Source organism: Camellia sinensis, chromosome 8 (assembly GCF_055761805.1).
Source record: "Camellia sinensis isolate YWXY chromosome 8, ASM5576180v1, whole genome shotgun sequence".
NCBI lineage: Eukaryota > Viridiplantae > Streptophyta > Magnoliopsida > Ericales > Theaceae > Camellia > Camellia sinensis.
In genome coordinates, this window is record NC_138968.1 from 137,873,870 (window position 1) to 137,944,877 (window position 71,008).

The following is a 71,008-nucleotide window of genomic DNA, read 5'->3' on the forward strand; positions in this document are numbered from 1 at the left end:
AGCCACTAGTAAAGCGTGGTGCTTCCGGATAGATTTCAGATTTCCTTTTGAAGTAGCGCCTGGTAAACTGTGTTGACACGGCTTGATGAAGCCGACTATTAGCATGTTAGTGTTAGTTGTTAGTCATGCGATTATCTTGATACATGTGAGTGTGATGGTTTGTAACTGGAGGCTTGCAGTGTGTAATAGGAGCATGTCGATAATGAATTGAAATTTATTACTTAGAATGTGAAACACGTTAGCGTGCATGTGTGTGATTGGGGGTGAAATGGATTATGGTTAGTTGACGAGTGATAGTGTAATTAATTTTTATGATATATGATTAGGAAGAGTGCATGATTAGTTGACCAAAGATCTTCTTCTAAGGTAAAAGGAGATTTAAGAAAGTCTTTGAATCAATACTGATAAGAGATGAAAATAATAAATGTGTTTTCCTTGAAATGTCAAATGAGATTTTGTGAAGAAAATATCTACCTATGTAATTTATTTTGCATATATGAGAACACACTATTTATTTACTTATCATTTGATAGCATTCATGATCACATATATCTATTGATTTTATTGTTGAGAATTAGTGTACATTCCTACTGGACCTTGTATTCATCCCAATTGTTGAACTATTTTTCAACTGTGGAGTTACTTCGTTCGAGAGTTCAAAAAGTTAGACTGTTATTGATTTAAGCTTTGTTTTTCATTGATGAAATGCTAATGTATTGAGATTTTTTTTATTTTTTTATGTAATTATTTAAATTGTTGAAGTTTTCAATGTAAGTCTTAGGGCATTTGTTGCACTATTGTATTGGAATGTTTTGACATTGTATTTGAGAGAGAACACTTCTAGTTACTCATTTGTACTTATTGTTTCCGTATTTGTGTTATGTAATTAGACTTAAATAAGAGACTTGATAATGTATCCGTATAATAAAATTTGGAGCGTTACAGTGGTAGTGGTAGCTTTAGCGGCATGATAATTGTGTGGTGGTAATAACAATGGTGATTGTAGAAAGCTTGTATGGTGGTGATAGTGGTACGGTGGTGGTGTTGATAGTGATCGCAATAGAGATAAGGAGATGATATGGTGGCAGAAGCAATTGTAGCAAAAATAACGGCGATATAGTGCCAGTGATAATAATAATGACAACGATATAAAGTTATTTTTTATCAATGACTTTATTTTTTATTGACAATGTAAAATATTGTATTCAATTATAGAAAATTCCAACATATACTGTGATCGAAAATTTCTAACGTACCATCTAAATTTGTTTCCATATTTACATGTGTAAATTCTTTAAAAATGATATTTATAAAGTAATAATATTAAAAAATAAAAAAAAAATATCAGAAAAAAAATATAGTAATATTTTCAAGTATTTATAAAATTAATTAAAAAAAATAGTGGAGGGCATGTTTGGAGCAATATTTAAAAAACTAATCAATGAATACACTATTGAGCCAAAGTCAAAAAGATAATTTTAAATTTTTAAAAATTATTTTCATCTAAAAAAAATATTTTAAAATAATAAGTGTATTTTTAATATATTTTTATTAAATTAATTTTTTAAAAATTATTCATAAAAATAAAATTAAAAAACTTCAAACCAAACAATCAGAATCGCTGCTATTATTATTACCAGGGAAAAAGTAACTTCTGTCAGGCAAGTTACAGCTACTTATTAATCACAAAAAAAAGTTATATCTTGTTCTGGTAAAAGCCACTATTGCACTGTCAATAGCACTAACTTACATATGCATGTTTGTTTGGCTAGCAATCTCTCTGTTTTATTTTCTCTCACTTCACTGACTCAGAGAAATGGATGCTCTGAGTGGCGGCAATGGCGGCTTTTGGGGATTCCCACCATTCCAGTCTCACCAAAGACGAAGAAGCAAGAGAAACGGAAGATCCAAATCCAACGATTCGGTAGATGCAACCGGAGGAACCGGTTACCGGTTTCCCCTGAAGCAAGCGGCGACGGCGGCCACTCTCGCCCTCACCGGCGACACCATCGCTCAGCTCCAACAGCGCTGGGTCAAGACTAAATCTCTCTCTTCTCCTCATCATCACGATTCCATCAAGGCCAGTTTCTCTTCAAATACTTCTTTAATCAAAGCAATGTTGCAGAAATACCTAAATTCACTGATCATCAGGCTGTGAATTGCTCTGTTTTTGTTTTTGAACTGTTTATGCTGGCTCAAAGAACAAGAACCTGGAGTTATAGATGTTTTGTTAGATGCATATGCACAAAATGAAAGGACTAAAAGGAAAAAAATTATATATGTCATACCAAAAGTTCACCAAGTTGTTGGTGTATGTCAATTGTCAATGTTGGAGAAATAGTTGTTCTATTTTATTTTGTTTCAGATCTGGAATACCAAAAAACTGATTGATTCATACCAAAAAATAAAATTTTCTGTCTTGAATTCTGTTATAATTATTTAACTTAAGGGGTACATAATAAGTTCACTTTGGATTTTGGATACCCTAGATTCTCTGCTGAACTACAATTAGAGCAATGAAGATGCCATAAACTTGGGACTTCTTGACAAGAAAAGTGAAATTGTCTTGATTTATGGAAAATAGAGTAATAGCATAGTGGGAATAACTTTTTTGAAGATTTCTTAGGGTTCACTTTCCAAAATTTGAGTCACTGATGAATCTCATTTTTTTTTTTGCATAAATTTCGGTACCAAATCCCATCTTCGGCAAAGTATGAGCCTGAATCTTATTTTCAAGTCTTTTCCCTGCCTAAATATTGTTGTCCCCTTGTCATTTTTCTTTTTCCAGAGAGTAAGTTTTCTCAATTTTTTTTTTAACTTACAGCTGTCAATCTAGTTATTTCTAACCCCATCCACAAACCATTATGCTTCTGTTGTATTCCCAAACCCAAAAACCATAAGCAATTCTAAGTCTTATGCCTGCCAAATAAGTGAATAGACAGAAATATCCTGAAATCGAAGTGCTGACCGTATGCCTAAACTTTCACTTCAACCTTCCTTTTTTCTCTTCATCTTTATTTGCATCTTGTTATTTTATTATTTAATGAGTTGGCTCTTTTGACTATTTGGCATGGAAGAAAGCATTCGGCATAGCCATTACACTAAATCACCATGCTAATGTGATATGATATGAATCTCTTAGTAACATTCAGACATATATACTTGTCGAGTCTTGTGTATGCAAATCACAATCTTTGGAATGCAAATGTTGTGCACAATAGCCAATATTTGGTAATAACTGATATGTGTACAAATACCTGAATGTCATTGCTCAACTGAATATGTCAACGTGATAATGTTGTGTAGTGCCTGCACCTTGATAATTTCTACTATGCATACTGGAAGTTGTATATTAACATACTATTCAGATGGTTAGCTTAGCTGGGTTCAGAGAGTGTCGTTTGAATGCAGTTTTGATATGTGAAGAGCTATGCAACCTAGTAGTGCGATGGGCTAATGTTGAGTTTAACCTTTTTTTTTATGAAATATGTTCCCTTAGGATGTCATAGGGACCCTCCCTTCAGATCATGATTGGCTTCGAGCCCTTCGGATGACTTCATATGGGTTTCTTCTCTATGGGCCTGGTTCTTATGCATGGTACCAGTTTCTTGATCACTGCATGCCAAAGCAAACTGTAGAGAACCTAGTGCTCAAGGTATAACCGTTTTTTTTCCCCTGGGTTTTAAATGGATATTTATTTATTTATTGGACAAATAATATTCATAACCAACTTCTTTACACATTGTCTTATCATCTCAGTTCCTTGCAGGTTTTATTGAACCAGATCATACTTGGCCCCATAGTAATTGCTGTTGTTTTTGCATGGAATAATTTATGGCAAGGGAAGATCTCAGAGCTTCCAAATAAGTACAAGAAAGATGCACTTCCCACATTGTTTTTTGGTGAGCTGTTTATAGTGATGACTGTGATAGTCTTCAAGGTGGTGGTGTTATTTCTTGTGAGTTCAATAATTCTTTCCGTCCTTATCATTCTTGTGCAGGATTTAGGTTCTGGATCCCTGTCAGCGTATTGAACTTTGGGTACATCTCTTTCCCTTCCAGTACTTAGATTAAGTAATGGATCCAATCCTCATAAAATAGTTTGGGAAAAGAACCATCAAGAAAAAAAGTTAGTTTGATACTTTGATGACAAACCACTGTCCATGCTTTCTTTCAGTCTGGAAACTTACCAGATTTTGTAAATGCTAATCTCAGAACATTGTCGTAAAACAAGCTAGTTCCTTGATAAGTTCCTTAATCAAATGGTTTTATTTTCCTAGATTGGAAATTATGTCGGAAATCTGAACGGTTTTCTTTGATGCAGTAACTATGAATTTGTTTCACTTCTCTATCTGGCTGAGTTTAACTCATAAACTATGTTTAGATTGATGTATACCTAACTAGGTGTATGTTTTAATCTTGCACTTGCACATTGTTCCACCAATCACGTCACTTCCAGAAGTGACAGAACTTTTCCCTTCTCTATTTTCTCGTGTTGACTTTAATTTTGCTATTGTTACTACTGTTGCTGCTACTGCTATAAACTTCAAATCTCATGCTCAAAAACCCTTAAATTATTTTGTCACCCTTACTAATAATCGAATAACCTTTTCCCAATGAATGGATGGGATCCACATGCATAGGACTGTTGTAGTAATAAGTCAAATAAATTGGACAATTTCATAAACACAACTTTGTTATTTTCTTCTGACAATTTTGAATGTCACCGAATTAATTTTTATTTCAAGAAAGTTTGGGGATTTCTTATGTACAGGTGAAAACCATTTTAATTTAGCTATTTCTAAGAGACAGATGATGGACATCCTTTTTATTTTGTCACCAAGTGTTATTTATGTTTTTGAAATAAATTGTTGAATGAAAATATGAAAACTCATAAATGAGAAAGTTATTGTCTATGACGGCCCAGATCAGGAGAGAGAGAAAGAACAGAGTTGGGGGAACTATTTTGAGGAAAGAAAGCGAGTCAAAGAAGTTAGTTTCCTCGGTTAATTTAATTATGAGTATCCTCCCCATCAAAAAACTGAAGGAAGAAAGGATGGGGGTGATTAGGTCATTTTAGTTGTTTTCAAAATGAAGTTAAAATGGTTCATTGGAATCTAAGAAGGTTGAATGACCTGAATAAGCGAAAGGTTGTGAATTGATGATGCAAAGCTGGAAAGTTGGATACGAGAAAGGCTTTGTAATATAGATGATGCAAATTAGAGAGCAGATTTGGTGTGTTACAGGAAACAAAGATGGAATAGATTAACACTAATATTGTGAAGAGTTTGGTGGTGGATTGGGAGGAGATCATGAGGGAGGAGGAGATCAGGGAGGAGGAGATGAGGGGGTGGTGCTGTTTTGTGAAATATTATGCTCCAAGATTTGTAGGATGCCTTTCTTGGATGGTATGGATCTTTCTTCTGTGCATGAGGTTGTTATAGTTAGAGTGGATGTTATTTATAGCCATGATGCCATTTTTTTTTTCCTTTGTGAGTTTGGACTTTTGAGAGAAACGTAAATGCAACTTTTATTGTGATGATTCCAAAGAAAGGTGGTGCTATGGAACTGAAAGATTTCAGCCCCATTAGCTTGACTGGTGGGTGGGTAGGTTTATTTATGAGTTAGTGGCTATGGACTCGAATGGTTGTTATTGTGTAGTCTCTATTTCTCATACTGCCTTTATGGGTAGGATGCAAAATTTTAATGTGGTCCTTGTGATAAATGAGATTGTTGTTGCAGGATCCATAGTGGCGTACAAGGTTGATTTATAAACTGGATATGAGAAGGAATACAATTTGTGGTCTTGGCCTTTGGACCACAGTGAGTGTTTTACACTGTGGTCTTTATTTCATAAAGGGTTCGTTCCTTATGGTGAATGTTTATTGTTGGTGCACTGTTTTGCAGTAAGGTTAATTTTTAAACAGGATATTTTGGAGTAGGATCATGTTAGCTACTAACTAGGAATTCTTGCTATACAAATTAGGGAGGATAAGTGTTCGAAATTCTACAGTGAGATTTTCCAACAAGAAAGAATCCAAATTTTGTTTTTGGTATGATTTTTCGGTTATCTTAGAAACATAAACATTTCGGAAATGTTTCAAAATCACAAGTGATATGACAAAAGAATTTTGAAACGTATGAAAAATGTTTGGAAGCAAAAAGTAAATCCTACATAACTATTACTGCGTTCTCAATAATTAAATAATTAAAATGTTGAGGTCCATGAATATTAGAGGCTCGTAAACTAATGGTTTAAAGTCTTAGTTGGGTCCATGAAAATAAGTGACTTAATAATGCCTTTTTAATTTCTCTCTGTCACTCCTCTTCTCCTACTAATTTCTTACATTCTTTAATAAATTTAGTTGGTGTTTGGGTTAATCTAAAAAAGGCAAAAAGTTAAAAAGTCACTACAAAAACAAAAAAGTTTATACCATTCACAATTTTTTGGCGGGAAAACTGGGCTGATTTGTCAGAGGGCAAAAAGACACTTTTACCCTTCTTTGTCTCATTCCAGCTCACGTGTGAAAAAGAAAAAAAAAGTTCAGCACAGTGCACTGATATAAGTCCCGTCACTGACATGCACTGACCCTCACAGAAGGGTAGTTCGGTCATTTTAGTATTTTATATAATATTTTACTACACATTTTTTCGTAAAAAATCAAAAAGTTATCCCAAACAACTATATTTTTTTCCTCTACTTTTTTAGACAAAAAGTCAAAAAGTGCACTTATATAGTTCATCCCAAACAACCCCTTAATATATATATACATATATATATATATATATATATTTGTTCTCAAATCTATTTTTTTAACAAAAATAAGCATATAGAAATGACTTTTGCCAGATATTACTAATAGCAAATAACTCAGTGTTTCAGTATTTTTGTTGTCTTTCATGTGTTTTGGCGTGTTTCAACTGAAATATTGGAATTTCGGTATTCTGCTAATGTTTCATTTTGGTTTCCTGTAAAATATAAATGTTGCAACTGTTTCAATGGAAACGAAACGAAACAACATTTTGTTCCTTGCCAATAGGATTTGAAGTATGAATTTTGTTCGGCATTCCCCTTTTGGCAGCTTTTAATGAGTTTTACTCTAAACAGAAATTAATATTCACCTTTGATCTCACGAGGAGGCCTGTACCAGCATGGTCTAATGCAGAAACACATGTATCTTTAACTAGGATGTAGTTACTTGGAACAGTATGAGAGTCACTATATCAGTAAATTTGGACTTCCAAATCATTTCCAACGACCCTACTCCTAAAATCACGGATAGTAAACATTCTGACTTATGCTCGAGTGAGAGAGAGAGAGATTTTAGTGAGTTTCGTGAGACGGATGTGATGATAAGAACCAACAAATTTCAAATGCTAGTGTTGCTTCACCTAGTGAACTCTTGTAATTTAACATGGTTTTTTATTGTCTATTGGATCACCTGTGTGGTTGTTAAATGCTTTCAGGATAACATGCTTTGACAATTTTTGAGTGGCATATTTGTAGGGTTGTCCCTCTTCAAGCTCGTGTTGCTTTCATGTCAATGGGCTCTATCTTCTGGAACTTCTGCTTGTCTTCAACTATGAGCAAGTGATTTTCTCAGTTGAACGATTTATATTGCTTTGATATCAGTGTATTAAAATTTGAGCATCAGGTATTTTCTTAAGTCCAAATTTCTTGTTCTGAGCTTTGTTAATGTTAGTATTTGTTGGTTATAATTAACTTTCTCGTGGGACTGAAATTAGGTAGACATTCTGTTAAAGGGAAGCGCGAGGTCTGGAAGCAATGGTTCAATTATCTTTAAATTGCATTTGTGGCATTCTCATAAACTCACAAGCCGTCTTTTGAACAATATTGACGTGGTGATCAGATTATGTCTCTAGGGTAGATTTTCAGAGGATTTTGTTTCTGGGTTTGGAATTTTCCCCCCTTCTTTTCCTTATGGTCTGTCCACTTCATGAAACAATCAACTTAGAGGCCTCTCTCTCTCTGTGTTTATTTATTTATAAATGAAATTATTGCTACGTCAAATTTCACTTATTTAATATTTTTGGATCAGCAAGTTAGGTAATCATGTTGTGCATTCTTATTCCAAGGATAAAAGGGAAAGAATAGTTTTACAGATTTACAAGTTCAAAAGCGCACACATCACCGACGTGAAAGAATTGGATTCTTTTCTTCAAGCCTACTGAATCTTTTCATTTGGGCACCACCAACCAAAAAGGAGAGCATTTCCCCAGTGGGCATAAAAAAATGAAGAGAACATAGACGAAAAGAAACAAAGATACCATTCCCTCTGGTCGAGTCACATACATACAGTAAGGAATAATAACTTGTTGAGACTCTAAAGCCCCAAGCCGCCATTGTCTCCGCAAACCAGCAGAACGGATACACAATGAGCGGCAGCGGCAACAATTTAAGGCCAACACCAGGGAATAGGCTGCCTGGACAGGGATACAGAGACTGGAACAGAGTGCACACCATGTTCCCAAGGCCCCAGGTTAGTGTCATTTTTATTTTATTTTATTTATTTTTGGAGTATTCCAGGCTATATCTATCTATTTAAATAAGGTTGCGAGTTTTTCATGTGAGACAGAAAATAATAGTATCAGTTGTTTGTTGCTTGGGTTGGTGTGTTTTTGCAGAATCCACCACCTATACAGGAAAGAATAACAGGAAGACCTCTGGGCTTAACCAGGTGATTATTGCCTTCTGTTGCCAAATACATTTTTTTTAGTACATCAAGAAACAATTTATATTATCTAACCTAGGGGAGGGGAGGGGAGGGGAGGGGAGGGGAGGGGGCTTGAACCCTGACCTAATGAGCAGCCTTACAAGATCTTAATTACTGAGCTCTATTGATTTGCACTACCCGCCCATTTTTACTTGAGATTTGGTTCATTAATTGCAGAAATTATATATGAGTTTTGTTAATGATTGGTCTAAGGGGGAAGCTTAAAATATTTGTATATTTTTTTACTATAAAAGTACGTGTTATAAAGAATGTATAACCATTTAAAATATTGTTAACCAATACCCCTAAGGTACTCGTTAATCAAACCTATTATTTGTATATTATAATGTGCTTCATATTCACATTCTCATAATTTTGCAAATTTTGAGGCAACTATTGGACTTATGCTGTGTTTGGTTTGTGAATTTGAGGAGGGATTTAGAAAAGAAAATGGAAAAAATAGATGAAATGTGAATAAAATACACATACATTTTATCTAGTTTTGCACACCTTTTCCTTTTCTCTTTCTAAATCTCTTCCCAAATCTATCAATCAAACACAGCGTTACGGAAACAAGGTCATGATACTTTATAATACTTTCATTTTATCAAATATCATTTTTTGATAATTTTAATCTGTTGGTGCAAAGGCTATTGTTTATATTTTTCTCACAAAATGATAATTGTAAGGTTATTTGTGAGTCCAAAAATTAGAGGTTGAAAGAAATAGTTATCTAAAATTTTGACAACGTTATAATTTCGTCCTGAGAAATGGCACACCATTAGTTTTAGCAAGTATTTTATGGTTATGCATATTTTGTGTTGGTAAATGTTACAAATAATTTATAGTGAAGAATGTAGTGAAATATTTTAGTAAAAAAATTCATGATACTTTTTGCAGAATTTTGTGGATATAGTAGGTACATTATGGTATAGTGCATCTGGTATGCTTCTTTTGTCCCTTTTTAAAGCTGTACACTGTAATAGTATCACAGGCATAATTCGCTACTTTCCACTTCACTTTTTCTTGTTATCTTTGTTATCACTTTTTTTTTTTTTTTTTTTTAAAAGAGTTATGACAGATATCCTATTATCAATTTTTAGCTATTTTAGCGAGTGAAAACTCCAAAAATCATCCTCAATAGACTCCCTAATAAGTTGCTCAATTAACTAATGCAACGGAGACTCCTATATGTGGGGAGTCATTGGGAGTCGATGTTCATTTTCGAAATATATAATGTTAATTTCTCTCTCCTTTTTCTATTTACTCTCTTTAATCGAATTGTCACATTAACTTTAAAAAAAAATAAGTTTAATTGAAAAAGAGTAATAAAATAATATTTAAATAAAATAGAGAATGAACAAAGAGTATTCCTGGAAAAAGTAATTGAAAAAGTGATCACTCAAAATAGAGATTGCACTTTTTAAGTAAAATTTGAAGGACATTAAGGTTGTTGGGGATGTGTTGTTGGGGATGTTTTAAGAGAGATGGAGTCACTGCTGTGCTAAAGGTATAGTAGTGGTTGTTGTGTTTCAATTTGAGGTGTATTATAGATTTATTTTTATAATCTGAACCGTTCATTTTGTAGGGTTTGTTGAGTATTTCATGTCTATAAAAAATCATATTAATCGGATATCAATAACTATATGATCGAATTGCATATTTTTTATGTTATTTTCAAAAGAAAAACTTATTGTTTATTTTTTTGGTTATCGATCATATAGTTATTGATATCTGATTAATATGATTTTTGGTAGGCATGAAGTACTTAATAAACCTTATAAAATGAACGGTTTAGATCATAAAAATAAGTCCATAATATATCTCAAATTGAGGCACAACAGTTACTACTGCGTCTTTAGCACAGCAGTGACCTCATTTCCTGTTCTAAGGTTATGTTTGGATATACATTTTGGAGAGATTTGTGAAGAGAAAATAAATGTAAAGGGAAGAAGTGTCTCTCGCTAAATCTAAGATCCAAAGAAAGATAAGGAAAACTTTTTTTTTTTTTTTTTTTTGGCGTATATATAGTTTCTCACTTCTTTTTTTTTCGATTCAAAGGAAGTTAATAATCTCTCACTCCACTTGCACCAAAACACACTGAAAAAGAACTTTTCCAATGCAATATGATAAAAAGAGGATCTGCTTCAAAGTGGTAACGATTTTGAGGAATGAAGTGCTTTCAAAAAAGTGCTTCTAACAAAAATTAGTGGATAAATAATATTGATTTCCTTCAAGTTTTAGAGAAAATTGTTTAGCATTCAGCTAAACAATTTTTTTTTTTCTATTTTTTTAATCTTTTGTGATATTTTTGTTGTTTTTTTTTAAAACTTTTGTAGGTTCATGTTCGTTTTTTGTAGACGAAATTAGAAAGTTGAAATTTTTTAAAAATTCAAAATTTTTTACTAAAGACAAAAAAAAAAAAAATTGACTTTTTTTGGTCCTTTCCGGACTTTTTTTTTTTTTCAAAATTCAAAAAAAAAAAAAAAAACTTTTCCATTTTGTCTACACAAATAGAATCTGTGTAAAAATTTTTGACTTCTTTTTTAAAATTCATTAAAGATTAAAAAAAAAAAAGTCAATAAAAAAGTCACTAAAAATCTCAATCCCAAACAAAAAAAAAGGAAAATATATATATACATAGATGTCACATAATTTTTTTTTTTCCTTTCAAAATATAAATTGCTTTAATTCTCTTCTTCTGTTTCAAATAACTGCTATAGTTATCAAATTCAATTACAAATTACATACACATGCCGCCTCTAGTATATACCAAGGTCATGGGTCGGAGGCCTACCCTCCTTTTTGTATAATTTTTACAGAAGTTCTAAATATAAGAATATTTTAAGAAAATTCAAAATATGAGACAAAATGTGTCAATACCAACGGTAACTTTCCCTTTATATTAGAATTAGAATAGATAAGATATAAAGAAAAATGGAATGACACAATAAAAATAGGAGATCCAAGAATGACGCTGGAAGTTCTAAGCTAATTTTGGCAGCAAAGCCATTATTGCCATGATGTCAACTAATACGAATGAATAACAACTGAACTAAACAGATGAAATATCATCGAAATTTCATTGGCACATTTTCTTAAGGAAAATTTTAAATATACATAAAATTTATACAAAAAATTTGACAAGAATAATATGACAATACTATTATAGTATTTTGTTTTGAAATAAAAGGTTTACAACGAGTCACATCATTATGTACGAATTTTTTATTTGGATAACATTAGTTTTTTTTCTTAATTAGTGATATCTAATACTCGTTGCAATTTTGTTTCACCACATACATATCAACATTTAACTCTCAAAAAAATTTCCTAACATATTTCATCTAAACATACAACCAATCACAAGCATGTCATATAAAATTTTGATAAAAAATTTCAGATTTTTATTTTCATCCCTTAATGATTTCATAACACTATACATGGAACAATATGCAGTTTTCCAGTCTCACCTCTTTCTCCCATGGAACTCGGAGTCCTCAATGAGATGGCAAGAGTCATCAATGGTAGGCCGAGACAGTACATCCCCCAGCCCCCTCCAAGGTTCACAGAACAACAATGGACGAATATGCAAGTCCCTACACAGGAAGGAGAGCAATCAAGACTCTCCCCAGATGAGCAAAAGAAGGCATTGAAGATGCTGAAGAAAGAAATTTACAATCCTAAACCAAAAACCACAGCAAAGCACCTAGCACAGAGACTGAACCTGTATTACAGAGACACTTCCTATGCCACAAGCAACAGCTTTGTTGGGAAGGAAAAAGTGGAAGACGAAGAAGGCAAGAGGTGTGCCATTTGCTTAGATGATTTCGAGCCTAAACAGTGGGTGACACTCACTCCGTGCAATCATATGTTTCATGAAGAGTGCATTGTGCCGTGGGTGAAGAGCCACGGTCAATGCCCGGTTTGTCGGTTCGCAATTTGTGAGCGGATGGGACAGAATGCAATGCCCGTAAACAATAATTACACTGCACAGATACCTGCAAGTGGTTTGTTCACAAGAGATGCAATGTCGATTCTAAGAGCCATGAATGACGATTTTGACTGGGGAGAATTTATAATATTCTAGGTATTATATCTTATCCTTATGACTTGCTTTTTAGTCTCTTAAGTTTCTACCTAATAGACATGCTTCAATTATGGGTATTTGAGTTTTAAGGTGAATGGGAATCACAAGCTTGTTTGGTAAAGTTTGCCTAAAATGTAAGTATTTTTCTTGGATTCAAGTTGCTATATGGTTGAAAGATTTTTAAGACATTGGTAATGTAAACAAAGTAATATCAATTGAAACCATTTCAGTATTTTCACTCTCTTCAACCATTGAACCCTACCAAAAACGTTATAGTAAGAGGGAAAAAGCACAAAGATAATGGCCTATCAAAAGATGCAAAGTATTGTAGGAGAAGAGAAACAAGGCTAATATAGCTAGAAATCAAATGGATTCCATTCTGCCAAACTCATGGTCTTTTGATCTCTTTCTTTAGTTTTTTCTTTCATGTTTTTAATTAAAACTGAAAAGATTTAAGACCATGAACAGAATGAATAAAAGTACAAAAAAGATGAAGATAAGACCATCATTAGTAAATATTTGCAGAAGCCATCTGGCATATCTAGCAAATGATGCTCTACCTTCTGCCAGGGCCTTTTTCCATACCTGTATACTGCAGATTTTAGTGCACACCAGAAAATACTGGCACACGATGATAACGTCCTTGGTTTCAGTGAGCACACCACCGGCATAACTCTCGCAAATTCGCAGTGTTTCTCCTTTTGGGTCCCAAGATGCCTCAATGCAAGCAAATGTGAAATTGGTATCTCCTCCCTCCTGACTGCTTTTGCTCCAAGGGGCTGTTTAACCAGGAAGCTCAGCACACCTGCAGCTGCACTTTCTGCAACTCCTTCAGTTTCCAGTTCCTCTACCGTTCATTGAAATAGTACTAACTTTGATTGCATTCATGAAGATTGGTTTGTTTTTAACAAAATGCCAAAAGCATTCTGAAAGCAAGAGAGAAAATGAGAAAGTCAAATAGAGTATCTTACATGCTAGTAGGACTAACAGTCAGCCAAATTGCTTCCTTCGCCGGAGAACTCGACTTGATGTAATTTGTTCAGGAGGGTACAGAACTAGTGAGGAAGAACAGTCAATACATATATTGCATATTCAATCAACAAATTATGAGAACAAAGTGCACACACTCACTCTTTCTGAGGATGTGTAAATGAATATCTGGAGTAGAATTAGCAAATGGAGATCTAACTGTAAATCATGGATCTAAGACCAGCTACATGATTAATTTATGAGCCAAAAAAAACAAGAAACTAAGATTTTTTCTTGAATAATGCCTAACTGTTATAAAAATAAAAAATAATTGTAGCTTAAATTTTTAGTGTAATTTATACAAATCTACCATTAATATTGGGAGTGCAACTCCAGCAAGTTCAACCAGAATAACTCGAGTTCAACCCAAAATTTCATAGGGTTTTGAATAACATATTTTTAAATTTTTTAAAGACTTGGGCAAAAATGTAGAAATCAAAATTAAATTTGAGGAAGCTTAGGGAAAGATATTGAACAAATTGAAAAACGAATTACACATATAAATATATATATATATATATATATAAATAGTAAATATAAATATAAGTTATTAATCATTCCATGATGTTAAAATAACATGGACATTTGAATCATATTTACTGTATATATTATATACATTTGAATCATTTTTTTATCACTCAAAAATGACAAATACCACTATAACAAACGTGTGATTTTTCAATAATCTTCACTCTCTTTCTCTCTCTCCCTCATTTAAAAATTATTTATTTTAATGTTATTAATGATTTTATAAAAAATGAATAAGTTTAACAAATTAATTAGCTTAATCGTCACAAAAGAAAAAGCTAATATCTAAAAATTGAGAGTAATTCAAGCCTAATGCAAATTCAATTTATTGTAAATGGGTTGAGCTTAGACAAACATGTTTAAATGGAGGTCAGGCGCGAGAAATTCCTAACACATTTAAAATTGAATTTAGATAATTCTTCAATCAGATTAAATTTTTTTAAATTATACCATATGTTACCTACTATATCATATCTAAAAAATGGAGGCCGCTCGTCTCCAGTCAATTTAATTGTGGACTGGAGGGTACAATTTTGGACTTTTCAAACATATTCCGACTCCTCTCTTGTGATTTAAATAGTTCAAAGTTTAGTAATTCCTTAGAGCATCTCTAACGGTGCATTTCTTTTTTCATCAAATCTGAGTAAAAAATGATTCATTTTACCAAATCTGATATCACTCGCTCCAATGGTGAACTTTCATCAAATTTGCGCTGGGACAACCGGTTGGTCGACCGGTTAGGCGAATTTTTTTTTTTTTTTTTGAACCTTTTAGTGGTCGACCAGCTGGTCAACCGACTGGTCGACTGGTAAGGCAATTTTTTTTTTTTTTTTTTTTTTTTTTTTTTTTTTTCTGTTTGAACCTTTTCTTGGAACTGTTTGAACCTTTTGGTGGTCGACCGATTGGTCAACCGGCCGGGCAACTGGCTAGTTGACCGGTTGGTCTCCCCCAACGGTCACAAACAGTGTTTTGATGAAATCAGTATTCTGTCCTCAGTTTGATGAATTGTTTGGTGAAATCTCATTTTGATATCGATTTGGTGCAACCGTTGGAGCACCAAACAGTAACTTTTTCACCAAATTTTAAATTTGATGTCAACTTTGATGAACCGTTGGAGATGGTCTTAATAGGTTATTTGTGCAAAAAAATTAGGTTAATTAGATAGTGATAATCACACGTTTGTATCATATTTATTTTAAAAAAAGGATAAATTACAAACACACTTTTGAGATTTATTTAAATTACAAATTATCTCTTGTGATTTTAGAAATTATATTATGTCCCTAAGGTTTTTAATTTTATGACAAATAGACCCTTTCATTAATAAATCATCATGTTAACTAATAGTTTTTAATAATGTTAAAATTTTATTTCAATTAATAATTCAAATAATTTTATTATTATATAGATGAACAGTTAGAAATTTTACTTTTTCAATTAATTTTGTTAAATAAAAAATTTTAATAGAGAGATATTTGTAATTTTTCAAACCACAGGGGCAATTCATATTTTAAACAAATCTCAAGAGGTATATTTGTAATTTATCCTAAAAAAAATAAACGATCTATTATCCATTCCATATTATTAAAATATGTAATTATCGATATTTGAATAACTTAATTTTTTATATTCATGATTTATTAAAATTGTACTAAATTTTTGAAGAAAAATCGAAATTGACTCAAAGTAACTCAAAACTGAATCCTCCAATTCAGACATTGTTTGGAAACTATAAATATTTTAGTTATAAAATCATTATAAATTATTATATTACCCTTTCTATTCTTTTACGAGCAAATGATACTTTGTCCCTCTAAAGTTTCATCTATTTTTCACTTTAACCCTTTAAGTTTGATTTTTTTCATTTTGGCCTTTTATGTTTACAATCGTTTCCACTTTGGTCCTTTATGTTTGCAATTCTTCCCATTTTGGCTTTTCATGTATGCAATCTTTCCCACTTTACTCCCAAACTAACTTCCATAAAAAAAAGTAACAGAATTTGTCACATCACTAACACATTAGCTCTATATGTGATGTAAAAAAATTCACTAAAGATGCAAAAAATAAAAAATAAAAACAAAAAAATTAGGGTAGTGTTTGGTAGAATTTTTTAAATATGATTTGAGAATAGAATTGTATTTTGAGTTTGTGAGTTTTGGAATAATGATTTAAGTATAGAAAATTTGTTTGGTGAATTAGTTTTGGAAATAGTTTTGAATTGAGTGGAGAATTTTTGATGTGACACATGATATTTGATATAAAAACTTACAACTGATAACTAAACACACAACTCAAAATTCTATTCAAAATTCATAAATTTTTTTTAAAAATTCTGAATTTTTTTATTATTTAAAATATAAAAAATAACAGGTGCCAATTGTTAAAAAAAAAAAATAACACTGTTTCGGTCAACTGATCGGATGTCCGAGAGGACAACCGGTTAGCCCAAATTTTCCCGCCTTGAAATTTTTTTTCAAAAGTGGGTGTGAAATTAACTTTTGAAAACTGTAAACAAACAAGATACTCAAAAGTGGGAGTAAAAATATGTTTGGAGAGCTCGAGGAATTTTTTTTTAGTCTTTAGTGAACATTTTTTTCTTCAAATATATTCATAAACATTATTACATTATAGATGCATCTAGATTAGATGCAGCTAAAAAAATAAATCAAATTTAACTAAAAAAAGAAAGAAGTTCACTAAAGACGAAAAAAACGATAGTAAATTTTTCATTTCAGAATCGACAATACAGGCATTTGAGTCAGTATATTTTCATTTTTTTCGTCTTCAGTGAACTTTTTATTTTTTTAGTTAAATTTGTTTTTATTTTTTTAGCTGCATCTAATCTAAATGCATCTATAATGTAATAATGTTTATGAATAAGTTCGAAAAAAAAAGTTCACCGAAGACTAAAAACAAATTTCAATTTTTTTGTTTTCTATTTTTTATTTATTGCACCTTTAGTGAATTTTTTATATCACACATGAAACTAACGTGTTAGTGATGTAGTAGATTCGGTTAGTTTTTTAGATGGAAGTTAGTTTAGGAATAAAGTGGAAATGATTACAAATATGAAGGGCTAAAATAAGATGGTTTGTAAATATGAAGGGTCAAAATGAAAAAAATTAAACTTAAAAAGTCAAAGTGAAAATAATTGTAAATATAAAAGGCCAAAATAAAAAAAAAATTCAACTTAAAAAACCAAAATAAAAAGAAAAATGCTTGGGAGCACTAATTAGTGCTCCCACTAATTAGGTGGCAGTGGGTCCCGCCATTAATGATGTGATGTTTTAATCTTGGAGTTGTATTTTTTTTTTTTTTTTTTTACTTTTTTAATGCATTAGTACTATTAGTGGTGATATTTTTAGTGGGATGAATCATTGTTGAAATAAAAAATGAGTAAAACTTTAAAAAGACAAAGTGTAATTTACCTATTCTTTTACACATATTTTTATAAACAAATTAAAAAATTATTAAAATAACATATTTTAAAACCAACCTCAATTTTTGAACAGCCTCGTCCTAAAAAAATAGAAAAATGTTTGAGGGCCACAAAAACAGTGGTTCAAGGCAGGTTTTGATCCCAAAACGACGTCGTTTTGACAGTTTTGAGCCATTTGAACCACTGTTTTTGTAGCCCTCTACCATTGCTCAAAAAAATATGACGCATCACATTTTCATTCTCATTCTTTCTTCTACCAACAATGATTCATCCCACTAAAAATATCACCACTAATAGCACTAATGCATTAAAAAAGTAAAAAAAAAAAAAATACAATCCCAAGACCAAAATATCACATCATTAATAACAAGACTCACTGCCACCTAATTAGTAGGAGCACTAATTAGTGCTCCCAACCATTTTTCTTCTTCTACGCATCGAAATGATCCACGTTCAAAAGTAACCGAGTTAAAATCTTGAGTCTGGGAGTAAAGGCCAAAAACCTCGCAAAATATCAAAGGAACACCAATCAGCCATCAAGAAATAGACACGTATAGGCTTGTGAAGCCACATCCATTCCCTCTAAAATCACGTTACAACCCCCCTTTCCTCTCCTTCACTCCCAGTTTTCTTCTGCGCTACTCACACCCCCACCCATTTCATACTTGCTCTTATCCACCCCGACAGTTAACAAATCATCTGATTCAAGCTGCTACTTCTTCATAATCTGCTTCTTTATCTGGTAATTGATCTACTTTTTTGTTTCATTATTTTGATAAGGTTCCATTTTGATGGGTCTCATTTTATGACTTTCAGTACTTACTTGATGTTGGGTTGTCTCTTTTTTTCAGTTTCAGTCTTGTATTTGTGATGATTATACTATTTTTTGAGATGGGTTATGTGTTGAATTTTGTTTTGAACTGTTCTTATGATAAAAAAAAAAAAAATAAAACCCTAGAAGATGTAGATGTTGTTGCTCTGGTTAGCTCAGCTACAGAATAGCTTGTGCCATGTGTTTTGTGCTTGTGGTTGTGAAATTTTTGAGGTTAAGAATGACGTCTAGCATTGAATTCTTGATGCGGAATGTTATTTTTATCTCTGTAGTTTATGGGTCTCGAACCGAATGCAGTGAATTTGCATAAACACACATATATACATATGTAGGTCAGATTTGTTGTTTAGGGTTAGCATGTTTGTTGTATGATCTGAATGTTATGTGAAGTGCGAGAAGCAGGTCCAAGAATGGTGTTATGAGATCACATTGAAAGCTTTTAGGGAAAATTCAAAGAATAATCACCTATTCCACCCTCCCCCAAGAAAAAAAGAGGATAATATTAAATGTTAATCAAAGGCTGAAGAGTAAATTTAGAGGGGGCTTTGTAGAAGCTTCAAGATGCAAGTTTTTCCTGCTTTATGAAATGTAATTTGTTCCCAGACTTTCCTCTTCAGTCAATGGTCAGACATGATTGGAGGTCAGACATGATTGGAGGTCAAACATGATTAGCGGATTGGATTATTATTCAAGTTATCGGAATGGTTTTCTGTTGCTGGAAGATGCAATGAGATTCGCAGTCCTTTTGGATTAAACTTCCTTTATTTATTGCACTGTGATAAGGTCAAGACTTTTCTGATGATGCCAACTCTCTGTACTAAAAAACAATTGAGGATGAAATTCCATTACTGTTGAAATTGTTAAGATGTTTGAATTATCTAGGGATATTGTCTGCTTGCAAGACCTTATCTCAGGGTCTTTTTACACTCATCTCCTTTAAAATTTTGAAATCTCACTTGATTAATAAAATAGATATATAAAATATTGGTAGAAATAAACTTTCAATTTAGTTCCATATTTAATGGCACAATGGTATTTGCCTAAAATATCATTTGATGTAAAAAGACATTCATTTCACAAGGATCCCACTTACAACATGGTTTGGGGGAGTGAGTGAGTAGGTAACCTTAACCCATTTTTTTATAGTGAGGATGATTCCCGTGATTTGAACTAGCGCCATAATGTTAGAGGGGGTTAGTACTTAGCATCGTGCTAGGTCGCAACCTATCTAAAATATCATTTAATGCTATCACTATTAAAGATATTTTATTTTTCGGAGCTGCTTTTGTATGATAATAGCACAAGAATATTTCAGACATCACACCACAAGAAGAATAAGAAAAAGACAATGGAAATAAAAAAATTAAAAAAAAAAAAAACAAAACAATTGGTTTGGACGTTATAAGCTGTGTAAATATCTACTCATCTACTCTGCAACTCTGCCTATCTCTTCAAACTTTGCATTTTATAAGTGATTTCTATTCATTATTTATTCTCCACAATCATTGAATGCAAAAAATTTGTAGTGGATAGCAGTAGCTTTTGTTGGAAATAATTTTAAACGAAGTTCTTTATACATATGTGTATATTTTTAATTCACTTTCACTTAATTTGTCATGTCCACTTTCCAGCACCTTGTTCCAGGTGATAATACTGTAGATGGCAGCATCATCAGCATGCCTAGTGGGTAGTGGTTTATCTACCCACAGTACTAAACCAAGTTTGGGCAAAGAGATCTATGGCAGGCGCCTTTTTCCTTCCTCTAGCCTTCTGTCATTGGGCAAGTTATTAAAAAGAAATTATGTAACAGCATCTCTGGATGAAAGGCACCGTGAAGGAAGGAGAGGCTTTTTGAAGTTGTTACTTGGAAATGCGGGACTTGGTGTACCTGCCTTACTTGGTGGTGGAAATGCATATGCTGATGACCAAGGGGTTTCTTCCTCCAGGATGTCTTATTCTAGGTTCTTGGAGTACTTGGACAAGGACAGAGTGAAAAAGGTAGATTTATTTGAGAATGGAACCATAGCTATTGTTGAGGCTGTTTCTCCAGAATTGGGGAATCGGGTGCAACGAGTTCGGGTCCAACTCCCTGGACTCAGCCAGGAGCTCCTTCAGAAGTTCAGGGAGAAAAACATTGACTTTGCTGCGCACAATGCTCAAGAGGACTCAGGTTCTCTATTGTTCAACTTGATTGGAAATTTGGCCTTCCCACTAATCTTAATTGGGGGTCTGTTCCTTCTCTCAAGGCGGTCATCTGGAGGAATGGGAGGTCCTGGTGGACCTGGATTTCCTCTTGCCTTTGGTCAGTCAAAAGCCAAGTTTCAGATGGAACCTAATACTGGAGTGACATTTGATGATGTTGCTGGTGTAGATGAAGCAAAGCAAGATTTCATGGAGGTGGTGGAGTTTCTGAAGAAGCCTGAGAGGTTCACTGCAGTTGGGGCTCGTATCCCTAAAGGAGTGCTTCTTGTTGGTCCTCCAGGAACTGGGAAGACCCTTCTCGCCAAGGCAATTGCTGGTGAAGCAGGTGTCCCATTTTTCTCCATCTCAGGTTCAGAGTTTGTGGAGATGTTTGTTGGTGTTGGTGCCTCTCGAGTCCGTGATCTTTTCAAGAAGGCCAAGGAGAATGCTCCCTGCATTGTTTTTGTTGATGAAATTGATGCTGTCGGCCGGCAAAGAGGAACTGGAATTGGAGGAGGGAATGATGAAAGGGAACAAACCCTTAACCAGCTTTTGACAGAAATGGATGGTTTTGAAGGAAACACTGGTATCATTGTAATTGCAGCAACTAATCGTGCAGATATTCTTGACTCTGCCTTATTAAGGCCAGGAAGATTTGACAGACAGGTAATAATACATCACTTACTGCTATTTGCTCTTTTAATATTGTGGGAATGCTTAATTTGAAGCTTTGTGCAGGTTACAGTTGATGTTCCAGATATACGGGGTAGAACAGAGATATTGAAGGTTCATGGTAGCAATAAGAAGTTTGATGCAGATGTGTCTCTTGAAGTGATAGCCATGAGAACCCCTGGTTTCAGTGGGGCTGATCTTGCAAACCTCTTGAATGAGGCAGCTATATTGGCTGGACGACGTGGGAAAACTGCAATCTCATCTAAAGAGATTGATGATTCAATAGATAGGATTGTGGCTGGAATGGAAGGAACGGTTATGACAGATGGGAAGAGCAAAAGCTTGGTTGCTTACCATGAAGTCGGCCACGCAATTTGTGGGTAAGAATCAAATTATCCTTTGCTTTTGTTAGTAATTCTGGATGTTCTTCATTTTATGGTTCTTGGTCGAGCCAAAGCATGGTTGTTTACAATGTTTTTATGATATCATTGTGCTTTATTCTTCAGTATTCAGCTAACCATATAAATGAATGTGAGTTGGCAAGGTTCATCCTCATCATGTTTGTTGGACTTTCATCTAGCCCTTTTGGCAAGGGATCTTCTCTCTGACTTCGATGGTGGCAAAAGATTTTTGTGCCTGTGGTTTAATTTTTTTTGAATGGTATAAAGATGCATTATCACAGGGCACTTATACTTTGTACAGAAAAATGTGTATAAATTATTGAACCCTCAATCCCATCCCTTCAGGCCCTTTCTTACAAATGCCGTGCCAACACTTTTTTACTACTCTGCTAGGTTTGGTCTTTGTAGCCTGAGGTTATGAGAATTATAATGCTTAAAATGTTTTAATGTGCGTTGATGCTAGCAATAACAATGTTTTATGACCTACTTATGTACATTATAAATTGTTTGATTCGTGCCTTGTGCTTTGTGTTTCTTGTGAACATTATTCATAGTTGATTTCATTATGTTGTCTTCATTTTCTGTTTATCTACTCCGCCGCTGTTGGACCTCTGTGTCTTCTCCAGTGAGATAGTCTCTGGGGATGGGCATCACTAAATGACAGTTCTTTTGTTTACCTTTGTGGACTTCTTGTCTGCCACTCTCTTGTAATTTTTTTCGGTTCGCAATGAAAATTGTTATTCTAGTACTCTCACTAATTCATTGGTTTCTTTTCCATGCAGGACCCTTACTCCAGGGCACGATCCCGTTCAAAAAGTCACCCTTATTCCACGTGGTCAGGCCCGAGGTCTTACATGGTTTATTCCTGCAGATGACCCGACCTTGATCTCAAAGCAACAACTATTTGCAAGAATTGTTGGTGGACTTGGTGGAAGAGCTGCTGAGGAAGTGATCTTTGGTGAGCCTGAGGTGACCACAGGTGCAGCCGGTGATTTGCAACAGATCACTGGTTTGGCCAAACAGGTAAAATCATTTAACTGAGGTTTTTAGTTTCAAAATGGATGTCAATTTCACCCCAGCCATATTTGAAAGCAATCCTCATCAATACACTGAAATAAAATCTCTAAACTTCGTATATTTTACAGTGTATGGAGAAAATGGTTTAATTTTTTTTTTTTCTAATAAAGTTTGAGGTGGCAAAATATATTTAATTGTTATCAACAGAAATAAAAAAAAAAAAAAACAAAAAAAAAAAAAACTTACACCTTCCAGTAAGAGCTTATTCCAGTCTAATCAGTGATCTGTTTTTTCAACTAATAGTGAGAAAGCAATTGTTTTCCTTGATTAATACATTTGAAAAAATTCTAGAAAATTTGAGGGGTTTAATTGATCTATATCTGCAGATGGTGACCACATTTGGAATGTCTGAAATTGGTCCATGGTCACTAATGGAATCTTCAGCTCAGAGTGCTGATGTGATTATGAGAATGATGGCAAGAAATTCGATGTCAGAAAAGCTTGCCGAAGACATTGACACAGCTGTGAAGAGGCTTTCAGATAGAGCATATGAGATCGCCTTGACCCACATAAGGAACAACCGCGAGGCTATTGACAAAATTGTGGAAATCCTTCTTGAGAAGGAAACAATAACCGGTGAAGAATTCAGGGCGATTCTCTCTGAATTTGTTGAAATCCCTGCTGAAAATCGGGCCCCTTCACCTGTACCATCTACAGTCACTGTATAAGTAGCACAGGTCATAATGCAAATGCAATTTACAATTCTCATACATCTTCATATGTTTCAATGTATAATTTTGTAATTCTCATCATGTGTAATTAGGAATAGCCAGTAATTCTATATTTGATCATACTTTCTCCATTTTCAATGTTATATATTTATACCCAAATGGTTTAATCTGATGTTTCGTGCTTTAATTCTTGAGCTTGCCTTTCTTCTTCCAATTATGACTACCTCTAACTGGCTTCCCAAACTAACTACTGTTGTTGTTAACTATGTTCTACGAGCTGATTAATATGGTTAACTTTTGCACCATTGAGTTAGCTATTAGCTGACTGTGATTAGGGTTGCAAACAAACCGAGCCGAACTAAGTTTTACTGAGTTCGAGCTTGGCTTGTTTACTTATCGAGCTCCTTTACTACGCTCGAGCTCGGCTCGACAAGGAATTGGGCTTGAGTTCGGCTCGGCTCATTAATATTAATGAAATTCAAGCTCAGTTTGATAATTTTTTTAATATTATTTAAATAAAAAATATTATTTATATTATTTAATATATAAATAATATATTTATTATATAGTTTAAATAAAGATAAACGAGCTGAGTTTATGCGATCTTGAGTTTGGCTCGTTTACTAAACGAGTCTAATATTCGAGTTTGAACTCGGTTCGTTTAATAAATGAGTCGAGCCAAGCCGAGTCGAGCACTTAACGAGTCGAGCCAAGTTTATTTATGAATAGTTCGGTTCATTTGTAGCCCTATTTGTGATAAATGCTCTCAAAGCTGAGTAATGCTATATGTACATAGATTTCTACCTCGATTTTTTATTTATTTATTATTTTTAATTTTTTACATAGGAAGAGAATAAGAGAAGGCAAAATTACATTACACATTAAATAAGATTTAAATCTAGACATCACACCTAATAACGGGACACATAATACTCCAAATTAAATATAATTATTAATATATTTTTAATATGTGGATCTGTCACTAAGCTCAATGTGTTGACCCACTCTTATCAATAAAATTTAAATAGTTACAAATCACTTAGTTGTAAGTATATCATTCAAGTACTGACAATCAACAAAAATCAAAATACAAAATGTCTCAATTTGCCAAGTTACCATGCAAATTATTGTAACAACCTTGATCATTGATTAACGTTAATCCGTGGTTAATTATACTTAATTGGTAATTATGGTGAAATTCCGGATTGAATTGCATATGTGTGTTGCATGAATTATGTCTATATATGTTCAATGTCGGAAAATCTGTTTGTGTTTTCTTTCGGTTTGTGAATTGAAGGCTCTATCGGCATCTGATTCAGAAATTGACTTGATTTATATGCTAATTAGGATTTATAGAATTTTATGGTAGGTTTAATTAAAATTTGGTTCGGAACGATTAAATTAGATTAAATTAATGCCATTTGATTAATTTTGATTAATTACTACCTCTAGGGCCATTTTGACCCCACTAAGTTTACCTTTTCATTTTATTCTTCCTTAACTTGATGCTCAACGTGAGAATGAGAGAGAATTGAGGGATTTGGGTCCTAGGTTCAAGAATTGAATTCACAAGGAGGGAATTGCTAGGAGAAAAGAAGAAAACTTGAAGATTTGTTCATTTAGTTCAAGTTTCTAGCACCTAAAGCCCAATTGAACATCTAAGGTATGAAACCAAGCCTTTAGCCTTGAAGTTGAGTTAATTCATACATGAATTCAAGTAAATTGAACTATAAGATGTAAGAATCAAGCTTAAGGAGTAGAGAGGTAGATCAATCCATGCATTCATGTGTATTTTCTTACAAATTGAGCATGATATCAAAGACTTCTTTCATGCATGTGTTAATCTCACTTACATTTTGGTCATTCATCATGTTTTCCATTAAATTACCAAGTTTGATCATGTTTTGGAGTGTTTGAATTCAAAGGAGTTCATGCATGTTGTATTAATGAAATATTCATAAAGTTTGTGTTGGAATTTTATACAATTGGCAAACTCTTGGGCCATAGTTTTGTGAAATAATCCTCAATTCATCATGTTTTACAAGTTTATTGTGTTATCTTAAGTTTTGGGGCCCAAGAGATGTGTTTTGAAGAGTTGAATTCGTGTTTTGAAGCTTAGGAGCAAATCTGGGAAACCCAGAATTTCGCTTCCACGCTTGAGCGAGGGATCCTACGCTCGAGCGACCATCTTTGTTTTCATGATTCTGCTCGTGCGACGAAAGGCTGGCTCGAGCGGAAATTTCAAGCTCTTAGAATTTTGTATGCGTAGAAGCACGCTCGAGTGACAGAACTTGCGCTCGAGCAAAGACCTATGTTTCACGCTCGAGCGAGCGTCGAGCGGAGATTTCATGTAACCAAAACTTTTCACATTTTACAGACCGCTAGAGTTAAGGAGTCCACGCTCGAGCGACCACTCACATTTGACATGTCCGCTCGAGTGAAGAAAACCACACTCGAGCGAGACCCCTATTTCAGCAAAATTTTGACTAAGTGATTCAAGTACATCTTTGCATCGTCATTCCATCATAGGCATTCCTAGGTCATGATTAAGTCTCCATAATGAAGTTAAAGGCTAGAAACACACTAAGAGCAAACGAAGTAAGTTATGTATAATTCGAGCGTGTGTTTCAAGTGTACATTTGTATGTGTGTTCGTGTAAGTCACGTGTCTCAGGATAAGTGAAGAGCTATTCTTTCCATCTAATTAGAGCTACCAATTGTTTGTGAGTAATAACTTTGTAAAGTTATGTTCAATGTTAATATTTTCAGAACATTATGATATGAAATGACTAGTTTGGAAATGCTATGCTATGTTTGAAAGAAATGAACGATTGTCCAAAGTTCTAAAAGTTATTCGTGGCGTCGCTATTACTATATGATATGCATCTCTTTACGGGTCATCAGGTCCCTTTTATGGGTCATCGGAACGTTTCTGTGCACATGAGTCATCAGAAAGCCTTCATGGCAGTCCCTTGTGGGTCATCAGACGTGTTAATACTAATGGATATGCCACGTACCATGATATGTTGAATGTTTAAGTTCTGAATACAAATGCAACCATGCTAAAGAATCTACTATGTTATGACATCTGAACATGTACAAGATTATGTTTCTGTATAGACATCATTTAGTAAAATCTTTATTCTGTTATTACTCACTGGGCGATCGCTCACTATTTATATTATGTATGTAGGTGAGCAGGCACGTGACTAGGCCCAGAGTTGATGGCCTAAGTCTCAGTTTTGGTCAGCCAACTTTTGTGCCTCCCGAGGAGGTTTCGATTGAAGTCAAGTTTCATGGCTGTTTTTGTAATCATGTTAAGCTATGTTTATACCATGTTGTGTTTGCACAAGACGTCTGGTAATGTGTGTCTGGAAGCGATGTGTAAAGTTTATATCACTGTTATATAAAGTTTTAAGTTATCGGTTCCATGTATGTTTGCGCAGCTCTTTGGATTATGTATGTCTTGATTAATTGCTTCCGCAGCCCATGCTATATGTTACTATGCCAAGAGGCCTTTGGTAATCCAAGGATTACTGGCCGATTGCGATGGTAAACCTATGGGGACGGGTTTGGATCGTGACAATTATATACATTTCTTTGCAAAATTACGGAATTGATAAAACTAAACTAGTGTTTTGAATCTAGTTGATTCCTGCATTCGTTTCAAATTATTTATCCATTTTCACTATTCTAGAAATCTAAAAAATCATCAATATTTTTTAATTTATTATTAATTTTTCATGATTTTGAAGACTTTATGTACATGAATGAAATCTTTTAATTTATGATTTTTTTTTACAAAAATTAATGAAAAATTATTTGTTGACCTAAAAAATAGTCTGGATTTTTTGCCATCGGCTTAATCAAAATTATTTTCATAAATATTTTTTTCTCAAAATATAATGAATCTAAATGACTCCAAATACTAGTGGAACAGAACTTCAGTTTTATTACACAGGTCATTAAGCCAAGCCAACCCAAATGTATGGGTCTGTCAAAGTCATGTGTTAGGCGTCTCACTCCAACCCCTCTTCGCTTTCTCTCCACAAACACCTCCAAAACTCGAAACGAATTCACCAACCTCTGCTCCAAAGGCCGCCTCAAAGAAGCATTCGAATCATTCACATCAGAGATTTGGTCAGACCCATCTCTCTTCTCTCACCTCCTCCAACAATGCATTCATACCCAATCTCTCTCATTCCTCAAACACCTCCATTCTCTGATCATCACATCTGGGTCTTCCTCAGAAAAGTTCGTCTCCAACCACCTACTCAACGCCTATGCCAAAATCGGAGAACTTTCAACCGCCGTTACACTGTTCGACGTAATGCCCAGGAAGAACATCATGTCTTGCAACATTTTGATTGGTGGGTTCATTCAGAATGGTGATTTAGAGAGTGCACGTCAGGTGTTTGATGAAATGCCGGAACGAAATGTTGCGACGTGGAATGCGATGGTTGCGGGTATGACCCAGTTTGAGTTTAACGAGGAGGGGTTGAGTTTGTTTTCCCAAATGCATGGTTTGGGCTTTATGTTGGATGAGTTCACTCTGGGTAGTGTTCTTCGAGGTTGTGCGGGTTTGAAAGATTTGAATGCGGGCAGGCAGGTTCATGGGTATGTGGTGAAATCTGGGTTTGAGTTCAATTTAGTTGTTGGGAGTTCTTTGGCTCACATGTACATGAAGTCTGGAAGTTTGGAAGAAGGAGAGAGAGTGATCAAAGCAATGCCAATTCGCAATGTGGTTGCTTGCAACACGCTTATTGCGGGTAGAGCTCAAAACGGGTTCTCTGAGGGTGCTTTGGATCAGTATAATATGATGAAAATGGCAGGTTTTAGTCCTGACAAGATTACGTTTGTGAGTGTAATCAGTTCATGTTCGGAGTTAGCAACACTTGGACAAGGCCAACAGATTCATGCGGAGGCAATAAAAACTGGTGCAAGTACTGTTGTTGGTGTTATTAGTTCACTGATTAGTATGTACTCTAGATGTGGTTGTTTGGATGAATCTGTAAAAGCTTTCTTGGAAAGGGAAGAAGCCGATGTGGTCTTGTGGAGTTCAATGATTGCTGCATATGGGTTCCATGGGAAGGGAGAGGAAGCCATCGAGCTGTTTAATCGGATGGATCAAGTGGGGTTGAATGCAAATGACGTTACTTTTTTAAGCTTGCTTTATGCTTGTAGTCATTGTGGATTGAAAGATAAAGGACTTCAATTCTTTAATTTGATGATAGAAAAGTATGGATTGGAGCCTCGGCTAGAACATTATACATGTGTGGTTGATCTGCTTGGGCGGTCTGGCTGTTTGGAGGAGGCAGAAGGTTTTATAAGAACTATGCCTGTAAAGAAAGATGCTATTATATGGAAGACTTTATTATCTGCCTGTAAAATTCATAAAAACGCAGATATTGCTAAAAGGATTGCTGAAGAAGTTCTTAGGCTTGATCCTCAGGATTCAGCTCCTTATGTGCTGCTGTCGAATATTCAAGCCTCTGCTAAAAGATGGCAGGATGTTTCAGAAGTGAGGAAAGTGATGAGAGATAGGAGGGTGAAGAAGGAGCCAGGTATCAGCTGGTTTGAGGTGAAGAACCAGGTTCACCAGTTTTGTATGGGTGACAAATCCCATCCACAATCAATGGAGATTGATATGTACTTGAAAGAACTGACTTGGGAAATGAAACTGCGGGGTTACGTGCCTGAAACCGGCTCTGTTTTACATGACATGGATGCTGAGGAGAAGGAACATAACTTGGCACACCATAGCGAAAAGTTGGCAATTGCTTTTGCTCTGATGAACACCCCAGAGGGTGTTCCAATCCGGGTGATGAAGAATTTGCGTGTCTGCAGTGATTGCCATGTTGCTATCAAGTACATGTCGGAGATAGAAAACCGAGAAATTATTGTACGAGATGCTAGTAGGTTTCACCATTTCAAAGATGGGAAATGTTCTTGTGCTGATTACTGGTAGGGAGATTTTACACTGCTTTGGCTGTTTATGGCATCAATTCTTTGTTTTATGTTTTGAACAATGGGATTTTTCTCATTTATTCATGTAACATGATTTTAACTCATCTCATATATGGAAAGAGATGAATTTGTTTTTATACAGACTTGTTGGAAACTTTTTGTTAGTATTTTTCATGTGTTTTACAATAACAGAATAATTATTTTAGTTGCATCGACAACTTTCCATTGTGTCAAAGGTGTGGTGTGATTCGGAAAATTTACTTAAAAAGGTACTAGCTAGTGGCCTTCTGAGCCATTCAATTAACAAAGTTTCATGATTGCATGCTACATTGCCATGGCAGTAAGAAAAGTTTGTAAGATTTATCAGATTGTATTGTATTTCTTCTCTTGTTATATGGTCCACATGACACGAACTATTTATAACTTCTCTTGACCGTTAGTGCTTGGCCAAAAGTAAGAGTAATAGACTTGGAATTATCATTGGCCATATAGTTGATTCTCATTCTTTAGAGCCGAAGTCTAAAAATTTCAAGGATGGTTAAGCATTAAAATCTGATAGAAGTTTTGAGATTCAAATTTTCATTAAATATTGGGATTGCAGTCAAAATTCTTAACAGCAATAGAAAATAAAAAATCAAGGACTAAATTGGTTTTGAAAATTCTATCTTAAATACACTCAGATGCTTCACCAATTTACATTTAGTGGCGAATCTAAAACTTGTCTTGTGGGGAAGAAAAGGTCTCACCATCCCCTATCCTAAACTACTTGTCTTACCTTTAAATTTATCTTTTAAACTGGTTGTTTAGATTTTGTATATTAACAAAATAAGAAAACCTGTATTAGTTGAAAAATTGGGAAGTAAATCATATTTTAACTTCTCTTATTTAAAAACAGAATTTTTTGAATTGTTTCAATTCTAAAGACTTACATATTCATTAAACTGAGTGTTATTTAATTTCCATTTAATTTAATTTTTATTTTAGTATTTTTTTTTGCATAATGGACAAATGGTGGGTGAGAAACTAAGAATTTGTTCCAAAAATACATATATCACTACGTACATGGAATTAAACCATATAAAAGTAGCAAGAATGTACACTTTAGCATGGTCGGGCCTATCAGAGGTGTCCTTAGCCTCATTATTTTCTCCAGAGGTAAGCCCCATTGTGTATTATTTTTTATTTTTTTGTGGTTTAATTCGGTGTACCTAGACTTATTCTATCCATCATTACACACATGTATACATATATACCTCTCTGTGTGCAGGCATGCTCATTTACCTGGAAGTTATGATACACATTGACATTCACATGGGCTCATTGGTCAATCTCTGCCCACAGAACCTGTATAAAATTGCTCCACCTCCTTTATAAGACTTGACTTGTGATGCCTTCTGTTCTCCCACCCCCAAGTTTACTCTGGTAACTCTTTATAAAGCTAGCAACAAAAGAGCGATAAAAGTAATTCATCAGAGATCATGGCTGGAATAATCATATTTTTGTTCTGCTCATTTGTTTTCAGTGTGTGTTTAGCTCAAAATATTGCCCAAACTTCTGTTGAGGTGGCTGGATCTTCTTCCTTACCTCCATCATTTGGTCCCATGTTCTACCTCAATTCAAGTTTTCCCTCAATTTGGTACAACAATGATTCTAATGGTAGGAGTCTCGTCAGTGAAGACAGCTCAACAATCGTGAGAGCAATCTTCTCAAGAAGGGGAAGCATTGAGTTTGTTTGTGGATTCTACTGGTTCGGCAGTTGCACCTATTACTTGTTCTCAGTTGCCATTGTTGGTGGAGGCAATCACAGTGTAGTTTGGTCAACAAATGTCGGCCATCCTGTGAAAGAAGGCGCGATGCTACAACTTACAGTAGATGGAGAATCAGTACTGCGAATTTCAATGGAGACCACGTGTGGTCAACCAATACATTAGGCAAGTCTGGTGGGAATGAACATGACAGAACGGGGAAATTTGGTTCTATTCAACAACGAAGGAGCAATTGTTTGGCAGTCTTTTGATTACCCCACGAATACATTGCTTGTTGGGCAGCGGTTATATGAGGATCAAAAACTCTTTTCAAGTTCCTCAACTTATGGGCTCGTGGTTTGTACTTTGCCACATTGAAATTGGCTACAGGTTTTGCTACATACATAGGAGGTAAGGGTCAACCACAAATGTATTATCAGTTGGTGCCAGATCAAACCTCAACCACTAGCAGAGGACCATAATATGCAGAGCTTCAACAAGGAGGTTTCCTTGTGAATTTTGGTACATCTCAATCAATGTTTAAAATAAATGCCATCAATTTTCCTCCACTGTTAGCACTGCATATATAAAATTAGGTAGTGATGGGCATTTGAAGATATTCCATCACAGTAATGCCAATAGGTGGAGGGAGATTGTTGATATGATTACCCATGATTTAGGTGAATGTCAACATCCTCGCCACTGTGGTGAATATGGCTTATGCAGACAAGGCCAGTGTAGTTGTCCCATAGGCATTAATTGGGTTCGATATTTTGACCAGACACAGCCAAAATGGAAAACATCAGCAACAGACTCAGTATCAAATACCCTAAATGGGTTGCTCTAGGATTACTTCTTTGTCTTGCCCACCTCCCTTTGAGAAGAAGCATTATCTTGTTGAAGTTAGAAATGTAAGCTACTTCAACCTCATCGACGAAGATGCTGCATTTCCAAATATCAGTGACATAGAGAGATGCAAAGAGATCTGTTTGCTAAATTGTTCCTGTGGTGCAGTCTTTTTCAGGTACAACAATAATGCTGCAGATGGGTATTGTTATATCCCATCCACGGTATTGACAATTAGAGAAGGGCAAATCCCAAACCGCAGTTTTGCATCTGCAACATTTGTCAAGGTCCAAATTCCTTGTAAGGCAGCAAACAGACAAGTAAAGGCACTGTGCCTGACACTTCTCCACCTGCTTCACTTTCAAGAAATCGAAGAAATTTAAAAGCAATAATAGCATTGTCGTGTGCTGGTGCCCTTTTAATTTTTGTTGTTACAATTGTTACACGCTTTGTGATGTTGCGCCCAAGCTGCTCAGAGGACGGGGAGGACTGTATGAAGCAAGTTCCAGGAAGTCTAGTGAGGTTTTCATATGAACAGCTATGTGTTGCAACAGAAGATTTTAAGGTGAGATTGAGAGGTGGAGCATTGGGAACTGTGTTCAAAGGGATGTTGGAAGATGGCACTTAGATTGCAGCGAAGCGTTTGGATAAATTAGGCCAAGGGATGGAGGAATTCTTTGCTGAAGTTGAGACACTTGGACACATACACCATGCTAATCTTGTGAGGTTGATTGGGTTTTGTGCAGAAAAAGCTTGCAGGCTTCTAGTGTATGAGTATATGACTAATGGCTCTTTGGATAGCTGGATTTTTTGGAATAACCAGAGACCTTGCCTCAATTGGCAAGCTCTGAAGAAGATTATACTTCACATAGCCAAAGGGCTGGCTTACCTGCATGAAGAATGCTGGCAGAGAATAATTCACCTCGATATAAAGCCACAAAACATTCTCTTGGATGAAAATTTTAATGCCAAAAATCTCTGATTTTGGGTTATCCAAGTTGATAAACAGAGACGAAAGCCATGTTCTGGCCACAATGAGAGGAACTCCTGGATATATTGCTCCAGAGTGGCGACAAGCAAGAGTCACCATCAAAGCTGATATTTATAGCTTTGGAATTGTTCTTCTTGAGATAGTTGGTGGCCAGAGAAACTTTGACAGCACACGGTCAGAATCTAGAAAACATCTGCTTCAACTGTTGCGGGAGAAGGCTGAGTATCAACTATATGGTGGAAAACATGGATGGAGTCAAACAATATCATGCTGAGGAGGTGGTCAAGATGATAAAGATTGGAGCTTGGTGTTTGCAGAATGATCAGTCAAGAAGGCCTTCCATGTCTATTGTGGTTAAGGTTTTGGAGGGATTGATGGAGGTGGATACAAACATCAACTGCAACTTTAAATATGCAACGGCATCTTCTTCGACAATCAACAGCCATGCTTCCACAGCACCACCAACTTCAGTTCTTTCTAATCCTTGATGAAAGCAGAAATTAAGGTAACCAAGTAACTTATGTAACTCAGTTCTGAATTTTGATTATTTGGACAAGTTGGACTAGATTACATGGTACTATTAGTCCATGATTAAATGTTCTTTGATTACCAATCCTTTAGGATTATATATTCTATCCTACCTCTGGAATGCTCCTGGATTAAGAAGCGAGTAATAGAATCATATCATATCCCATGTTTATTTGAAATCAATAGACATGGATTACATGGTGTAATCACTATAGTTTGAGGATAATTTTGATATTTTAACCGCTAAATTTAGACACCCCGTCAATCCCCCATTTTCATATCCCACCGTCCTCGAGGGACTCAATAGTCCCTCAAACGGAGGATATACAGTTTGGGAGGACTGTTAATCCAAAAGTCCACTTTTATATCTAAACGTGAAAATTCAGTATTGACCAGGATATATAATCCAGTCCCACACTCTTATTCCTTAGAACAAACACAAAAAAGATTATAAGTTCTATAGCTACAACCTGTTTGGACCATATGAACCTATTTTAGAGTATAAAACAGGATAGCCATTACAAGTCATAACCTTCTTAAAGTACATTTAAATGAGAAAAGTTACTGATGTAGGACGAGTAGGGACAACGCTGGATTTTGAAAACAGAGGTTATTTGACGGCCTAAACAATGAGTAATTTAGGATTTTAAGGGTTAAATTGAAGGCTAATAGGTAGAGAAAGGGATTAGGGTTGATTTGTGTGACGACCAGCCTTCTTTTCCCTTTATTCTTTCTTTCCTTTGCTTCGTTCTCTTTTTATTCTTGTTGAATTGAAGTGTCCAGAAAGGGTTTCCAAATACTTTTCTTCCGGTGTTGAAATTTTGTTTGTCCCAGAGGGTGCACGGGTGAGTTAGGGGTGCTGGGGAAGAAGTTGAAACTTTGAGCTGCAGGGCCAGGGCCGCACGTGCGGTATTGTACCGCATGAGCGCTGGGAGTGGCCGCACGAGCGGCCAAGTTTGACACCCAGAAATTTGGCTATTGTCTAGAGTGCACAAGCGGAGAAAATGGGCCGCCCGAGCGGTCAAGGTGGGCCGCTTGAGCGGTGGGGAAGGCCGCATGAGCGGCAGTCAGGCAGTCCAGACCCCTGTTTTTAAATACCCTTTTTGGCCGAAATGTATCTCATTTAGGGCTTATTTTTCTCACTCAAAAACCTAATTTCTCTCCCCCTTCTCTCTAGAAATCATCTCCAAAACATTAGAAACTCCTTGATTCTTGAAATCCCTTGGGTTTAGATCACCATCCTTATCCTCTAATCTTGAAGATCAAAGCTAGGGCTTCTTGGGTGTAGGAGAAAGTGAAGGAATCCTCCCTCTTGAAGCTAGGGTTTCACCTCCATTTCATCATCAACTTTTGAGGTAGGGTTTCCTTTGAGTTATATGTGTATTTTTGCAAGTTTTTTGTTGATTTTTGCGAAACCCTCTATGTATTTTGAAAATGGAGTCTAGGGCTCATGAAATTGTTGATTTTGTTTAAAGAAAAACTCATCTTATCTTCTTTTAAAGAATATTTGAGAAGTGTGGAACCTTATAGATTGAGATTGATATGTATGGAGAGAGTTCATGAAGAAGATGAAAAATGTTTAGATTTTTGAAAACCTAGAAATTGAGGCTTTTTGTGATAGCATGGAAACCCATGGAGTAAACATCTTTTCTTGTGTTTAAATGGGTGTGTGAGTGTAGAGTTTACATTTTGGTAAGAAAAATGATAACTTCCTTGATCCATGAAATTGAGAATTTACTTTTAAGATTGTTGCTAGTGGCATGGAAAAATAATTTATTGTGAGAAGGTAGTTAATGAAACACCATTGACTTTGAGAATTGAAAACTTGGAGGTTGATATTGAAAGTCTCGCATAATCATGGAATGACTAGAATGTTATGAAATATGTATAATGATGAGCTAATGCTACGTGTTAATTGACACCGGTGGAACATGTGATTAATTGTGTGATGGTATTGGAGGAAGGTAAAGGAAGAAATGCTATGAAATGTCATCGTTGCATCATATCTTCATGTAAATTTTGTCATTTCTATACATCATGGCATGAATTTTGGAAAACATTTACATTGAGAAAGGTTATGTTGTAATGAGAATTATGAGAATGTTAAAGGGGGTAAATACGTGGTAAGTCCGGATAGGGGGTGCAGTTGTATTTGATAAGATGGCCTGAGTGTCCTTGGTGAAAGACTAGAAAATCGCGTGGATAGGTGTCGAGCCTTCCGGTTAGCATCGGTAAAAATGACAGTTTGGTAGTGCTTGTTGAGCCTACTTGCAGACACTAGCTTAGGGATTACCAGTGATGTATTTACTGTTCCCTTATGATTTAAAATTGGAAGTGTGGGGATTAATGAGGTTGCATAAATGTTGATTGAAAGCATGGTGATTTTCAAGAATAGCATAATATGAGATTTCCTTTAAACGGCATGGCATAACATGTGCATTTACATATAGCATTGTGAATTTTGCATAAATGTACATACTTTGTTAAGGATTCTCTACTGGGCTATGTGCTCATCCCTATGGGTTTTGGTGCAGGTAAAGATGTGGTGATCCCGCCGAACTGAGGGCGTGGATATTTTGAGAAGAGTACTTTACTCTTTTATTTTTGTGATATTCTTTTGAGCCAAGGGCTAATGTGTATGGGTTGCAGAAACCATTTTTTTGTGTAACCAGGCTTATGCCTTAGAAGATGTAAGCCCTTAAGGGTATTGTATTGTTTTGAGAATGGATGCTTTACATGCTATAGATTCATATGTTTTGTATCGATGAATGTATACCCGCATGTAAAATCTTTGTAAGGACTCTAATTTAATTATGTAAAGATGGGCAAATTATTGTTATTGTTGAGTGAATGTTGATCAATTGTGGGTAGCTCATGCCAAATTATTTCGGGGCGTTACAATTTGAGGGTGATTGGATGTGGTTTTGAGGTTGAAAAGTGCACTTTTAGAGGGTTGTGAATAGTAATCCGAAAATAGTAAATTGAAAAAAGAAGAAGAGAAGAGAATGAAAAAGATAGGTTTAGGAATCACTCTTAAAATCCTTGAGTATCACACCTAAGGTTTGATTGCATCACACAATCCATGAAGAAGTTTTAAAAGTTTTTAAAATTCTCTAAAATATTAACTTTATTAATTTATATGGTTTATTACACTTTCTATTCCTGAGCTATCATCAAATTGTCTATTTAGTTCCTGAACCATCGATTACTAAATCCATAAAATATATTAATCAAAATCTATTTTGTCTCTAAATTATTGATTAAATCTATTAAATGCTTAAAATATTTAATTTAAACCTTCCCTGAAAGAATTATAAAATTAAAATATATGCCCGTAAGTATTATAAATTAGTAAAAGATCCTAACTAATTAAAATTTTAAAACAATCCAAACCAAACCAAACCAAACCAAGTCTTAAGTTCTATCAAATGGGGTCTAACTAATTAAAATTTTATTACAAAAAAAATTAAATTTTTTATTGTCTTTAAAAAGTGTTTTATTTCGTTGTGTATTTAAATTAGTATTAGAGTCTGATTTCTCAGCATTACCAATAAAATTCTATGAATATTAGATATACTGAAAAAGTAGAATTAAATAGTTTAAATAACAACATTTTGCTACAAATAATAATAGAAAAAATAATATATTAATTAAATTATATAAAAAACTTGGCCAAAAACTTAAAAACAATCGGTTAGAAATTATTTCTGACATATAATACTAGATAAAAGTAAGCACACATAGTCATTTTATAGTATAAGTAAAAAAATATTATAGATAATTACCTTTACCCTTCTAAAGGAAATTCACCACAAGAGCTAATGCCTACTTTTTAAAGACGGAATAAAAATTAAAGTTTTTTTTGAAATAAAATTTTAACTAGATAGGGTCTTTTATTAATTTATAGCACTTATGAGCTTATATTTTATTTTTTTACCATTTTCAGGGACTAAATAGGTTTTATTTAAATAATTTAGGGACTTACTAGATACAATTGATAGTTTAGGGACTAAATAAACTTTAATCTATATACTTTAGAGGCTTAATAGACTCAATCGATAGTTTAGGGACTAAGTAGACAAATTAGCTATAGTTGAGGGGTATAGAGTGTAATAAATCCTAAATTATAAGTATTACATGTCCTTATATAGAACTAGGAGATTTTCTAAACCAACTAGAACAAAAAAGAAAAAGAAAAAGAAAAAGAAAAAGAAAAAGAAACTACTACAATATCCTTAACTTCTAAAACCAATTTAAGACCAAATAAGAAATATACTGTAAATAAAATCTAATTAAATAACTTGACCTAAGACAACTCATAGGCCACCTCTACAACCCATGTCAACAAATATAAAATTACCAAAATATCTCTGATTTAAAAATTCTAGAAAATGTAAAATAATCATAAAATAAGACTCTAAAATAATACTAGAAACATAATTATGAATGATTCGTATCAGTTTTTCTTTTAAAGCATGTCAATTTCTAAATATTGCCACTTCTTTGAATTTATTCTTCCTTGAGTTTGTTATACTCTGCATCAGTTGCATGCATGCTTGAGACAAACTAAAAATATAAAAGAACGGGGGAAAAATAATATCACATAGTTGTTGCGTCAACGAAGATTGCAAGTCCAATCAGACCTCAAGTACCTAGGAGGAGAGAAAAACTAATTAAAATGTCAAAGAGTAAGATGAGAGATGATAAACAAGTAAACGAAGACACAAATAGCCGAGGCACCTGAAAATCATTTATTATGGTACCTTATTGAATAAATGTATCTAAATATGCTATTGTAAACCAAATGCTCATAAGATCAAAAAACAAGGGGAAAAAAAGTGTCATGTTTCGAGCGTAATTACTTGCAAAATTCATGGAATGGGTATGACCCATAACACATGCAACAAAATGTCAGTTAGCCTTTTTCTTTCTTTTGGGAAGCTAGTGCAATGTTTACAATGCTGCTCTCCTTGGTAACAGATAAGCCTCTTAAGGATTTGCTAGGGATTTAAGGCAGAGTAGTTGCACAAAACTCCATCAGTTGGTATATTTTTTAACCCTAGCCATGTGGAGATTAAAAAACTTGAAATTACATTTCCATTAATTCCATTATAAAAATATAAATAGCCAAAGTTCACTATACCACCATAGTTGTTTCAGGACATTAAGGGTTTGCAACTCTAAAGTGATGAGAACTGAGGTTCGTCTATCTTGGAATAAAATTTTGGCAATAGAGGTTGACTGTATTATTCTTAAATGTATTTGTAATGTGAATCTAGTTGGCTTATTAATAGCTATAGAGGTCTATGTGGAGAAGTAATTGAATTGATGCTACTTGCTCCTACCGTTAACATAGCTAAGTTCCTTTGCTCAAGAATCCTAGTTTGAGGGAAAGAAAACAAAAAACCAAAGCAAAAAATGAATTTGCATTTGATAATGAAAACCATCATGCTTGATAGAAAACCATAGTTGATTTTTTATCACCTTCAAAATGTCAATGTTGCAGAATGTGATCATCTAGGTGAAGTATGGTAGATCTAAGACCTTATGAAAGCTACAAGACAAACTATAGTTTGTTGGCCTAGTGTAGAATTGCGACAATTTCAGTACTAAATGCAGGTATATTCTTCATTTACTAAGAAAGTGATAGGGTCATACCTACTCATGATCACACTGCAATTCTAGCTCTTCTTCCTCCATGAACCCATCAGTTCCAAGAAAATTGTTCTTGATCACATGCAACTGAGTAACAACATGATTAATGGCTGGTTGATCTCTTGGTAGTTCTTGTAAACAAGCAATTCCAATATTAACTATTGAAATCAAGCACTCATGATTTTTTTGATTGGTAGCAGAGCTCTGATTCTGAGTATTGTTCGTGCTTGAGCTTGCCTCCCCAATTTCTCTTCGTTGAAATAGTGTTGGATCAACAATGCTTGTTCAGGTAAAGCCATCATAACAAAGTTATGGAGACTCAGATTATCATTAAACATGTTATCAGTAGGTCTCTTTCTTGTAAACATCTCCAATGTCATCAACTCATTTCCCGTACCATACCCTATAAATCATGTCTAATACAAAGTAAATACAATTGTAAAGATGCTTGGTCAGAATCATATAAACAAATAGTAATGTACCTTCTACAAATAATTCTTTGTAGAAAACAAGTTTAGAGAACGATAAACTTTACTGTTTAAAGTATGGTGGGAAGCAATATCTTGCCTCCTGTTAGCTTATTGAAGTCAATAAACAGTTGCTTGAGCATAGACAGAGAACCAAGCTCCACAGGAATTTTTCTGGCCAGCCTATTGCGATAACATTCATGAGCAACAAGGTTAGAACAAGCAGATATATTGGCGGGAATTTTGCCAGTGATTGAATTATTGCCTAGTTTCAATATTCGCAGTCTTCGTAGATGGCCGAGTTCAGGGGGGATTTGATGAGTGAAGCTATTGTTATGCAACCACAGTTCCCTAAGGAAGCTCAGATTTCCAATGTGAGGTGAAATGGAGCCTGTCAATATTCACAGTCACCCTCTTGTGGCGACGGCCACATGTTACGCCAGCCCATTGACAGAAGTGGACAAATTCAGAGCTCCAAATGGATCACCGGTTATTTGAGCCTTGAATGCGAGCAATGCTAGCCGATCCATCTCATTCCCGGCTACATGAACACGAACGGAAACAGGGTCCATGACATTGTTGAAACTAATATTAAACTCATCTGGGGAAATAGTGTTGTCTTCAATGTTCTAAATCACTTTTTTATTTTATTTTTTTTATTCTTTCTTTTTTAGGTTTAAAGGTTTCTTGATCAATCCCATCTCTCACTGCATTTATTCAAGAACCCAACAATGAAGTCAGTCAGTCCTGCAGAAAAAAAGTCATGATCATGATCAAGATCATGCACTTGCCATTGCCATCAATCCATAGTTTAAATTCATTCTAGAACTCACACTACTGATTCAATCTCCACCCCACAATCTAAATCTTCGTTTTTTTTTTTTTCTTTTCAAATTCCTATCCAAATCTATAATCCGAACACAAGCTTAAACTTTTTTATTAAATTTAAAATCAAATGAAATTTCATTTTATTTCCCAAATTATCATTTAAAAATTAATTTAATCCAGGTTTTTTTAATAATAATTTTATACTTAAATTATTCGATTTTATAATAATTTCACCCTCACCGTTAGCTATCATGTATAATCAAATAGAAGTTGCTAATATGACACCGAAATGTAATTTGAAATTTTACTTTACCCTTCAAACTATCTAAAAAAACATCCTTAGACCGTTGAGTATATTTAAAAAATTAATTTAAACTTATGCGCAAACTATCTTCTTTTTTTTTTTTTTGTTGTAAGGTAAATTTAAATTTAATCTCTACTTGCACAATCATCTTAGTTCCACCTCCGCTTGCAGTTTAATTTTTTTTAAATACATGTGATGTTGTTATGTGACTACAAATGTTCGATTGATCTATTTTTTTTCATGAATAATTTACTTGAAAATTTTTACAATTTAAACGATTTGAAGCATCAAAGTAATCTCAAAAAAAGCCCACACAAGACCGTACAACAAACAACTGTGCCTCGTGAGTACAACAACAACCTCTCTGCCCTAACGTGTTACCATCTTATTTGTTATTCTCAAACTTTATTCTTTACAATTAACGGAGTACATATCTTCCGTCTCACTTTTTTTTTCCATCTTGTATTACATCATCACATCAATAATTAAAAATTATAAGACTGAGAATGGTAGATGATCTCATATCTGATAAAAGACCCTAAATGTCTTGAGTCATTATAACTAAAGCCCCCAAATCCACTATTGCCCATTCATGGTCATCCCACCCAACCCACTTAATTTCGGATTTTTCTAGAAGTTTACACAATTTGTATACAAACATGAAAAATTTACGGAATTTGTATTTAAAATGACAGGATTGTAGTGTGACTTATCATTTTAAATTAAAAATCTCTATTAAATAACATTTAGTTATACAAAAAATTGTCACTGCTATATCATTTTGTTAAAAAATTCTATATAAATAGTATTTTCGTATAAGTTGACATCAGTCAATAAATTTTAGTTAGATTGGATGCCTTATCTCATTATAATCTAAAGAGAAAAAAAAGACGGCAACAGGTTGCCATAAGTCAAGTCTTTATCCCATAAACAATGGCTCTTGAGGTGTCAATTTTTAAAAACAATCATTAATTATATATTTTTACTCCTTAATCATATCTATGATGAACTTGGTAACTTAGTGGTGTAAAATGGTCTGAACTCATTCCCCTTTTTCCGCAAGCAATCATTAATTATTTGTTAGAATGAGCAAATGGAAGGAGTTCCATTCCAACTGTTGACAAAGATAAATATATACTCAGATTAAAAAAAAATTAGAACTTGAACATATATATATATATATATATATATGAACTACCAATATATATATTCTAAAATGATTTTTAGACTTTAGACTTCAGAGGATGATTCTTGTAATTAACCTAATTGATTTCTCTAGTTTTTAAGTTAATAGATCTGTTGTTGGGTGTGAATTCTCTGGTTTTGGAGAGTAAACAAAACTAACTTTCATTGGAACTAAAGTACTGGTGCCCAAGCTGGAAGTTTTTGTCCCAAATCCTAAACTTACAGTTGTGTTTGATTATCAAATTAGCTTGACTAGGATAATGAATGGGATTACTAGTGTGGTGACATTAAACTGTAGATGTAAGATAATTGGTATTTGCTTGTGCACTAGTGTAATTGGTTTTGATTAAATTTATGCAATTACGTAAAAACATGCTCGTTATATAAAAAATAACTATGTTGTTTTTGTCACCAAACCTTTTAATCCAAATGAACTGTAAGAAACCAAGGTAATGTCAGATTTGCCATATCCTGAATATCAATGCACTTGAATGCAATTCTGTAAGTATTTAATAAATTCAATAAATTTTGAAAAGGAAATCTAGGCTATTTGGCCCAAAGTATATAAACTTCAAACAAGTAGAGAGTTTAAAAAGGATACATCAACAGGTCCTGAAACTTGCAAATAGACAAACTACTCTTACCAACTAAAAAAATAGACAACAAACAATCAAGTCTATAACAGCTTCAACACAACAAAAATCATCAGAAAAACAAAATAAAATATTTTTCATCCCTGCTAATTGAATTGAGATAGTATTCTTCACATTTCTCTAATTATTACAAGCAAACATAATACATACAAACCATATCTTAGTTTATATCACACCACATATATATAGATTATGAGAAGTTTTACAGTTATGTCTTGTTTAGACCATTGCAAGTCATATCCGTAACTATGGAACCTGTTTTAGAGTAAATGACAGAATAGCCATTGCAAGTGACAGTCTTCTTAAAAAGTACATTTAAATGAGAAAAGTTGAATGTCTGCTTGAGACTAACATAAAATCATAAAAAAAAAATTAAAGAAAAGAAATTAAAGGATAGGATCATATATGTAACACGCGGCCAAATCAATAATTTGCAGCATCACATAGTTGTGGAGTGGACAAATATCTTCAAGTCCAATCAGACCTCAAGATTGGCCAGAATATAATCTAATCCCATTCTCTTATACCTCCAAACAAACACAACAAAGATTATAAGTTCTGCAGCAACAGCTTGTTTGGAACCATTGCAAGTCATATGAACTTATTTTAGAGTATAAAACAAGATAGATAGCCATTGCAAGCCATAGCCTTCCTGAAGTACATTTAGATGAGAAAAGTGCATGCTTGAGACAAACTAAAAACATAAAAGAAGGGGGAAAAAAACAAAAAGAAATTAAAGCATAGGATAATATAACATAGTTGCTGAGTCGACAAAGATCTTGAACTCCTATCAGACCTCAAGTACCTAGGACAAGAGAAAAACGACTAAGTAAAACTTCAAACAGTATGATGAGAAATGATAAACAATTAAAATAAGACACAAAAAAGAAGCTGAAGCAACTTGAAAATTAGTTTTTTTTTGGTACCTTATTGAAAAAAGGTATACAAATATGTTATTGTAAACCAATTACTCATAAGATCATAAAAGGAAAAAGAAAAAACATAGAAGTAAAGAACAACACTCGCCCTTATCTAGTGTCATGTTTCGAGCTTAATTGAATGCAAATTTCATGGAATGAGTGTAACCCATAATACATGCAACAAAATGTCAGTTTGCCTTTTGTCTTTCTTTTTTGGGACTAGTGCAATCTAAACAACGCTGCCCTCCTTAGGAACAGATAAGCCTCTAAGGAAGGGATTAAAACAGAGTAGTTGCACAATACTCCATCAGTTGGTATATTTTTCAACCCTAGCCATATGCAGATTAAAAAACTTGAAGTTACATTTCCATCAATTCCGTTATGTGTATAGCCAAAGTGCACTAACCACCATAGTTGTGTCAAGACATTCAAATGCTTCCAGTTTCTAACCAATTTTGTTTTCCAGATTAAGTTGTAGGGGATTGTAGGGGAAAGAACTTTGCAACTCTGAAGTAATCAGAGCTGCTGTTCCAGTATATTGATTTTTGCTTATGTATTATTCTTAGTCATATTGGTAATGTGAATCTAGTTGACTATTTGCTCAAGTTTACCGTAGTTTTGATGGAAAGAAAATAAAAAACCAAAGAAAAAAAGAATTTCCATTCGGTAATGAAACCATCATGCTTGACAGGAACCATAACTAATTTTTTGTCACCTTCAAAATGTCAATGTTTAAGAATGTGGTCATTTGGGTAAAGCATAGCATATCTAAGGTGTTATGATTTATATGCCACAAGACAAACTAAAGTTTGTTGGCCTAGTGTAGAATTGCGACAGTTTCAATAATAAATGTAGGTATATTCTTCAGTTACTAAGAAAGTGACCGGGTCATACCTGCTCATGATCACACTGTAATTCTAGCTCTTCTTCCTCCATGAACTCCATCTGTTCCAAGAAAGTTGTTCTTGATCATAAGCACCTGAGTAACAACATGATTAATGGTTGGTCTATCTCTTGGTAGCTCTTGTGAACATGTGATTCCAATATTAAGTATTGAAATCAAGCACTCATAAATTTTATGACTGCCAGTAGAGCTCTGATTCTGAGTGTTTTTGGTGCTTGAGCTTCCCTCCCCAATTTCTCTTTGTTGAATTAGAGTTGGATCAACAACGCTTGCTACTTGTTCAGGTAAAGCCATCTTAGCAAAGTTATGGAGACTCAGACTAGCATTAAACATGTTATCAGTAGGTCTCTTCCCCGTAAACATTTCCAATAAGAGGATACCATAACTGTATACATCACCAGATGTCGTCACCTCATTTCCCATACCATACTCTGCAATTGATGCATCATTCAAAGTAAATACAATTGCAAAGATGCTTGGCCAGAAGCATATCAAATAATAGTAGTAGTAATGTACCTTCTACAGATAACTTTTTGTAGAAAACAAGTTTAGAGCATAAAAAACTTTACAGTTTAAAGTAATGTAGGAAAGAATTATGTCTCTTCTTGGTGAGATAGCAATATTTGGTTTGTCTACTTGTGTCATGAGAAAGGCCCAACTTGAAACAAGTTTGATTGTTTCCCAGTAATATTTATGAAACCAAACAGTTGATGGTTCAATATCTTCTTAAGAAATAAGCAGTTGAAGCTTGGGTGACAGTTTAACTTTATCCAATTAGGTTTGTATTCATCAAACTTATTAACGTAAAAGAAATAGGTAGGAGGATTGAAATTAGCAAAAGAGGATTTTCTAAACTCCTCTTTATGTTATCCTATGACTACACACATAGGATATGAACAAAAGTTAGATATTGTACGTTGTTATGCTTTCACAATTTGCGCCAAGAAAACTACTAGGATTTCTCAATATTGGTACATCTCCATTGAAGGCAAAAATAAACATAAATACAATTATATGGATTATGATTTGCAGACAACAAGATAGAAGATGTATGGAAAATCCTCTAAAAAATGGGATTGTATATTGGGTTGTATATTATAAGCAAGAAACTAATGAAATTAAGAACCTGCATTCCTTTGAGTTTCATGTTTTTCCGACTAAATTATGTGCAATAGAAAAGAAAAAAAAATAATTTACTTTTAAATAACACATTGGAAAGTATTTGCCAAACTTTGATTTTCATGCATTTGAAGGGCAAATGACGTTGCTAGAAATAAAACCAAAGAACCATCTGCTTTACTTCATTGATCTAAGGGGCGTACTTGATTTGATATGCAAATCAGACTCTAAAGTATGTTGGAAATTGTAGGTGAAAAAGAATATCAAAAAAGGGCCTAAGAGATACATTTACCTGGAGCAGCATAACCAACAGACCCTCTTAAGCCAATAGAACTTGATTGAGTTGCAGAAGAATTATAGGTGCCTTCTAGAAGGAATCTAGCTAACCCAAAATCGCCTACATGTCCAATCATTTCGTCATTCAGAAGAACATTGCTCGGCTTCAAATCACAGTGAACTATTGGTTCTGAGCAATGATGGTGAAGATAATCAAGTGCAGAAGCAACATCAACGGCAATATTTAACCTTTGTAGGAGGTTTAAATTTCTTGATTTGACATGCACCTCATCTTCATTTTCATTTGCATGTAACCAATCCTCTAGGCTACCATTGACCATGAACTCGTAAACCAGAGCTTTGAAATCATTACCGTTATAGTCAACACTTGAACATGCTGTGAAAACCTTGACAAGATTTCGATGTCTGATGCGCCTCAAGCCTCACACTCAGTAATGAAACTCTTGGAAGCTCCACGGAATTGAAGGTTTAGTACCTTCACTGCAACAACTTTTTCACCGTGATTAAGAATTCCTTTGTAGACTGAACCAAAACTACCCATGCCTATCATGTTGGCTGGAGAGAACCCATCAGTTGCCTTGAGTAGACTTTGGTAGGACAATTTCACATATGACTTCCCTAAAAATCTCAAAGAGGGTACTTTTGTTGTCTTTCTAAAGCAACAAAGATATAGTAAACACAACATTATTACTAGTCCCAGAAGCCCAAACGATGCGGGGATTGTTATTTTCAAGATGAGTGTAAATCTTTTCCTTTTGAATCCCTTGGTATTGCAACTGTGCAAATGTAGTTTAGGTATACCACCACAAAGCTTGTTGTTTCCCCTAATAGAAATAGCAGTTGCATTTTTAAATATGCCTATTTCTGGTACCGCACCCTCAAAATCATTGAATGATAGATCTAATTTTTGTAAGAAGACAAAGTCCTCTAAATAGTCTGGGATTTTTCCTGAGAAATTATTGTGAGAAAGATCTAATTCCTCAATACCTCTCAAATTACTTAAAGATGAAGGAAGAGTTCCCCCGAAATTATTGCTCTGTATATATAGAAATCTCAATTTTACACAACTACCAAGAGTGCTTGGAATTTTTCCAGACAAAATATTTCTAGAAACATCCAAATTTTCAAGATTTATTAAATTCCCAATTTCTAGTTGTATGGACCCAACCAAATGGTTATCATGTAGGTCCAAGTTCAATAATGATGAGAGAGTTAGAACTTGTTTGGGTATGGTACCACTAAGATTGTTTCCATCAAGATATAGAACTACAAGGGGGCATTTTCCCAGACTTGGAGGAATGTTGCCATGCAAATTATTTACGTCTAAATAAAGATACGCTAGTGAAGTCAAATTTTTCAAAGACAATGGAATTTTCCCATAGAATTTATTACCTGAGAGACCCAAAAATTGTAGCTTTTGTAGCTTCCCAATATCAGCAAAAATGTTACCGATGAAATGATTGTCTGACATGTCCAAAGCCAGCAAATTGGCCAAATTTGCCATCTCGGTTGGGATGCCCCCACCTATTTTATTCCTATGCAAAGCAAGCATACTAAGATTAGTGGACAAATTGCCAATTGATTCTGGCAACACCCCTCCAAAGTTGTTGGAGTCCAGATTCAAAAAGTGCAAATTGGTGGCATTGGGCAATGAGCTAAGAAAATTCAAGTCGCCAGCTTCCCCTGTTCCCAGATGATTGTATGCAAAGCTTAACCACCTAAGATTGTGCATCATTCCCAAAGGAGGCACTCTTCCAATAAATTTATTCTCTCCCAAGTCAAGGGTATACAGTTTGGTTGCATTTGATATTGAAATAGGAATGGATCCAGTAAACAAGTTCTTTCCAACTGAAAACCATTGAAGAGTTGGAAAAGAAATTCCAAGATCTAAGGGAAGTCTCCCTTGAATTTGGTTCATTAGTATATTAAAAACTGTGATGGAAGAGAGATTAAAGATTGAAGAAGGAATATTACCAACCAACTTGTTCTCCCCGAATGAAAGAACGTTTAAGTTTGTCAATCGGCCCAGGGTTTCAGGTATACTTCCATTGATATTATTGACAATTGCATTTAATTCAATAAGGGACGACAGATTCCCAAAAGTACAAGGAAGGCCACCTGTTAGATTGTTTCTTCCAATGTGCAACAGCTCGAGCTTAGGCAGAGAACCAAGCTCCACGGGAATTTTCCCAGCCAGACTATTAGCAGAAAGCCAAAGGACAACAAGGTTAGAGCAAGCAGATATATTGGCGGGAATTTCACCACCAATAGAATTATTGCGTAGTGTTAATATTTGCAGTCTCCGTAGATGGCCAAGTTCAGGGGGGATTTGATGAGTGAAGCTATTGTTACGCAACCACAGTCCCCTAAGAAAGCTCAGATTTCCAATGTGAGGCGAAATTGAGCCTGTCAATTTTTGATGATCCAGTTTCAACTGAGTCACCCTCTGGTGTCGTGGGCCACATGTTATGCCAGCCCATTGACAGAAGTGGAGGGATTCATTCCACGAGTTTAGAGCCCCGAAGGGATCACCGGTTATTTCAGCCTTGAATGCGAGCAAGGCTAGCCGATCCGTCTCATTCCCAGCTACATGAACATGATGACCATGAGTACTAGAGCCTGAACCACCCAAACATGAACACCCCATGAGAACAATAACAACATGCATGAACTGAAACAGAGTCCATGACATTGACGACACTAATATTAAACCCATATGAGGATTGAACGCTCTCATTGAATTTGAGAGAGCATCCATCCCTATATATAAAGCACTAATACCTGCGGACGAAAATTTTGACCTCGCCAAAATTACCGCATTGCCCCTTTGCTTATATCATAATCACCATCTCTCATCATAATCATCATTCCATATGCAATGGTCTCATTGTACATCATACATCATCATACATTAGTTTTATCAAAATTACTCGGCCACCTTTTTATATTATATATATTTTTTTATTGATAAATTAAAAGGTCAAAAAATGTACAGTTAATCGGATATTTTTGATATAATTATACTAATATCTTTTAAAATTTTAACTTACAAAATACTTAGGCTATTGTTTATCATCTCATCACCAATAATTTGTTATCATCAATAATTCGATAATTGTATGAATAAAAAAATAATTTTATCATATTATCTTTGTTTATTTCATTATCTACCTACTATTGACATTACTTTTGATTGCTTTAACCACACAGAAAGGGAGATTAATATAATTATGTAAAAAATGTGAGGCTAATTATATTTAATTTAATTATGTTAAAAGTGTAACATTGTATTTTTTCTAAACCTCAAAGGTAGTGAATGTAATGGGTATGGTTCCCCTCCATAATCTTATTCTCTATACTTCCTAACACTTTATTTTTTAGGCTCCATTCTAAGCTCATAATGAAGACCGTCTGTGCAAAAAATCAGTTTCATCGATGGATACATAAACAAATCACTTTTTTTATTTTATTTTATACAATGAAAGGTTTAAATTTAAATTTAAATTCACAACTACTTTCCATTTTAAGAGATAGGGGTGTTGTGTAGCACAATATTTCTCAAAATAAGTATTGGTAATAGTATTATAAGGTAAAATAACTAAAATTAATAAATACATAACTATACGGCTGCGTTTAGAATTTTATTTTAATGTGTTTGGTTTTTTTCATGTTGGGGGTTTATTTTGAGACAGCATATTGGGCTTAGTGGGCCCATTGTGAGCCAAATCTCTATGATTCAAATTGTTCCCTTTTGAGTACTCATTGATAAGAATATTCATATAAAAATCAAAATCATTGGATTTTGAAAGTGATATGTTTAACCATTTATGTCTGAAATTTTATGGTGTTAATTTTCTTTTAAAGTTTTTTTTTTCTTTGCCACAACTATATTTTCTTTTTTTTCTTCTCTTGGTTTAGATAGCACTTATATTTATAGTTTACATTGATTTCTTTACCTTATCTTATGGTTTACATTTTTAATCCTTAAGTTAAAATTTAATATCAAAATTGGGGTTTTGACTCCTCTACTACAAATGGATATTTATATAAATAAAAAAAGTTTTGAATAATTGTTTTAAATATTTTAAGAAAAAAATTCATTTTACTCATTTGCGGTTTAAGCCATGAACACTTTATTCCTCTATGATTCAAATATTATGAAAGTGTCTATATGATTTTGGACCAAAGTACAATTGTTAACTTTGCTAACTATAATTGTGAAATGGCTATAATACCCTCTAACCCCATCCTTTTTTTTTTTTTCCTTTTCTCTCATCTCACATACACATAATTTAATAATAATTCAATTAATCATAAATTCTTAATTATTTATTATAATTCCTCTTTTTAATCTAATTTTAATTTAGTTATATTTTAAATCAATCCTTAATTATTATTTATTTATATTTAAATTACCTTTTAATTATATTTTATATTTTACATCAGTCTTTAATTGTATTTTATTTCTATTATCATCTTAATCTCATTTTATGTTTTTTTTGTTAATTTCAATTTATATTTTCAAAAAATTAAGTCCGCTCTACAAAATAATGAGTGTGATACACCTTTTATTAGTTTGGATGGAAAAATTAATGGTATCACTTTAGTTCAAAACTATATGGGGACTTTCTAACTATATTTAAATCATAAAGGGGACTTTCTAGCTATATTTGAATTATAAAGTGGTAAAATACTCAAGTCTCAAATCATAGGGGTTATATGAATTTTGCCCATGTTTTTAAATTTGTAAATGATTTCTAACTCAACAAATGAATATGTACAAAAAAAACTAATATTTTTAAAAAATAAGTTTGATTATTTATTTATTTATTTATATTTATATTTAAACTAATTTTTAACTCAACTAATATTTTTTTTAACTAATATTTTTTTTTAAAATTGATTTTTTCAATTGAGTTGTGACCAATAGTTTTTACTCCTAAATTTTGAATGTTTAAAAGACCTTACAAATAGAATTTCTTTTAAAACAAAAAAAAAAAAAAATTGATGTTTAGTTTGGGAATAGACTATTTTAGTAATTTTTTGACTAAAATATGAGGTGAAAAAATTAGTATATTTAGAATGATTTTTAACTTTTTAGAAAAAAAAAGTGTAAAAAATGGAGAGAAAAAATCTTTTACTTTTGTATAATTCTTTGGCTTTTTAACATTTTTAGTGATATTTTTGAATTTTTAACTATCTTTTTGTTACAAAAATAAATAAAATAAATTATCAATAAAAAAATATATCTAATTATCTCACTCACTTATTTTAAATTATACATTTTTGTAATGGGCATCATTTGCGCGAATAGCGCGCAGCACATCCACTAGTAGTATATAATATTGTCTTCAGCGTTACCATTATATTGACAAGAGTCTATGTCAAACTTATGGGAACAGTAAACAGAGTATTTGAATTAGGAAAATGCAAACAAGCAAAAAAATACTAATCTATATCTATTTATTATATAAGGAAAATAGGGTTTCGAGAAGGCTTGTGAGAATTTCAATGTTTCATTCCACAATTATTAATTTTTGTGATTTTAAAAATATTTAAAAATAATTCTATTGGCTAACAAAGTAATTATAGATTAAAAAATAAATAAAAAATCACCTAAAATTTTGAATTATAAGTTCCAAAAATCTTTTCCTCCAATATTTTTCTCTTTCCTAAATCTCATCTTATAACAAAATAACTATACATTTAAAAAACATTATACATTAAAAAAAAACACAAATCTCATCTCATAACAAAGTAATTATATATTTTTATAAAAAAATTATAGATTAAAAAGAATGTAAAACCACAATTGCTAATTTATATAATTTTAAAAATATTTAAAAATAGTACTGTGACGATTGAGAGTGTCACTAGTTTCGCTATCCCTTGTCTAACCTTGGATTTACCCTAATAGAGTTTCGGGTTAATTTGGAGCCTTGTTGAGTGTTTGGGGTTTGTGTTGTCTGGAGGGTTTATCTCAATGTAATTCCTATTCTCGTTTTTAATCGGTGTTGAAGTTTCTTTCTTTCGGGAAGTGCGGGGTCAGGTCCGGAGCGCCCGGGAAGCGAGTCAGAAAATTCTGGGTAGCTGGCCAGGGCCGCACATGCGGAGGCCCCAAGCTGCACATGCGGGGAGTGAGGCCGCACGTGCGGTGAAGGTTGAGCTTCAGTGGTTTGCATTCTGTCTAATATGCACGAGCGGGGTAAGGTGCAGGAGAGGGGCACCGCACGTGCGGGGATGAAGGCTGCACGTGCGAGGAGGTGCACCGTACGTGCGGCAGACGGGGCAGTCCGAACCTCTGTTTTTATTCCTCTTTTTAGTCGAATTGTATCTCATTTTTGGGCTTCTCTCTCTCACTCTAAACCCTATTTTCTCCACCTTCTCTCTAGAAAACCCTCACAAAACACTAAAACACTTTGATTCTTGCTATCCTTGGGACTAGATCATCATTATCTCTTGAAGATCTAGGGCTAGAGTTTCACTTGGTGTGGTGAAAATCAAGGCTCTTTCTCACCCTTGAAGTCAGGGTTTCATCTTCTCCTCTTCATCAAACATTGAGGTGGGGACATTCTTGAGTTATATATATATATATATATATATATGTTTTGCAAGATTAAATGTTGGTTTTCATGTTCCTCTTGAGATATTTTTGAGAGTTGTTTGTGGCTCAATAGAGTAGAAATTTTCCCAATGAAAAGTTTAAAACCTCAAATGCCTATCTTTCTTTTGTTGATTTGAAGGGTTTGCATCTATTAATTTGAGAAAGATATTTTGTTGGGAGTTCACCAAGAAATTGGGGAAATGTTTTGGTTTTGATATAAAACCCTAGAAATTTTGGAAATTTTTGAAAAATGTGAACACGTCTAAGGGTTTCTTGTTTTGTATTAAGAGAGTGAACTTCCATCATATGTTGAGCAAAAATGGTAATTTACTTGATATATGAGAAATGAGATGTTATTTTAACATGATTGTTAAACATTTGAAAGTGTATTGTTGTGAAATGGTAATGGTTGTGCATCTTGGATAGTGAAAAATTGTAAATGTTGGAGTTAATGTTTGAAAAACGTCACATGTGGTCTTGAAGAGGCTAACTTGTTATGAATTGTGCATGGTGAGAGATTGTTGTTGCTATGAGTTGATGGCTTATGGTTATTTCGTGAAATAACATGGAAAATAAGAAGTGAGAAAACGAAATTAATTGATATTGTTGTAGAGATGTTTGAAATGGAGAAATGTTATGAAATATTATGTATTGCATCATGTGCTCATTTGATTTATTATCATTATTGCACATTTTGAAATGGATTGGAAAACGTTTACTTTGAGAAGGATTATGTTGTAATGAGAACAATGGAAATGTGTTATGGGGTAAATACGTTGGTAAGTCCGGTTAGGAGGTGTAGATGAATTTGATAAGTTGACCTGAGTGTCCTTGGTGAAAACCAGAAAACCGCCCGGATAGGTGTCGAACCTTCTGGTTAATACCAGTAAAAATGACAATTTGGTAGTACTTGTATAGTCTACTAGCAGACACCAACCTAGGGATTACCAGTGTCGTATTTACCACCCCTTTTGATCAAAATTGGAAGTTTTGAAATGTGTTGAGATTGCAAGCTTTTATTGAAAAATGGAAATCTTCAAGAAGAGCATGAAATGAAATTTCTTTAAAAGAGCATGGCATAGCATTGACATTAGTATTTCCTTAAGATTCTGCATAACTGTATGTACTTTGTAAGAATTCTCTACCGGGCTCTATGCTCACCCCTATGGGATTTGGTACAGGTAAAGATGTGGTGATCCTGCCGAACTGAGGGCGTGGATATTTTTGTGAAGAGTAAACAGCTCTCTTATTTTTGTTGTAAATTTTTGTAAGCCAAGGGCTAAACGTGTATGGGTCCGAGAGACCATTTTGTGTAACCAGGCTATTGCCTTGGAAGATGTAAGCCCTTAAGGGCATTTTATTGTTTTGAGACTAGATGCTTCACATGCTATAAATTCATGTGTACTTTTATCCTTGAATGTATATCCGTATGTGAAACTTTTGTATAAACTCATTTATTAACTATGTAAATATGGAAGGATTAGTGTCATGGTTTAGTGAATGTTAATTAATGTGGGTAGTTCATGTTGAATTATTTCGGGGCGTTACAACTTGGTATCAGAGCTACCGGGTTTGAATACTTGGGGCTCGTGGGAGGTGGTTGTTATACCATAATGGGTTCATTTCGCATGACTAGGAAATGTTTTGTTTATTTGTGATTATGTGATAGCATGCTTATGTGAATATATGGGTATGGGATTGAACTTTTGGGATGTTATTTGTGCCTATTAGATTCCTTAAGGTCTTATTAGAAGGGTACTTGATCTATACTCATTATACTAAAAATTCTTAGTTTCTCGTGGGACGAATCTCATCACTAAAGAATAATTCGTATGTGTTTATGTGACTAAGTGCTTATGTGGAGTGAACTGAATTATTGTGTGATAGAATATGTAAAATTGTTATAGTTTAACGTGTGAGGCAAGTTGCGAGCACATTTGGAATTATGTGCTAAGTTATCTATCTTGTTCCTTCATTAGGATGTCAGGAAGGGTTCAAAGTCGTGGTGGTAGAGGTGGAAGACGTGGTAGGGGCCGCGCGGGGTGTGCATGGAGTACCGGTTCATGAGGTTTCAGTGCAAGAAGAGGGTGTAAGCCAAGCTAATATAGCCGAGTAAGTGGGGCAAGCGGAATTACCGGGGCAAGCGGGCCAAGCCACAATAAGGGCCTTAGCCCCGGGAAATGGCGGGGGCATTGAGGGAGTCCATGAACATACTTAGGGTAGAGACCCAAGCTAGGGAGAGCGCCGTAGAGACAATGGTGAGCTTCCTTACGAGGGAGTTTTTGCGAGCCAAGCCAGATGAGTTCCATGATGGCCCCGAGCCAAAAAAAGCGGATAAATGGCTCGAACAGACAGTGAAGACTTTCGAGATGCTTCACCTCGAGGACAGTGAGCTTAAAGTGACCCTTGCGAGTTACTACCTTAAGGGAGATGCGGGCCAATGGTGGAAGTACTATTGGCTAACAAAGTAGATTAAAAAAAATAAAAAATCACCTAAAATTTTGAATTTCAAGTTCCTAAAATATCTCCTCCCCAATAATATGATTAGCCAACAAAGTAACTATAGATTTTAAAAAAAAAAAAAAAAATTGAATTACAAGATCCAAAAATCTCTCCTCTTATATTTATCTCTTTCCTAAATCTCATAATCTATCTATCTATGCAATATATTATACCAAAATGACTTTTCATGTTAGAGGCCCTAAGTATTTCAAAACCTTAAAAAATTTATTGACTATTCCAAGGGCATAAATATTAACCTTTAAAATTATTAAATACAAATATATATTGCTAGTAAAAAGAAAGAAAAAAAGAAAAAAACACACAATTTTTAATCTCCCTCTCCCTCTCAAAAAAGCTTTTATTTAAAAAGAATATAAATCTCATACAATCTTCTTTCTCCTAAAATAAATCTAATGAAAGTGGAAATCTCTCACCTCCCATAATATGTGTACTATTAATATCTTTCTCAATTGGTCTGATCTATGTAAACATAAAATTTAGCCTAAACTAAAATAAAAATTAAACCTTATATCTAAATTCTCTCTCTATTCTATAATTAAACACAATTTTATTCTCAAATAAATTTAAACATATCTATACTATATATATATATATATATATATATATATTTTAAAAAAAATCTCATATTTTTTTATTTTTTATGATGATTCCATGATTTATAATTTAGAAAATAAAAGATGAAAAAAGTTATTCTTGTGCACTCTTTCTCTAACCAATTCTTTCTTTTATCTAAAAATCCTAGCCATCATACATTATACTTTTTCCAAGCTATTCATGTCTTCCTCGCCCTATAAATATTACATTCATGGAAAGATGAAACTCATTGTTTTTTAACTTTTTTTTTATAAGACAATTTGGAGGTTAGTTTATGTTTAATCTATTGTATTCTTTAAACAGATTCTTTTATCCTTCACGTATACCATTTTTTCTTCTCATTTTTTTTTTTTAATCTATGACCATTTTTTTTTTAAAATTTCATATTTGTGTGTCATTTTTTCCTCCTCTCTGCCAACCATTATTTGTTTTTTTTTTTTTTTGTTTTTTTTTGTTTATAACTATTTTGTGTTGGTTAATATTGTTTTACTAGAATTTTTATACTAAAATGGTGTGATAATGTCATTTGTATAATAAAAAACATGTCACTCATTATAATAAATCAAAATCCAAACAAAATCATTATTAATAAGTTTTTTGTATTGATTTTATATTTGTATATCATTACTTTTTTTTAAAAAAAAAATTTACTTTTAATATTTTTTTTGATATCATAATATGTGTTAATTGACAGTTGGTGCAGAGTATTACTTCAAAGGCATATAATAGTTTTTCAAAGTTATAAAAAGAAAATTTTAATTTTAATCAATTTTTTCAAAACTATTAAGAGTGTTGGTCAATTATTTAATTATTTATCTTTTGTAACTCCCTCAAAAATGAAATAAACCAACCATTCATAAGATCCATAAAACATAATAGAAATGTTACATTTTCATTCATCAGAGTCTTCTTCATAAAAGATATTACATGCATTTCATTTTCATAAATGTTTATCTTGAAATTATAGCATGTAACTCTAATTGCTAACAACAAAAATAATTGCCCTACGGGCTTACATCTTTCCAAGTTACCACTTGGTTACAACAAAAGAAGAGTCCTAACTCTTTTACATATAAAGCCCTCGACTCGAATTTACATTTAAATACAAAATAACAACAAAACAGCAAAGTGGAGCCTTCAGCCCCTAGACCTCCCAAGCTATACCCTTGGAGGCGGCATGTCACATGCACCTGAAAATGGTGTCCCAAGTAGGGTGAGCCAAAGCCCACTAGAGATATGCTAAACAGTATATGAAAATTGACTAAAACATCAGCATCAGATAAATGTGTAATACTTGTAAATCAACTTACACCATTTTCATGACCAATCAATATCGACAACCATATTTTAGTCCATTTCTTTTCATTTATCCAAGTCAATTTGTTGACATAGTTCGTTATTATCTAAACAATTCAAACGAGACTACAACTCATTTATTCACACTTCAAAGCCAAGCATTAATCAAATACTTTCATTTTCTTGCCATTTTACGGAATCACATCCGAGGGAACCGTCACCCAGATATATAAAAGATTTTGGGACTTTCACCCTGGATACTCCGGCCAACTTAATTATCAATGGAGTCCATTCCCTATCTCCTCCCAAACAATGGAGTACATCCACTATCTCCTCTCAAACAAAGATACATATACAATGTATTTAAACACGTTGTCATATACAATAACCAATTAAATCACATATTCAATGTTTAATCCAATCGTCATATTCAATGACATAATCCGATTGATTAATTTCAATTTACCTAATCATCATGTATTTTCTACAACAATCAGGCCTATCCTCCACCGAAAGCCCAAAACAGATATTTCTAAATAAATAAATAAATCTATCAAACAGATAATTTATCATATATTTCCCATAGATGAGTGATTTATCAAATCCAACCACATCACTGATTCTCATAACCTTCCAATTGCATCTTTCTTACATCAATTTCATTATTTACACGGATTAATTTAATTTAACCCAACCTAGGGCAAACTTCTCCAAAATTCCAAAATGTCAAACCATGAGTCTAAAATTTCACCATTTCACTATTAGAGAACCTCATGCACAAGCCCCATACTTATTTGGTAAACCTACATGGAAACCCACATGAAAACCCCTCTTTTATACATATATAGGAACCAACCCAAAATTCATCAAAAACCTTCCAAAATCCCACCATTTATACAAGATGACAATATCTATGTTAAAACCCATATAGGAGAGTAGAATATCCCTACCTCAAATGGAGAAGCTCAAAGAGGAAGAAGGAGAAACTTGAAGATGCTCCAAAGTTGAACTTTTTCGGATCAAAAGGAAGCCCACGCGATACTCTACCTTTTTTACAAAGGAAGTAGGGTAGAAGAACTCTAGATCAAGTAATATTTGTAGAGAGATGAGGTGTTTTAGAGAGAGAGATACCCGGATTAGGATTTCTAGGGAAGAAGAAGGTCAAAAATGGTGTAAACCATCTCTGCTGCGAACTGATATATGTGAGGCTCGCTCGAGCGAAGAAGTTGTCGCTCGAGTGACCAGACACAACAAAAGACCTCGCTTGAGCGCAAGAAGCGTCGCTCGAGCGCACAATGCAAAGCTTCAGGTTTGCCATAAACGCAGATGCACGCTCGAGCACAAGAGTTCTCGCTCGAACGAAGGAACAAATAACACACGTCTCGCTCGAGCGCAAGAGTTCTCGCTCGAGCAAAAGTTGCGTCTAAGAAAGAAACCTGAGGACTCTCAATTCTCGCTTGAGCGTAAGAAACCTCTCTCGAGCGAAGAAGCAAATACCCAAGGCTCGCTCGAGCGCAAAAAGCCTTGCTTGAGCGAAGAAGCCAAAACTTGGGCAGCAACCATTTGTACCAACTAACAACTAACCTGTTCCAAATTCACCCAACAAGTTCCAAAACTCAAATACAAAAAGTAAAAGGAAGGAAACATGACCTAGACAACAACATACAGTCACGAAACCCGAGTCCGGAACACAATAAAGGTCGGGGTAAAACCCGGATCGCTATATCTTCAATACGTGCAGTTCATTTCTTCGTTTATGGTACTTCTCTCTCTACTCCACTGTGAGTTCATATGTTTTTAGAAAAAAATCATATGTAATTTAAAATTTTGAATCTTTTTATATAGGAAGTTAAAAAATAAATTTTAGAACTTCAAATATAGTTATACAAAACCATATCCTTTTAACTATATCTATATTTATAATTAATTTTAATCTAGATATTACCTATCCTTATTTATATTATTATATAAATAAAAATGTTGTACGACAATTGAAGTTCAAAGTCCTAAGCTATTTTTTTCAAAATTTAAAATTCTTAAAATGCATTTTTAATATCATTAATTTCTTCCTATTATAAATTTTATTTTAAATCTTATAAGATTTATTCAATGACTAATATTCAATTTTTGTAAAAAATTTCTGATATATTCCTTCTAAAAGTTATAGCAAGTCTACAAAATCATATTTTAAAATTCAAAATTATTAATATTTTTATTTTTATTTATTTTTGTTTTAAATAAGCATGTTAAAGTATAAATAGATATTCAATTAAAATTATACTTATATGGCATTGGTTTTAATTGTAATCACATCTTTTTAAAGTCTTTATTCATTAAGTTTTTAAAACTTCTTTAATTATTTCCCTTTCAAAAACCAATATAACATTTTTTTTAAATTCATATATTTTTATTTTAAAATAGTGAAGTATTAGACGTATGTCATTTTTTTTTATTTATAACAAAGCATAATTTTAATTGTTAATTGTCAATACAATAATTTTAATCTATCTATACTATATATTATAGTAAAGGATCATTTGAACAAAACTCTTAAACTTATATATAAAATTTTATTTACGAGAAACAAAATATAAAAAATTAAAATAATTATCATATTTTTAATAAATAATATATTATTTTATCCTATGTATAGCACGGTTGACATGCTAGTAAATAAATAATTAAGAGATAGTGAGATAATATATACTGTTTTTTGGTAATTATTAAATGTCTAATTAAATGGATGGTTCTCCTCTGAGAAAGACGATCATGTGCATTTATTTTGGGAAGAAGATTAAAAATCAGTTTATTAGCTTTTTAATTTTTTGGGTCATATCAGCTCTTTATTTTTTTTACACATTTTTTCAAAAAAAAATTAAAAAAATAAAAAGTTAACTTTTAACCTACTTCTCAAAATAGGTCAACCTTATACAAAATTTTTATTACAAAAAAATATATAACTTTAGCATTCACACTTTTAGGGGAACACATCATAACTTTGTTATTCATAATTTTTATCACAAAAATTATTATTTTCATCACAATTATTTTGTAACTCCCACAACAAAAATCATAACTTTTCTTATGATATATACTTTTTAAGAGTGCACCCTGTAATATTTCCTTTCTTGAATATAAAAAAAAAAAAATTTAAATATAGAAAATTTATTCGATAAATTGTTTTGTTGAAATTATTTTTTGATAAAGTTTTAATTTGTTTTTTGTATTTTCAAAAACTACCTTCTCATAAAAATAAAAATGCATATGAAAATGAGGGGTATAAAAAATTTCATTGTTAGAAGTTCTAACTTAGAACAAAGCATTGAAAATGAAAAAGATATTGGGGTGTTTGGTGCGGCTGTTAAAACAAATTATTAATTATAATTTAACGGATTATAGATTATAATTTTAATCAGATATCTGTTCGGTACAACTACTAAATTATAAATTTAAGTTACTGAATAGTGTTTGATAAATAAACTGTAAAATAGCTTTTTAAATTAACTTCTATTTTTTATTATTCATTACTAGTCTACATTTCCCACAAAAAATAATAATGATAATCCATAGTCCATTTTAGAAGCTAATAATCAGAGGTAGGGGGTGAACAGCTTCTCAGAATCAACATTTTTAAGTTAAAATAAGTTGTTAGAATTAAAAGTTATTTGAAATAAATTTAATCAAATAGTTCAAAATAACTTTTTCAAAGTTAGAATTTATTAAAATAAGTAACACCAAACACATTCCCATTGAAAATCCAGGTTTGTGGAAAAATTGGTCGTGTTTGATTTCGTAAAAAAATGTTAAAAGTTGTTAAAGTATCCATAGAAAAATTTGGTTTGTGGAAAAATTGGTCATGTTTGATTGTTTTTCTATGGTTCGTGGAAAAATTGGTGGTGTTCGATTTCGTAAAATAATATTAAAAGTTGTTAAAGTATCCATGGAAAAAGTATTCATGGATTTGTTCGGTTGACTTGTTACCTTAAAGTTACATTTAATTGAGGGAGAAATTATTAAGTATTCTTAGAATAATATTCTATTTTATTTATAATTGACACTTAAGTGTTTATCTCTTAAAATTTCAATACAAAAGTAATAGCTCTCATGGTTTAAATCAATAATAATTTCTCATCGTGGAGGCATCAACTAAATGTACTACTGATTACTCAAAATATATTAGAGGGAATAGAAAACAATTCTTAAAAACCAAGCCACATGAAAAACAATTCTTTCACCATCTTGTTATCATCCTCCACAATTTGCCTCTCCCTTTCCTCACAGTAATGCCAAGTGTTCAAAAAAATTATTCAGAAAAATATTAACAAAAAAAAAAAAAAAAAAGGGGTGAGTAGAGATTCATTTCAATTATAAATTTTATTATACAAAAACTAAATTTAAGTCACACATCACATTTTGAGATAAATTTATTGACAATTTTTTTACATTCCTATCATTGTCATTTTTCACCCGCAGATTAACATCAATCGTTCAGTAAAAATATTATAAATTTAGAAATTTATTTAAAAGTTATTCAAAAATATCAATATATAATTCAAAATCATTTTATACGTGTGATACACAATATATAAACTGTTAATCTTCCCCTAACATCTCATTTTTGACCCAAAAATCTAAGAAAAGATTATAACTTACAGATCGTACAGCGGGCCCAAACAAACCATTGCCCATTTATTGATCATGGTCATGGTCATAGTCATAGTCATAGTCATAGTCATATTCATGGTGTCCAGTATATCATACATGGATCTCTCTCCGTGGATCTCTCTACTTGGCTTCTTATTTGATGGGTCATTAGGTCTACTTTTGGACCCAATTTTGATAATTCAAACCTTTCATATTTTAGGATTCATCGAGTATATCATACGTGTAAAAAATCAAGTCAATCGGATATCGAAAACCACATGTTCAGATCATTGAACTATAAGTTTTATTAAAAAATAAAACTGTTTATTAAATTTTTTTTAATAAACAATTTTAATTCAATGATCCGAACACGTGGTTTTCAATATCCGATTCATTTAATTTTTTACAAATATGATATATTTAACAAATCTTAAAATATGAACAATTTAAGTCAGCAAAATTAAACTAAAAAATAAGCTCAATAATCTACCAAATAAGGAGCCAAATAGAAAGATCAAAGGAAAGGATCCTTGCTCGTGGAACACACCCACCTAGCAAAGCTATTAGCCAAACTAGTAGTGGGAAAACGAACAGTGATGATAGATCCCATTAAAAATGGATTACTAAGTCAACTCTAATGAGCTGGCAGTCCAAAAAATAAAAAAATAAAAAATAAATAAAGAGCAAAATATCAAATCAATTAGGGGCACAGTATTTTTAAAACTATTAGAGTTCATTATTTTAGTGATCTCAAACAATTTTCGAAAACAAAACAAACGTATCCAAAGCGTCTAGACTTCCTTGCTCGTGTAACACACCTACCTAGCAAGCTATTAGCCAAACTAGAAGTGGGAATACAAAACAAACGTATCCAAAGCGTCTAGACTTCCTTGCTCGTGTAACACACCTACCTAGCAAGCTATTAGCCAAACTAGTAGTGGGAAAACGTCATTTCCGATGTACCAAAAAAAAAAAAAAAAGTAATGGGAAAACAAAAAAAATGTATCCAAAGCGCCTAGACTTGGCTGATTTAGTTGTACTTTCAGCCATCATTTGATATAAGTTAAAATTAGTGATAATTTATGTTATGCATGAAATTTTATAAATTAAAAAAAAATTATTATAATTATCTTAAAGTAATTTAATATTTTTTCTTGTGATACACATAAAATTTATAAATTAACTTTTATGTTTATAACTTTTTAAATTATTAGTTAAAATTTTTTTTTTTTAAAAAATATAAATCTATTTAGTGCAATTTTAATAATCTGTATTAAAAAAAGTTGAATCTGATTAAATGAAATTAAATGAGTTATGACATACATCTTATTGTTATGAAAATATACAAATTTAAAAGTTCTAATTAAGACAAAATATAATTTTATTATTAAATACGAAGTGAAGTCATATTTAACAATAATTAATATGATATTTATTTTATTAATCCAATAATTTAAGATACATTTCTTTTGATTTCAATTTCATAACTAAAAATACAATATGAATATAATACACATACGGATTTCTAATCTTTAAGAATAAGAAGGTTTCAAAATATTTTCGAACTTTCATCATTTTCTTTTAAATTTTTTTTTTATCTAATTTGATTTTAAATTTGAATAAATTTTTTGATTTGATATGAATTATTGTAACTTTTTCACTAAAATTTTATCAATTTTTAAAAGAACTTTCATTCTTATCCCAATTTTTTTTTTCTTTTCACCAATTTTGATGGAAAAAATAATAATTTTCAACGTTTTATCTTTTTAAATTTTTATCAAAGTATAATTTGATAGAAATTAAGGATTGAAGATTCTCTTAATTGGAATTATAGTGAAATAACGTCTTGAAATAGTTCAAGTTTGAGTATGCGGTTGGTTGAAATGTATAATTTAATTAATTCTCTTCTCATATTTGTATAAAAATTGACACTCATGACCACATCATTATAAGTCAGATTATGAAAAAAAAAAATTAAGGTGTCAAGCATTTTTCATATGTAAATATCCTACATATTTGAGAGGGAGATTAATGATATAGGGTTGAGCCGGACAGAGTTATGCCGGACAGATTTGGGCCGGACAGAGTAATGCCGGACAGGCGCAGGGCTAAGCTGTATGGCCCAGCCGTGAAGAAAGCTGCTCGGTTAAGGCAGCGCGTGGATTGAACAAAGCTGCGAGGATCCATGGTAATGACGCCGGGGTGCCTGTTTGCTCGGCAGGCTGGCTGATCGCGGACAAGCGTGAGTTGTCCCAAGCTCGGCTATGCCGAGATGCTGCCGAGTTCGGTCCCCATCTGAGCATAGCTGTTGGAATACTTGGGCAAGAAGCGCAGCATGGCAGACGATGGCCGAGACAGTACTGACCGGCTGCCGAGCTCCCAGGAGAATGGGAGGGCAGTTGGGTTAGATGGTGCCCAGCAGGATTTGTGCTGATAGATGGGATAACAGCGCCACGTGTCGAGAGACGAATGAGAGTAGATTTGGGGCGCAGAAGGTATATAAGTGAATCTGCGCCCCCCATGTGCGAGAGAAACATTTTTGGTAAGACATACACTAAACACTCAACTTAGTCCTCTCTCTCTCTCTCTCTCTCTCTATCTCTGTGTGCGTGTCTAACTTGATCGTCGGAGGGGTTTTTCGGCCACACACCGCCGGGTAGCTCACCGCCGTTGTGTTCGCAGGTCGATTGGACAGACAGGAGCTTGGAAGAAAGGAGTGCGGGCTTGCCTGAATATTTGCTCCCCGTACAATTGGCGCCATCTGTGGGAAGCTTGACAGACAAAACCTTGTCTTTCTGGCTCATCTAATCGCCGTCCATGGCGAACAACGACGAGTTTTCGTTGTCTGCCATAGATGAAGCCACACCGGAGTTCACCCGAAGGAGAGAAGGACCTCCCGCCATCCGTCCAATGGCGGACTTGGGGACGCCCACTGGAGGACAGTCAGAAGACGCGCGGGATAAGCGCGGAAGAAGTCATGGTCATTCACGGAGTCCAGACGGTCACCGGCGGAGGAGAGACTCACACGCCAGACGTCTGGAAAATAAGTTGAGGGACCAAGACGCTGTCATCCGGCGAATAGCGGCAGAGATGGAGGATCTGAAGCGGCATGTCAAGGGGAAGGGTGTAGATGGAGTGGTAGACCACAGTGAGCGTACCCCATCCTGCCGTTCAGGCAGTCAGAGTCAGTGACACACTCCGCCCATTTCCATTACCAGAAGCTACAAAGTTGGTGATTCAGGAGTTCACGCGGAAAATTCCAGCACGCAGGATAGCACCTACCAGCCCTCGCGTCCGGTGACGACGTCGAGGTATTCATATTTCGCTCACTCGGAGGATTTGCGGGCAGTCTTGAAGGAACGAGCTCGCCAGCGGGAGGCTCAAAGGGTGCCGGCGTTTCAACGGCTATCCTACGGGGTTCATGCCAGCGAGGAGGTCAGAATGCCTCCACCCCGCCAAGCAGCGCCACTCTTTGTAGATACGGACTTGGCCAGGCTGAGTGCCATCCCTTTTTCCTTGAAAATAGAAACAACACCGCTTCCGGCGGGCTTCCACCAGCCTAAGTTCACACTTTACGACGGAAAAACCGATCCTTACATACATGTAAGCCACTTCCGATAGGTTATGGCCGGACATAGGCGAAATGACGGACTTATGTGCCTAATTTTCCCGTCAAGTTTAGGCGAGCTGGGCTTAAAGTGGTTCAAGAGGTTACCGGAAGGGAGCATACAAAGGTGGCATCAGTTGGCCAAGGCCTTTGTGACACGCTTCAAAACCAACACAAAAACACCAAAGGAAGTCGATCACTTACTAAGTGTCAAGATGGAACCAAGCGACACACTGAAGGCATACAACTCCAGGTATTGGGAGACCTTCAACGAGATCTTGGATTGCCCGGTCAACCTTGCAATCACTCAATACAAGCGTGGTCTCCCGGTCAAACATAGACTGCGGGACTCGCTTACCATGCACCAACCGACGTCCATGGGCCAGCTCATGCAGCGCATCAATGAGCACATCCGGGTCGAGGATGATACGTCAGCATCTACCGTGAAGGCAATTTCGGTAGTAACAGACAAGAAGACATCAGGCAAAGTGCACACAGTTGGGCAAGAGTCCAGCCGCTCAAGTGACCGAGCAGAGGAATCGGACCGTGGCTCGAATCGCAAACACCGGGGTAAAGGACGTTGGAATGACCGGGATGAGTACCCCCGGGATAATGTGGCCGATGCGAACAGAAGATTGAAGGCACGGACTGGCGTAACCACGGTCTTCAAGATTCCAATCTATCGCATACTTAGCGAAATCCGAGACGAGGAATATGTCCGGTTTCCTGCTAAGTTGGGCGATGGACAAAAGGGCTACAATCCACGATATCGTTGCACATTTCATCGGGAGCGGGGCCACTGAACAGAGGATTGTTTGCCTTTAAGGCAACACTTGGAAGAGCTAGTCGCAGCTGGGCACCTGGATCTTTACATTGATGGGGGCGTTCAAGCAAATCAGGTTCCGGTTAATCCGCGAGGACCGGATGACCGAGATGCACCTCCTCAAGGGGTTGTAAATGTCATCCACGGCATAGTGGAACCGGCGCGTGTTTGCGAGCTCCGTGGTATGATCAAGAATGCAGAGCACATGCGGGAAGTTTTGTCGGGTCAGCCTGCGCTCAAGAGGGGGAAGGCGGAAGCGAAAGATGTGATCAGTTTCTCCTCAAGGGACTTGGAGCGCGTTCAGACACCGCACAATGACGCCTTAGTAGTTACACTCCGCGTCAAAGATTTTGAAGTCAAACGGATCTTGATCGATCAGGGAAGCTCGGTCGAAATCATGTACTACGACGCTTTCAAGCAGCTCCAACTTCGAGATACGAATTTGGCCCCGGCGACTTCGCCATTGGTTGGCTTCAACTCACAACCGGAGTGGCCTTTGGGAAAGATTATCCTGCTGGTCAAAGCGGGATCCGTGGTCAAACAGGTGGAGTTCTGGGTGTTACAGGTGCCATCTACTTACAATTTGATCCTTGGAAAGGGGTGGCTTCACGCTATGCAAGCTGTGGCATCGACTTTTCACCAAGTAATGAGATTCCCCTCGGCTATGGGGGCAATCGAGGAGATTTGGGGCGATCAGGTCATGTCAAAGCAGTGCTTTGTGGCAGTCAACGGGAGTCGGGCTGCCAAGGGATTTGTTCAGATGATTGAGGGACCGGAAGACCAGGGTGTCTTGGATGATGTGAGCACCAAGGCCGAGGACAAAGCTGTCGAGGAATTGGTGGAGGTGCGAATTGATACAGAGCAGCCGGACAAGTTCTTCTTGCTCGGCTCTAGCCTTACTGCCACAGAACGGACCGAGATGGTTGAGTTTTTGATGGCCAACATCGAGGTTTTTGCATGGTCGCCTTACGACATGCCCGGTCTCGATCCAAGTTTTATTTGCCATCATCTCAATGTCTTCCCCGGAGCCAAGCCAGTCATTCAGCGAACAAGGAGATTGGCGCTGCATCACACCGAGGTAGTTGCGGAGGAGGTCAAGAATTTGCTGGAGGCACGAGCGATTCAAGAAGTGCACTATCCTCGGTGGATTTCAAATACAGTAGTGGTACCAAAGAAGAATGGGAAGTGGCGAGTTTGCGTTGATTACAAGACCGTCAACCGAGCTTGTCCAAAAGATAGCTTTCCTTTGCTTAGAATTGACCAGCTTGTGGATTTGATGGCTGGACATAATAGGCTAAGTTTCTTGGATGCCTACCGTGGCTATCATCAGATTGCCATGCATGGCCCCGACCGAGAAATCACCTCATTTACTACACCAAGGGGACTCTTCTGCTACCGAGTCATTCCTTTTCGTTTGAAGAATGCCGGGGCAACTTTTCAGAGGATGGTGACCAAGATGTTTGCTTCTTTGCTGGGCTGGACAATGGAAGCTTACATTGATGATATGGTGGTTAAAAGCCGACATCAGGCAGATCATTTGTCTGACTTGGCTGAGATGTTTGCCATTCTCAAAAAGCACAAGTTACGCCTGAATGCGTCCAAGTGTGCCTTCGGCGTGGGATCCGGAAAATTTTTGGGATTCCAAGTCACGAACCGGGGTATCGAAGCAGACCCTACACAAATCCAAGCCGTGCAAGAGTTAAAACAGCCCAGCTCGCCGAAAGACGTGCAACATCTGGCCGGAATGGCCGCCGTGCTTAATCGATTTATAAGCCGGTCATCAGATCGCTACCGCCCTTTCTTTCAGTCTTTAAAATCAAAGTTCTCCTGGGATGAAGAGTGTGACCAAGCTTTGGCCGAGCTCAAGGAGTATCTTTCTTCAGCACCACTGTTGGTCACACCGGAGCCTGGAGAAGAACTTTATCTTTATTTGGCCGTATCACAGCATGCAATCACTGTAGTGCTCGTCCGAGCTGAAGGAATCAAGCACCTCCCTATCTTTTATGTCAGCAAAACTTTGCTACCGGCAGAGTCGAGATACTTGTCGTTGGAGAAGCTTGCTTTGGCATTAATGATGGCATCAAGAAAATTGGCGCACTATTTCCATGCACATACCGTCATCGTCTTGACTGAGTTCCCCCTCAAAGCTTTATTCGAGCGGGCAGACTTCTCCGGTCGGATTCTTAAGTGGGCGGTCGAGTTGGGACAGTTTGATGTGAAGTTCCAGCCGCGCACTGCTATCAAAGCCCAGACTTTGGCCGACTTCGTCGTCGAATTCTCACCTGGAACTCATCCGGTATGCCCGGTCGATATTACCGCGGCAGATGATGAGATGCACGCAAGACCATCCGAGGTACAACCAGTTGACGGAGGTAGCGACGCGGAGTTTGCGCGCACCATTGAAGCACCCTCAGTTTGTACGGTTTTACCACCCGGTGATGCGATAACGGAGTTGAGTACAGAGTTGAGTATCACTGACCCACCTGCTCTGTCCGGTCCCGCATCACCAGAGGGGAAGAAATGGAACCACACAGCTCAGAGCCTGCGGCCGGCATAGTACCGCAACCTGGTGATTCGCCTACGGACTTGAGCATTACAGATCAACTTGCTGAGTCCGGTGCCAAATCATCAAAGGGGACTGAATTGGAACCGATCAACACAGAACTTGAAACCGCACAACCGAGCAGTCGGGATCCCATCAACCTTCAAGCTTCTCAAGACCCCTCAGAATACTGGAAGCTCTTTGTGGGGGAGATGTGGAAACTTTTTGTTGATGGAACATCGAACCGTCACGGCGCCGGGCTTGGTATAGTTTTGATATCCCCAGACGGGTTGACAATTGAACACTCTATCACCCTTGGCTTTCCAGCATCCAACAACGAGGCTGAGTACGAGGCGCTTTTGGCCGGTCTCAAAAGCGCGCTTCAAATTCAAGCTTCCGAGCTAATGGTGTACAGTGATTCCCAGCTTGTGGTTAACCGCTGGGATTTATGAAGCAAAGGATGACAGAATGGAAAAGTACCAAGCTTTGGTCAGGGAACGCATCAAGCAATTTCAGGCAATCAGAGTTCAACAGATTGGCCGAGAAGAGAACAACCGAGCTGATGAGTTGGCCGGCCTCGCCTCAATGGTTGATTGCGCATCTCCTAACCCTCTGTTAATTGAATATCTTCCACGGCCGAGTATTGAAGAAATCGGGCAGACAGACGTACTCTGTGCCGAGCTAGGTCCTTCCTGGATGGACCCTATCGTCGTTTTTCTCAGAGACTGGACTCTTCCAACCAACAAGAAGGAAGCACACAAAGTGCGTGTAAAGTTAGAGCGGTTTTGGCTCTCTCCTTCAGGCGTTTTGTATAAAAAGTCTTTCGCCGGACCATACCTGAGGTGTGTGCACCCGAGTAGCGTGGAAACCTTCTTGTATGAAATTCACGAAGGCATCTGTGGCAGTCACATAGGGGGCAGGTCCTTGGCCTACCGCGCCATTTCGCAAGGCTATTGGTGGCCGTGCATGCAAGCCGACGCCCAGTAATATGTTCGCAAGTGCGAGAAATGCTAGAAGTTTGCGCACCAGATTCACCAGCCGGCCAGAGAACTTCTTCCCCTAACCAGCTCTTTGCCTTTTGCAATGTGGGGATTAGACATAGTGGGGCCACTCCCGACAGCTCCAGGCAACCGGAAGTTCTTCATCGCGGCAACCGACTACTTCACCAAGTGGGTTGAAGCCGAGCCTTTGGCAACAATCAATGAGAAAGACGTGAAACGGTTTGTCTGGTAGAATGTGGTAACACGGTTCGGCGTCCCTAAAATTTTGATCTCTAACAACGGCACCCAGTTTGACGGTCGCCTATTCAGAGGGTTTTGTGAAGATTTGAAGATTGACTTCTACAACTCCACCCCGGCTTACCCACAGTCCAACGGTCAAGCCGAGGCGTCGAACAAGACCATTCTTGACGGGTTGAAGAAACGGTTGGAGAAGGCGAAGGGGAAGTGGGCTGAGGAACTCCCCAGCGTCCTCTGGGCATACCGTACAACCCCTCGAAGGTCGACCGGGGAAACTCCGTTTGCTTTGGCTTATGGCATGGAGGCGGTCATTCCATTGGAAGTTGGCATGCCCACTCTCAGAAATGAAAATTTTGAGCCCGAGCTGAATGCCAAGGCCATTGCTCTGGAGTTGGATCTAGGGGAAGAACACCAGGAAAAGGCTCTTATCCATGTGGCCACCAGCAAGAGCTCTCTAGGAAGTACAACAAGACTGTGCACCCCAGACCGTTCAAGGTGGGTGATTAGGTCTTGAGAAAAGTTATGGGTAACACCTTGGTGCCAGGTGAAGGCAAACTAGGGGAAAATTGGGAAGGACCCTACAAGATAACCGGTCTGGCGGGCAAGGGGGCATACCACTTGGAGGATCTCGATGGTAGAGGTATACCCCGGCCATGGAATGCGGCCAACCTCAAATTGTACTATTTTTAGCTTTTGTTTTCTTTTTTGTGCAAAGGAATTTTTCGCCTTACACTTCAGAATGTAATTCTTTTTGTCAATATATAGAAGTGTCTTCTTTAACTAAGCATTTCGACTGATTGCTTTGATTACTTGAAATTCCCAACCGAGATGAATTATTCCGGTTGAAGGAGTTGGTGGTTTGTCCAACTCGGGATCCCAACCGAGATGAATTACTCCGGTTGACGGAGTTGGTGGTTTGTCCAACTCAGAGATCCCAACCGAGATGAATTACTCCGGTTGAAGGAGTTGGTGGTTTATCCAACTTAGAGATCCCAACCGAGATGAATTATTCCGGTTGAAGGAGTTGGTGGTTTGTCCAACTCGGAGATCCCAACCGAGATAAATTACTTCGGTT

The 71,008-nt window shown here is 35.1% G+C and overlaps 7 protein-coding genes and 1 pseudogene across 8 annotated transcripts; 6 read left to right on the forward strand and 2 right to left on the reverse strand.

Annotated features, from left to right (window-relative positions):
• The first annotated feature begins 1,767 nt into the window (after window positions 1–1,767).
• On the forward strand, window positions 1,768–8,040 carry LOC114268708 (Peroxisomal membrane 22 kDa (Mpv17/PMP22) family protein). Its single transcript, XM_028209921.2, has 6 exons — window positions 1,768–2,080; window positions 3,500–3,655; window positions 3,770–3,902; window positions 4,001–4,040; window positions 7,507–7,654; window positions 7,746–8,040. Exons 1-5 carry the CDS (start codon window positions 1,817–1,819, stop codon window positions 7,592–7,594), a joined length of 681 nt encoding a protein of 226 aa, XP_028065722.2. The 5' UTR covers window positions 1,768–1,816; the 3' UTR covers window positions 7,595–7,654; window positions 7,746–8,040.
• A 326-nt stretch (window positions 8,041–8,366) lies between these two features.
• On the forward strand, window positions 8,367–12,945 carry LOC145788560 (uncharacterized). The gene is made up of 3 exons (XM_082883575.1): window positions 8,367–8,500; window positions 8,646–8,698; window positions 12,194–12,945. The coding sequence occupies exons 1-3, from the start codon at window positions 8,396–8,398 to the stop codon at window positions 12,822–12,824; spliced, it is 789 nt and encodes a 262-aa protein (XP_082739701.1). The 5' UTR covers window positions 8,367–8,395; the 3' UTR covers window positions 12,825–12,945.
• Window positions 12,946–18,250: 5,305 nt separating this feature from the next.
• On the forward strand, window positions 18,251–23,841 carry LOC114268706 (ATP-dependent zinc metalloprotease FTSH 2, chloroplastic). The gene is made up of 5 exons (XM_028209919.2): window positions 18,251–18,562; window positions 20,284–21,499; window positions 21,572–21,885; window positions 22,689–22,929; window positions 23,310–23,841. Exons 2-5 carry the CDS (start codon window positions 20,312–20,314, stop codon window positions 23,649–23,651), a joined length of 2,085 nt encoding a protein of 694 aa, XP_028065720.2. The 5' UTR covers window positions 18,251–18,562; window positions 20,284–20,311; the 3' UTR covers window positions 23,652–23,841.
• Window positions 23,842–27,580: 3,739 nt separating this feature from the next.
• Window positions 27,581–36,493, forward strand: LOC114299602 (pentatricopeptide repeat-containing protein At2g41080). Of its 2 annotated transcripts, XM_082883577.1 has the most exons (4): window positions 27,581–29,617; window positions 30,888–31,042; window positions 31,143–33,707; window positions 36,265–36,493. In XM_082883577.1, exons 1-2 carry the CDS (start codon window positions 27,642–27,644, stop codon window positions 30,922–30,924), a joined length of 2,013 nt encoding a protein of 670 aa, XP_082739703.1. In that variant the 5' UTR covers window positions 27,581–27,641; the 3' UTR covers window positions 30,925–31,042; window positions 31,143–33,707; window positions 36,265–36,493. The 2 variants fall into 2 exon arrangements, with proteins under 2 accessions (XP_082739703.1, XP_082739702.1); XM_082883576.1 differs by having other exon boundaries at window positions 30,888–33,707.
• Window positions 32,876–33,193, forward strand: LOC114315034 (putative receptor-like protein kinase At5g18500 pseudogene; annotated as a pseudogene).
• On the forward strand, window positions 33,246–33,690 carry LOC145798102 (G-type lectin S-receptor-like serine/threonine-protein kinase At5g24080). The gene is made up of 2 exons (XM_082885573.1): window positions 33,246–33,376; window positions 33,420–33,690. Exons 1-2 carry the CDS (start codon window positions 33,246–33,248, stop codon window positions 33,688–33,690), a joined length of 402 nt encoding a protein of 133 aa, XP_082741699.1.
• Window positions 36,494–43,037: 6,544 nt separating the features above from the next.
• On the reverse strand, window positions 43,038–46,441 carry LOC114268728 (putative LRR receptor-like serine/threonine-protein kinase At3g47570). The gene is made up of 3 exons (XM_082883578.1): window positions 46,058–46,441; window positions 44,637–45,077; window positions 43,038–43,627 (listed from the first exon to the last, which is right to left on the reverse strand). The coding sequence occupies exons 1-2, from the start codon at window positions 46,380–46,382 to the stop codon at window positions 44,647–44,649; spliced, it is 756 nt and encodes a 251-aa protein (XP_082739704.1). The 5' UTR covers window positions 46,383–46,441; the 3' UTR covers window positions 43,038–43,627; window positions 44,637–44,646.
• A 36-nt stretch (window positions 46,442–46,477) lies between these two features.
• LOC114258848 (uncharacterized) lies at window positions 46,478–48,820 on the reverse strand. The gene has a single exon (XM_028198856.2). It carries the CDS (start codon window positions 48,818–48,820, stop codon window positions 46,478–46,480), a length of 2,343 nt encoding a protein of 780 aa, XP_028054657.2.
• Between the last annotated feature and the right edge of the window lie 22,188 nt (window positions 48,821–71,008).

Excerpts from the sequence above, each read along its gene's own strand:
- LOC145798102 (XM_082885573.1), top strand. The coding sequence starts at position 33,246 with ATGAGAGGAACTCCTGGATATATTGCTCCAGAGTGGCGACAAGCAAGA. Across the intron at positions 33,377-33,419 it reads AGAAACTTTGACAGCACACG|GCTGAGTATCAACTATATGG; the intron begins GTCAGAATCTAG and ends TTGCGGGAGAAG.
- LOC114299602 (XM_082883576.1), top strand. The coding sequence starts at position 27,642 with ATGGGTCTGTCAAAGTCATGTGTTAGGCGTCTCACTCCAACCCCTCTT. Across the intron at positions 29,618-30,887 it reads TGTTCTTGTGCTGATTACTG|GCATGCTCATTTACCTGGAA; the intron begins GTAGGGAGATTT and ends CTCTGTGTGCAG.
- LOC145788560 (XM_082883575.1), top strand. The coding sequence starts at position 8,396 with ATGAGCGGCAGCGGCAACAATTTAAGGCCAACACCAGGGAATAGGCTG. Across the intron at positions 8,501-8,645 it reads CCATGTTCCCAAGGCCCCAG|AATCCACCACCTATACAGGA; the intron begins GTTAGTGTCATT and ends GTGTTTTTGCAG. Across the intron at positions 8,699-12,193 it reads AGACCTCTGGGCTTAACCAG|TTTTCCAGTCTCACCTCTTT; the intron begins GTGATTATTGCC and ends AACAATATGCAG.
- LOC114268708 (XM_028209921.2), top strand. The coding sequence starts at position 1,817 with ATGGATGCTCTGAGTGGCGGCAATGGCGGCTTTTGGGGATTCCCACCA. Across the intron at positions 2,081-3,499 it reads ATCATCACGATTCCATCAAG|GATGTCATAGGGACCCTCCC; the intron begins GCCAGTTTCTCT and ends ATGTTCCCTTAG. Across the intron at positions 3,656-3,769 it reads TAGAGAACCTAGTGCTCAAG|GTTTTATTGAACCAGATCAT; the intron begins GTATAACCGTTT and ends AGTTCCTTGCAG.
- LOC114268706 (XM_028209919.2), top strand. The coding sequence starts at position 20,312 with ATGGCAGCATCATCAGCATGCCTAGTGGGTAGTGGTTTATCTACCCAC. Across the intron at positions 21,886-22,688 it reads GTCGGCCACGCAATTTGTGG|GACCCTTACTCCAGGGCACG; the intron begins GTAAGAATCAAA and ends TTTTCCATGCAG. Across the intron at positions 22,930-23,309 it reads TCACTGGTTTGGCCAAACAG|ATGGTGACCACATTTGGAAT; the intron begins GTAAAATCATTT and ends CTATATCTGCAG.
- LOC114258848 (XM_028198856.2), bottom strand. The coding sequence starts at position 48,820 with ATGGATGCTCTCTCAAATTCAATGAGAGCGTTCAATCCTCATATGGGT.
- LOC114268728 (XM_082883578.1), bottom strand. The coding sequence starts at position 46,382 with ATGGTCAATGGTAGCCTAGAGGATTGGTTACATGCAAATGAAAATGAA. Across the intron at positions 45,078-46,057 it reads TGTTGGTTATGCTGCTCCAG|AGTATGGTATGGGAAATGAG; the intron begins GTAAATGTATCT and ends CATCAATTGCAG.